Genomic DNA, 72,089 nt, shown 5'->3' on the forward strand with positions numbered 1-72,089 from the left:
CCACTGTTATTCAATCTGTATATTAATGATATTGGAAGGAGTTAACAAGCGACATACAGCTATTTGCTGATGATACAAAGATAAGTAAGGTAATCAGGATTGCTGCTGACATGCAGTCCTTCCCAATACTTTCAGAATGATTTGAATAGGACTGGAACTGTGGGCATGGGAAAATGGATGTCAATAACGAAAAGTCGTTCACTTCGGCATGATTAGATATCCAATGTCGTATTATATTGGTGGCATTAGGCTAGAAGAAACCGATGAGGCTAGGGAAAATCGAGTGTTAATAGACAGGAAGTTGAAGTTCAGGGGCCATGTGGCAAAGATTGCAAACACAACTCAAAAAAGATAATTGCAATGCTGAAACAAACATTGACATATAAAGATAAGGATGTCATTTTGTCTCTTTACAAGGTCTTGATAAGTCCTCACTTTGACTATTGTGCGCAGGTCTGGTCTCCTGGTTTCCGTTGTGATTCTGATATATTGGAGATAGTGCAAAGGGAATGTTAAAAATGATATCATGATTGAGGAATACTGATTATGAAGACAGATTGAGAATTTGTACACTGCAGACACTAGCAGACAGGAGAAAGAGGGGAGATATGATTCAGACTTACAAACTTCTGAAAGGGTCATACAGGATTTCAATTGATGGAATTTTTCAATTTATGGAGGGTGGGGAAAGGACGAGTTCATCCTTGGAAACTGAGAATGAAGACCGCCAAGAAGGGTGTGAGGGCTAGATTTTTCACTCATAGGATGGTGCGTGATTTGAATGGATTGCCATTGGATGTTGTGAGTGCAAGCAATGTGAACGAATTCAAGAATATGTATGATGTCTGGTGTGCGTAGTATGTGACCTCCCTCGATGAGTCCATGACTCCATGAAGACCTGTTAATAACAATAATAATAATAATAATAATGTAACAACTCCTTTTTCACTTCTTTCATTCTGCTGGCTCGTTCTTGATTTTCCGACAGATTTCCTCCTTGTCCTAGTCGGCGATTATTCCATGCCCTGTAGGATCCTTACCATGGCGGCAATAAAGCTCTTTGTTGTCGATTACCAACAGCAGACCTCTCGTGACGGCGGACAAATATAAGAGAAGGTGAAAATCCTAAAACAAAATCCTTTTTGACCATTTGACTTATATAGGTCCAGATGTTCGTTGAACGTATGCACGAAACTTCCTTATATGGTCATTTATTGACGCTTTTGAAATTACCATATATGGGCATGAAATAAGAGATTTACAAAATGACGTCATACGCTATGTTATTTTAGCAAGGCTCATGGTTAAGTTGCTTCGAATATCTTTTCTCTGAGTATCATTAAAAAAAAACATGTAAAAGCAAAAATGATAAATTATATAGTAACACATTATTATTATTATTATTATTTATAGGAGAGGGCGCTTTAGCAGCAAGCGGTCGCAAGCACGCTATTTCGATGCTCCCATATTTTAAGTTGCAAAGTAGATATTTTCTTGTGAATTAAAATTTAATGTACATCAGTGAATTCCGTTCTTCAAGACGAACATATTGATGTAAAAACTGTAAGTATCTGTTAAGTAATAAGTAAAATATAAGTATTCAAAATTCAAAGTATACGTTGGTCAACTACGCGAGATGAGAACAAAGGAAGTCGTCATATTAGAAATTAGAGCAAGATCGTCAAACAAGAAATATGAAGTGCTACAAATGCCAAGAAGACTTAACGGGGGAAGAAAACCACGTAACATGTAGGAACTGCCAGAGAAACATGCATTTTCTGTGTTCAGGATTGTATGAGGCTACTTGGCAGCGAAAATCAAACAAGAATCGTGACGAGTGGAAGTGTCCCCATTGCAGAGACAATAAAGGAATGCGCCTTCGACCGCAAGCGGAAAACAGCACATGCAGAAAACAACCGCAGGCAGTAAACAGCTATCAACAACAGAGGGAATTAAAAACAAAGAAAACAACAACGGAAACCCAGGTGAGCCAACTTTAAATGCATTACTTGAAAATAGATTACAAAACCTAAACGTCTGTTTAATCGATTTTGTTGGAGAACTATTTAAAAAACATACCGCACAAATTAGAGAAAAATTCAACCAATATGAGGAATTTATTAAATTTAATAATAACTCGGTAGAAGGTATATTACAGACCGTTAGAGAAATTAAAATCTGCCTTCAAGAGCTAACGGAAAGACAGCATAATTTAATTAAAGAGAAAACGGAACTACGGCAAGAACTAAACTCTTTAAAGCAACAGTACGAACTCTCAACCCAACAGCAGCCCAAAAATGATCTCCTCATAAATGGTCTCCCAGAAATAGCTACGGAACATCTAAGAGACACCATAATAAAACTAAGCCAAAAAATTGGCTCTCTCATTGAATCAAAAGACATCCAGTCAGTGCATCGGTTACCACTAAAAAGGAAAAGAGAAAATAATACCCGTCCTTCTCCCGTCGTAGTGTGACTCACCAACAGCCCAACAAATACTACACTTATAAAAGCTAGCAGGATTAAGAAACCAGTAGTCCTTAGAAAGACTCAAGACGCAAAACCAATCGAAATAAAATCCGTAGACGACCTCAACAGGTTGCCACATTGAAAGGAATATTGACAACTCGTAAAGAAGGAACAGCACACCAACCAACATGAATGCAGACCATCAAGCAGACGTAATCACCCCGGAACATGATAATTGCCACATTCTGAAATCAATAACAGAATGGAAACAAGTGACAATCGCTAAACAAGGACTATCTATTCTCCACATCAACATCAGAAGCATTCATAAATACTAGCTGACCCTGCAAGCTTATCTGAAGGAAGATATTGACGAAATAGACATTTTAATGCTGACTAAAGTATCTACGACAAACGAAGAGGCATCCACCTACCAAATGCATACTTCCAACAACACAAACACTGCAGGCAAACAAAACGAGGCGGTGGTATAATAATATTTAACAAACATAAACTAGAAGTAACAGAAATAAACTATAAATTAGAATACGCAGAAAACATATTCATCGAAATTAAAAACATCAAACAAGAAAACTCCCTGATATTAAACGCAATATACAGACCGCCAAACTTAAGCACCACAAAATTCCTAGAAGAACTAAACAGATGGCTTTCAGCAACGGAAGTAGGCACCTCAGAATACTTGATAATAATAGGAGACATTAATATAAACATTAAGAACATAAATAACAACACAAAACAATACCTAGACCTATTATCGGCATATAACATAACCCCATCCATACAGTCGTAGACACGAGAAGAGATAGTCGGAAACACAACGACCTCATCCTGCATTGGTCATATAAATATGAGGGCCCCTCCAAACAGCCACACAGCAGCCGTCATAACATGCAAACTGGCAGACCATTATTTCACAGCATTGCAGTTACACATTGAACCAGAACCCATAAAAATCACTGAGACTACAAAACAGTATTATAGCATTCTAAACGAAACAATAGCAAACGATGAAATCAGAAAAACAGACTGGATGCAGATAGCATCTTTAGACTCTGCTGAAGCTGTATATAATAATATTAAACTTGCATTTAACAAAATATATAATAAAGTATTAACAAAAATAAAAATAAGCCCCCAAACGAAACAAAATCCATGGATAACAGACAACATATTAACAGACATACAAAGAAAAGATACCCTATGGAAACAACTTAAGAAGTCGCCGAACAATATCGCTTTAATAGCTGAATACAAAAGAAAACGGAATCTCCTAACAACACAGATTAGAACGGCAAAAAGAAACTATTACAGCAACAAATTAACAACAGCTCAGAATGACATAAAGGAAACCTGGCACCTGATTAATGAAATGCTGAACAATATACACAGAACCACTGCCTCGGAAACAATAAAACACAGCTTTTCCTGCGACCCCAAATCCCTCAAACAGTTGGCAAACAACTTTAATCAGCACTTCGAGAACTCTGTCCAAAAGCTACAAGAAATAACCTTTCCTCACACAAACGAACATTTCCACTAGGTCCACGAGCAACCTAGTCGATGTGGCTCCCCACAGTAACAAAAGAAGAACTATCACTGGCAATTCAACAAATCCTTAACAAAGGAGCTGGGATAGACGGAATCAGACCAAAAGACATCAAGATACACTCAACCAACTTACTTCCAGTTATACAAAAACTGTTAAATAATATCTTCGAACTTGGACACATACCTGAAACACTGAAGACTGCATTAATCACACCCATACAGAAACAGGGAAAAAGAAACATAATAAGTAATTACAGACCCATCGCCACGCTGTCTGTAATCAACCAAATCATGGAGCGCATCGTGCATCAGAAACTCTCCACATACGTTGAAAAATTTCAAATCATACGCGAAACACAATATGGCTTTCAAAAAAAATAAAGGAACAGCAACACTCCTGGAAGATTTCACAGATCTAATAAACACTGCATTGGATAAAAACAGAATGACATTAGTGGTATTCATTGACCTGACAAAAGCATTTGACACACTAACACACAAAACCTTGTTAACAAAACTAACCCATATCGGAATTGGAGATCATCTACTTCAGTGGTTTAAAGCATACAGAAAAAACAGAAAGCACACCACACGTATAGGATCAGCATACAGCAAAGAGGCACATGTATCCTGTGGAGTACCGCAAGGAGCTGTCCTATCTCCCATTCTATTTAACATATACACATACGACATAAGCCAACTCCCCCTAAAAAGTAAAATCTTCCAGTACGCAGACGACATGGCCATAGTATTTATTCACAACAATGCAAATATCGCTTACACAAATATGCAACACGACATCAACCTAATCACTAACTGGTTAACCGAAAACGGCATATATATATATAGGTATATATATATATATATATATATATATATATATATATATATATATATATATATATATATATATATATATATATATATATATATATATATATATATATATATATATATATATATATATATATATATATACCTATATATATACACCGAGGAAAAACAAAGCTAATGGTATTCAGAAACCCACAAACCCTGCCCATAGAAACTAAATATCTCACTGTCCAACATTCATCCTCCTATAAACAAAGCGCAGAACCTAAAATCACAACCATCACACAGGTAAAAACAACACGCTATCTTGGACTTCACTTCGATGCTGATCAAAGTTGGAATAGTCATACAAATTGCCTACATACCAAGCTTAGGATAATAGCAAGCAAACTATACAGATTAAAAGACATTGCCCCAACCCACATAAAAATACTAATCTATAAAGCATTATGTGAAAACATTTTAAGATATGCAATCGCATCATACGCATTCTGCGCAGACTACAGACTTAACAGGTTACAATGGTTGCAAGATAAAATGGTAAAACTGATATTCTGGGAACAACCCACTCTTATGCAGGAAGCACGGACAAAACACAAAATATTTAAGGTGAAACACTTATGGCACTACACAGTCGTGTTAAAACATTACTGCAGCTTAACATATAGAGTATCCAAAACAACATATCAAATAACAAAGCCACCGAAAATTTCTAAGTACCTGCCATGAATAAACAAACTGCCGTTCGACAACAGAAAGCTAGGAACATACAGAGAGCTGAAACATGCGCTATATAAATATTATAGCGAGAATGAAAATTAGAGCAATTCCTGTTTCTCTACCCCCCCACACACAAACCTATGTCAAACCCCCTCTCAAAAACCATCACTACAAGAACACAAAGAAACAAACACACCATGTCTAAATCCAACCCTATTTGCACAAAAAAAAAAGTTGAACTGTAATATCAGTCGAAGTCTTCCAAGCACATACCAACAAACAGTAAAAGCAACACCTGGCTTGTGACCAGTATAGGAACATAACCATGAAACCACCACCATCTATCATCTATTATCTTCCTCAGATAAGCTCTGCTAAGCTTCGAGGGAAGATAATTTTAACTTGCAAGTATCTGTTATTTACAATTGTAATGTGTTATAAATATTATATATATATAATTAGTACAGCATCTATGTATGGAATTTATCTGAGACATAAAAAAAAATAAATAAAACAAATAAATAAATTATTATTATTATTATAGCTCATGATTTAATCTTATTTGTATTTGATATTATTATTATTATTATTATTATTATTATTATTATTATTATTATTATTATTATTATTATTATTATTATTATTATGTATATTCTATATTCAAAAATTCTGTATAATCTTTATTGTAAATATTAGAAGAACATGCGTTGTAAATACATAATATGGAGGCAAAAAGTATTTATAAAAATTTTAATTGAAATCCAATGAAGAAAATGTAGCACTTTGTGCTGAATTCTGTAAAATTATAAGTTGCAATGTCACTCAAGATGTTTATTGTATGTGTAAATATTTTTGCAAATCAATAAAAATATTATCATATCATAAAAAAATATTAAGAGAGACTTCCAGGGAGTCAGGAACTCACCCAGGGAGGCCACATACTACACGTACCAGCTATCATACTTATTCTTGAATCCATTCACATTGCTTGCACTCACAACATCCAATGGCAATCCATTCAAATCACGCATCACCTTCGGGGAGAATAATCTAGCCCCCCTTCCACCTTCTTAGCAGTATTCATTCTTAGCTGCCAAGAATGCCCTCTTGTTGTTTCCTCACCCTCCATAAATTAAAAAATTTCATCAGTTGAAATTCTCTATAAACCTTTCAGAAATTTGTAAGTCTCAATCATACCACCCATCTTTCTCCTGTTTGCTTGTGTCTGCAGTCAGTCTACAAATTCTCAACCTGTCTTCATAATCAGTATTCCAGAATCCTGATATCATTTTTAACACTCTCCTTTGTACTCTCTCCAATATATCAGAATCACAACAGAAACCAAAAAACCAGACCTGTGCACAATAGTCAAAGTGAGTACTTATCAAGGCTTTGTAAAGACGCATAATAACAACCTTATCATTATATGCGAACGTTCGTTTCAGTATTGCAATTATCTTTGGAGTTGTATTTGCAATCTTTGCCACATGGCCCTGAACTTCAACTTCCTATGTATTAACACTCCAGGATCTCTAGCCTCATCAGTTTCTTCTAGCCGAATCCCACCAATATAATACGACATTGCTCATTCACTTCGGGCGCTAATCATGCCGAAGTGAATGACTTTACATTTACTGACATTGAACTGACACCCATTTTCCCATGCCCACAATTCCAGCTTACTCAATGCATTCCCAGTACTGCATATCAGCACACTCCTGATTACCTTGCCTCTATTTGTATCATCAGCAAATAGCTGTATGTCACTTGTCAAATAATCCCCAATATCATTAACGTACAGATTGAATAACAGTGATCCTTGTGGTACACCACTTAAAGCTTGAGACTCACATCCCCTGTATATCACATTTTGATATCTCTCAGTCAACCATCCTCTTATCCATGCTAGTATTCTATAACAAAAACTCATAATCTCCAATTTGTGCAACAGTCTACCATGCTGTATTCTGCCAAAAGCCTTAGCAAAATCCAAAAGTGTCATGGTGTATTCATTCCCCTTGTCTAGCTTAATGGTAACATTGCTATAGAATGTGAGCAAGTTGCTAAAGCATGATCATCCCCTTAATAAACTAATGTTGCTCATTGCAAAGTAGAGCTTCACTGTCAACCCATTTCTGAACGCAAGCCCTGACCAATTTTTCCAAAATCTTCGATCGTTGGATACATCGGTCTTTGTGCCACCTTTGTGCAATGGAATTGCATACATTCTTTCCATTCCTGAGGATTTGTTCCTTTTCTGAGAGTCATATTAAAGCAGCCTGGTCAAAAGGAAAATGGCCAGTTCTTTTAGCACACGTGCTGATATCCCATCAGACCATATTGCTGAATTCTTATTCAGATTGTGCAACTCTCATACCTCGTCTTCATTCACCTGATTTCTTCATCAAGTGAAGAGGTGGCAGTGAGCGGAATGTTCCGTTGATAGCTTTTAACAAAAGCTACCAATCTATCAACCAGGTTAATAGCTTTTAACAAAATGTGCACTCATTAGTTGAACAACCTCTTCTTCATCTGCAACCCTAACGCAATCTGCATTTAGAACATTTATTTTTCCATATTCGTTCTTTCTTTTACTTGCAGCATATCCATATAATTTTTATGGGTTATCTTTAGCATTCAGAGCCAGTTTCTTTTCACACTCATACTTTACTTTCTGTACAAGAGTTGTTGTGACTGTTCTAGTCTGCAGCTTATAAGTTTCGTAACGGACATGATCCTTTTGCACACGGTATTTCTTCCACAGCATCCTTTTCTTACGAATCTCTTGCTTTATACGATTACACATGCATTTGACTCCTGCCCTATTTATTCTTCGAACTCTCGCTACACATTCTGATATCGCTACACATTCTGATATTGTTTAAATGCTTCCCGTGCACTGTCGATATTCTACCCATCCAGCAACGGATTCCATTTCACTGAGCTTAGTATACTCCTCAGCGGTTCATAATTTACTGCTTTGTAGTTCAGCATGTAGCCTTTTCTGAATGAACATTCATAATCAATTCCCACTTTAGTACCGCATGATTACTGTCATCAACCGGAGGCAGAATAGTTACGTCTTTAACTGGAACTCCCTCTGACACTATAATGAAATCTAACACTCTTTGACCTCGAGTTCCTTCTGTCACATGCTGCTTGAAGAAATTGTCCCGCAACAGCTCAACAAACGCTTTTTCATCCTTATCATGAGATTCTACTTCTACCCAATCAAAATTTGGATAATTAAAGTCTCCCATTATGATTACTCTTTTCGCGGCCATATTTTCTATTTGGCGATGAATTTCTTCATCACTAGCCATGAATCCACCAGGTCTGCAAAAACACCCCACTATGTAATGGATCATGTTTAATTCCACCTACACAAGATGGCTTCAAATTCACTGGCATATGAAATATTGTCAGTATTACTAGTACTAAAATCGTAGTTCTCAACTCTAACTGGATTAAATTAATCCGGTATCATAAACAACACGTCCCCTCCTCTCCTATCCTCTCTTTCCTTCCTAAAATGAATGTGCCCTTTACAACTGATAGCAGTTGGTAGGTCTGATTTCGATAGCCAGATCTCACTAATACCTGCAATCTGAGCAACATATTGACTAAATACAACAAACTCTGTCCCTTTGTTTCTGATACTCCTAGCATTCGTGTAGAGACATAGTAATCTACTTGCATGTGTTTTTCATACCCGTATTTGCATGACACAGTTGGACAACTTGCAGATCTCTATTCTTCTCTAGTGCCTTATACATGTAGACATCTTTACACACGTTCGTTGGGTCCAAACCGGACGAATACAAAGTTGAAATCTTTCTTTCCTCGTCAACATTTCTATGGGAAAGTCCATTCCCGTCATTAATACAGTTATATAACATTGCCGCTCTTTCATTCACATCCACACAATTCCTCCCTTTATAATTTAATTTGCCTGACTCTCTGTGTTAGGTCTCATACCAGTTATTAGTTTTTCTAGACTCCAGATACCAAACGCATTCAGGTGTAGGCCGTCCCTCTTATACAAATCCAATCTTCCCTCAAACTCGCTCCACACATCCAAAAACTCACATCCGTTCCTTGTACATAGCCTACGCATCGAATCGTTTGCTAGCATAGCTCTTCTTCTTAATTCATTTTCATCATAACGAGCTAAAATACTGACGATTTTAACTTTCTCACTCTTCGCTCTCTCCTCTTCCAACAACGCTTTCATTTCCTCTCTCACACTGAAAACGAATCGCTCGTTAGGTCGCGAGTACCTACTATAATTACGATCTTGTTTACTTTTCTTTTTTGTTTTTGAATTGCTTCATTTACAGTATAGTCTTAATTTTCGCTCCGGGAAAACTCGATGTTATAACTCGCTCATCTGTAGCATGTTTTATTATAGTCACCATACCAATAACTTCTTTCTTTTTACTGACAACATCACTTACTTGATTTCCGTTTCTTCTTGATTAACCTGTTTCCGTCCTTTGTGGTTTGTTTAATTTTTTTTTATTTAGTTGTTTAATTTTTCTGTTTAATTTTCCTTTTCTCCCTCTGTTTATTTAAATGCCTCTCGATGTTTTGAAATTTCCGCGTTAACTCTCTGATGATCTGCTTTAATTTTGCTATTTTGGAAGTTTATTATGCGGTTAATGAAAATGAAGTTAATTAATTTTCATTAACCGCACCCACAACTACAATGACTTCTCGCCTGTGGCGCTGTTTACATCAGTACATTTTTTGTTCTTGGCGCCATTTTAAACTTATAATAGAAACAGAAATTCTTATAATAGAAATATCTTAATAAAAATATGTTATAATATACCAAATATACTGAAAACACTAAAATCTTCACTAATATACTATAAAACGCTAATTTTCTCATTTAAAAACACAATAAAACAGACAAAATTCACCAATTTTACAGGAGCGCTTTCAACGCTACATAAAGCCATTTGAGTACTACAAGGATAAGATTTTAGTGATTTATTTAGGATGAAGAAATTACAATGTAGAGGTTTTTGCTTCTCTACCATAACTTAAAACAAAAAAAAAAAAACTGTGTCAACTGCAAATCACATTACTAAAACAATCTACATCTTTAAAACACACACACATACATAAAAGTGCTGAACAGACTTCAATTCAAGTGAGTCGCTTTCAAGTGCATTGTAAGAAAAGTCAAAAAAGAATTATTGTGAAACTAAAATCTAATGCTGTGATCAGCAATTGTTTGTTGGTAATTTCAGCGCATCATTCGTCATTTCTTTTCCTTTGTGCGAAAATGCCCTTTGATATTGACCACAGTGAAGAGAATGATTGCATTTAACTCTTGAATCGCATCATCAGGAGTTCTTCAATTCCTCTTCTTCCTGGATTGATACGATACCAGTTTTTCCACGATTACCAAGACCACATCGCAGAAAGACACAAACGACACGCCGATCCAGAGTCCCAGATATCCCCCAAGAGAACTGAGGATTTCGATGCTCTGAATAAATGAATAAAAAAGAACGGGTTAAGGGCATTTATTATTTCTTTTTACACAAACTGAAAGAAAAATTGTAAATATTAAGGAAAAAGGTACATTGGACAAATGCGCATATGCCACCAAGCAGACCTTCGAAATGTGTGCGATGCACTTTCCAACTACAGCAACATTTTTGCGCCCTCCACCCAAATAAAATGCCAGAATGGAAGGGTTGGTGCAGTGAATGGACAAAACGTTTGATGGTCCAAACCCGTGCGCTAAAAGTTAAACACTGACCTTCACGAAGCAGTTAAGAACGACAGGCGGCAACCCTCATTTACTTCTGAACGATGTTCATAAACATTCCCTGTAGGGAATTTCTCAACGAAGTCGACAAAATTTTAAACGCTATCTCAAGTTTCTTAAGTTTCTTTCCAAAATCTTTTTTCTGCAATGAGTAATCTTGATTAATGCCATTCTCTCATTCCAAATCACTAAATCACAGCAGTTTTCTTTTCTCTCTCTCTCTCTCTCTCTCTCTCTGTTTTTACTAGAGCAAAAGGATACGAGCAGTATCTTGCCAAGATTGGATAACAGAAAGTTTGCTACTATCGATTCGTATTTGTTGTAGATTTTTATAACAAATTTTACAGCCTTATTTCACTTTGATAAAGTGTTGGAGTTAGTAATAATATGTTTGGTTTACAGATCAAATGTTGATCAATTTTATTAACTGAACCAACTAGTTTCGCCAAACTTTAACTGTTGGCGTCTTTAGGGCACTTACATATAGGTTGAAGCAATCTCACAATTATGTGTAACTATAAAACTGACAAGAATAACTGTAAAAAACTGAGTAGAATATTTACAAATAAAATATATTATTACAAATAAATTATTTGTAATAATTACAAATAAAATAAGAGTAACATTTAAACCAATAGAATCTATTCGTAAACTACTAAGATCTCCAGAAGACAACCACCCTTTCTATAAATATGCTGGAGTTTATAATAGTCCATGCTCGTGTGGCTCTAGTTACATCGGACAGACTTCGAGAAGCCTTGACATCAGGCAAAAAGAGCACATTGGCTATGTCAAAAACAACAGACAGGACATTTGTGACCTATCGTTTCATTTCTCCACAACTAACCATGTCATCGTGTGGGACAAAAGTTGTTCCCCTTACTTAGAGGAAGATTACCATTCAAGAATTTTCAAAGAAGCAGCCACAGTCGCCCGTTCTTCTGTCAACCGTAACAGAAATCAAGGCCTAATACTCCCAGAGATATGGAAAACCATAATCAAATCTTTAAAAACAAAAGAAATGAACTTTAATACAAACTACAGAAAGCTCTTCAGCAACAGCTAGCTAATGTTGTACACGCGATACGTGTGTCATGCACGTTCGATACTATTTTATTTGTAATTATGCTAGTCAGTTTTTACAGTTATTCTTGTCAGTTTTATAGTTATACATAATTGTGAGATTGTTTCAACCTATATGTAAGTGCCCTGAAGACGCCAATAGTTAAAGTTTGGTGAATCTAGGTGGTCCGGTTAATAAAATTGATGAACACTTGATCTGTAAACCAAAAATATTATTACTAATTGTCAGGATCAAGAAAATAAACCTTCATTATAGCGTTGGACTCATTTAGGAGAATAACACGATCTGCATATAAAGAGACACTGAATTTCCACTTTTAACCTCCCTACCAGCCAGGACGTATATACACGTTCCACAACACTGGATACGATTCATGCTACCTGCTGAAAGGACATGATAAGAAGTGCAATTTGGTTCATGTCCATTAGAAGGTGTGATAATCCTTCACGCTGAGGACAACGCTTAACCAGATTATCTCGCGTTCGCAGCTACGTTCAGTTATGTATAGCAAGAAACGCAGATGTTGTTGGCTCGGTAACTCGAATCTTCTTTATATTAGACTAAATACTTACAAGTTATATTCCATTTTTGCTACATCTTTTATCGTATAATTATGGTTTTTAATGGCTGTGCGAAATAAGAGGTTCTTTCAATACTTTCTTCACTTAAAATTGTATCACTTTGGAAGATCAATGTCATTATCTTTTTTTTTTTGCTATTTATCTTAGTCGCCAATACATTTTATTCTCCCAGAACTTGATTCAAGATAAACCTTTTTGTGAAACGATCCGAATCTTAAAATGAATACAGCCTCCATCTGTTCCAAATTAAGTTTTCTTTATTTCTTTTATTAATTATCTTAGTTCGAAGATTAGTTCACAGACTGCGTGAAGGTTCGCACTTTTACGATTTTGGTTTATAAAGAACAATAGAAAAATCTTGAATCATATTATGCAATGCATAATCTTTATAACGTATTCTGCAGTTCTTTGCAATTTAGATTTCTTGGCTTCCCTGAATTGCTCATTAAGAATTGAAATAAACTGCTGTCATGAAGTAAACTGTTATGTCATATTTTTTGCTAGTTTAGTTTTGTTGCAATTTTGAAGCAGCGATACTTTCCCAACAGTTTATCCTCCGAAACATATAAAAGGTGCATGCGTCAAAAGTGAAATTTCATTTCAAATTTTTCATAATAGAATTAAATTCTATTTCGCCTTTAATGGCTATGTAAATTCTCAAATGAAAGTTCCTGGATCACGTTCATTTTTACAAGTGTTGTCCGTGAAGAAAAAGAAAAAGAATTGTTCGTAATATTCCTAATTCTTTGCATGTAATAAATCTGTTACATTTTTTTTTTCTTTCTAGAAACGCAGAGATAAAGAAATGAGTAAAACAATCCCCGTCCCATCAAGGACCAGGACCCTGAGATACTGGGATTGGGGGAGGAGCCCAGAGTCCTCACAAAAATCATTCAAGAGACTAGAGGAGCGGAAAATAATTATTCTTTCACCTTATAGTGGAGGAAGATACTTAATGGTTGTTAAAAACGCAGCTTCGAGAGATAAACGTTTTGAGGTTTCGCCGTCCAGGGGAAGCATATAACAGGAAACTGAACAGGTCTTTTTGATTTTTCTCCAAGACGTTTGTGCCAAAGTTTTCTGTCCGCTGTTTGGTAAGTTCACAGCTGAGACAATTAAAATTGAGCCCTTCCCCCTGGAATATCTTGAGGCCGAAACGACGTACTTATACAGACGTTCAGCAAATGGGGTAAAGTGAGTAACATCAAAATCCACTTAACCCGCAGCTTGTCCGAGACGCCGGCAAATTTCTGGAATTTTTCAAGAAAATCCGCGTACAGAAAACTTTGGCACAAACGTCTTGGGAAAAATCAAAAAGGCCCGTTCAGCAAAACATCAGCTGAAGTTACAGATTCCTCTCCAGCCATTTCTACCTTATCGTCGGCTACAGAAGAGGAACAAACAAGTGTAGTGTCAGAGGAAGACAACAAGGCCAGCATTCCATCAGCAGCAAATTCCTCAACAACAATAACATCAGAGAAGACTTCATCTGTCATGGTGACCCTTCCTGCAGTTGCTTGCGTCCCTGCACAAGAAATGCAAGTCGAGGAGCGCGAGAAAACAACTGCCACCCCCAAAGGAAGCGCTAAAAAATAAAAAAGAAAAAAAAAATAAGTGGCTCCCTCCAAGAAGAAAAGAAATAGAAGCCACTCCAAAAAATCATAAACGACATCGGAATCCGAAATGGAGGTGGAAACGCCCTCCTCAAATGCATAAACTCTAAGATCAAGAAATATACTGGCTCCCACTTGTCCTTTGACTACACAACGTCAAAGAACAAGATCACCAGCTTTAAAATAACAAAATAGTCTTCACGAGTTAGAGGTCCTCTAGAGCTCGTGTTCAAAGCTGGTTGGAAGCTTCCTCCCCGCAACGGATAGATTCCTTAATAAAATATGTGAAACAAATGGAAATCAAAGACTTAGACTGAGTATAGTATTCTAAAACATCAAAAGGCCGCCACCCCTTCTGTGTTGCCTCCCTCAACATCAGAAGGACTCCTTTTAAACATCCAAGCAAGAGGTGTGGAAGCTGATGCTAGCCTTATAACCCGGCTCTTGTTCTTGTTTCTGAAGGAAACACACTTCTTCCATTATAAGGGTATGCAACTGAGCTAAAAGTATCCGTTACATCGTTTTGGAGCTTTGGCAACAGAACCAGCGCCGGGGTTGTCTTACTTATGCTATCCCCACTCTTCCGACCTTCGATAACATGCAGAAGGAAGAATACTCGCCATCGACTGGAAGTTTCAGCACTGCACCACTAGGTTTATTTACATCAGTGTTTCTCAAAGTGTGGTATGCGTACTCCAGGAGGGTACACACGAAAGGTCTTCAGGGGGATACGTGGCAATTTTCGGCTATGCATCATTGACGCATGGAATCATTATTCAGAAAAAAAAGAATTATTTTAAACGTATATATTTCTCAAAAAATTATACATTATGTATGAATTCTCCTAATGAATTTGCTAGTTGCTATCTCCACGTCCTGGCGAGAGTAACTCGCTCCCTGATAAACAACACGCCCTCCTCAACAGCATCACTATACTGAAGATGCAAAAAACAAGTAGTTTTATTGTATCATTGAATAAGGTACAGAGACATTTGAAGTCTGTAATATATTTCCCAACAAATAGTGCAATTAGAGACAATTGGGAAAAAAACTGCACTAACTAATGAATCACATCTCCCCCTCCAACAGAAACTGGTGTATAGACTCAAGCAACACCATGTTGCGGTGCTACATACGGTTTTGCTTGACACCACCGCGTCATGAATGTGTTAAAACTAAGATATATATAGTGAACGTGTTTCATATATTATGGAATTCGATTGAAGCGAATTACTATTTCAACTCAACTGTCGGCTTGCCTTTGTCTTTGGTTCGCGCGATCTTTTGTTAATACAGCGCCAATCGCATGCACTTCTTTATAGCTGCTTTATCTCTACTGGCCTACAATTGCTGTCTGTTTCGCGGTATGCTTTTACTTCTCATTAGTCACTTGTGAAGGATTGTTCATTACGTATCTCAAGTCTTGTAAATTACTGGTAATTTTTGCTTGAAATAATGGATGGGAAAGAAGATGAAGCTATTTGGGCAGATGACTTTGACGGTGCACACAAGGAAACTGTTCTTGATGCCAAAAGTAGTGACAGCAAGTAGGAACTTCTTGGTAAGTCACACCATTTTCAGATTTTTTCTGAAAACTTTAGTTTCAGAAAATCCCCGCATATATCTCACAGCACGATTTTTTAGATTTAATTTTGGGGAAAAAATGAGAGTTATATTCGAGTATATCGATAATTTTTTTTAGCTTTCAAATTCTTAAGCATGGATCACTAGTTAAAGACTAGATTTATAAAACGCACAAAAGAGAGCAATATAGCAAATACAAGTAGCTGTAAGCAACAAGAAAACGTTGATATTGTATCTGGATGAAATGGAATTCATAAGGGTGTGTCGTCTGACATCTCTAGAGAACAAACTAGGAAGAAAATGAAAAATCTTCGTAAGTATGATATGAATTACTTGAAATGTGGATTTTCATGGACGGGAAATGAAGAGGAACCTGTTCCAAATTGTGTTCTATAAAATATAAATCATATTTTTTGTTTACGTGAACATATAAATTCAAATAAAATAGACATTTACAATGAGGTATACTTTATTTATTTAGTATTATTTTGATAAGGGTTACCCCCTTATCAAATACTTGGTAATAACGAAAATTTAAGAAGGGGTATGCGGATATCTGAAGTTTGAAAAACACTGATTTACATCTACCCCCTGGTAGACTCAAAAACAAGATCAAGATTCTTCCACTCGCTTGACAGTTACATCTATGTACACATCATGTCGTCGTGATGGAGGACCCGACCTGGGATAAAGTAGGGGGAAATCCTGACACTGGTATTGCTGGCTACAGGCACCCGGAAATTCACTTAAGGAATGCCCAGCTTAGAGACGTCTTGAGAGCTCACAACCCCTATTGTCGGGATTACACGGGGTCAGGTGAAGGAATCGGCACAAGGCTCGACCGCTTTTACCTATCACCATCCTTTGTCTCCAAAGTCGAGGCAATAAGACACGTCGACATCGTTGTCAACATCTTGGCCCACAGAATGGTTCTGATCACCTACTAGCACTGAGAAACATTAGAAATTGTTCTGGGCCTCTGGAAATTACACCAGACTTCACGTCCTTATTATCGGCCAAGCTTCACTAACTGTGCCCCACCTGGAGCAATGCTGACTGGGACTGGGACAGGTGGACACAAATAAAAGTTATCATCAAAGAAAACATGATTAAATGGGGACTGGAATGTGTCGTCCTTAGAAGATCTCGACTCCGTGAACTTTACAAGAAAAACAGCTGGCTCGTCGCCAGCAAATACCAAAAGGCTTTCCCATGTGAAAACATCATCCTTAACATTAATCTCGAGCGCCTCAGGGCCACTGTCATCAAAGTCATATTCTGCTCAGCCTAGCAGTATATCAGCAACATCAGCGAAAATAAAGAAATTCGGTTGGAATAGGACATCCCGAAATTTCTTTTGGGGAAGTCAATACCGGGAGGTTGATATCAAGATCTTTCAACTTTGGAAAAGCTGGAAGGCTTTAGCCTACCAATCTCCTACATCAGATTCCTTAGTAATACCACTTTCCATCTTAAGAGGAGACTGAAATCCTACCATCTCTGCAGCTGTCCTGTGCAGTATTTCTTGGGTTTCAACTCCCCTTGTTTGGGATCACAAACCATCAAGATCCCCAAAGCAGAAATTTTTCCGGAAGAATACAGCAGCTAATTGAGCAACTCCACTACTCAGGTACTAACACCACTGGCATCCCGAACAGCAACACCTGGTACCACCACTTCTTCAACATCTTTCATACCGAAGTTCTGGATTTAGGGATCAACAACACCATCCTGTTTGGTCGCCTCCCCGTGCATGCAGGTTGCTCGCCGAGGAAGGATCTGGCAAGGAGGATAGCCCATGGAAACCTTCGAGTTAATCTCAATATCTGTAGGTTCGACACTACCAGGAACCCCTTGTGTGACTTCTGCTCGAGCCTGGACACTGAACAGCCGCCTTCTACGAGTGTCTAACATCATATGGAGGAGGTTAAGCGAGATTCTCCGTATCCCCCTCCTATTGCAGGAACAAGTCATCCACTTACCGTTCGATAAGCCATTCACCAAACAAACAAAAGTTACCGGTATTTATTTTTAACGAGATTAAATACCACATGTGGAAGGTAAGGAAATCATTTTCCAATAATGCTAATCCTCCAAGCTTGTTGCCTCTCTCTCTCTCTCTCTCTCTCGTATCGTCCTTTACAGGTCCTATAACCCCTTAAGTACGTTTCTAACCTAGAGAGAGAGAGATTTACCAGGCAGTGGTGTACACTCCCATCCTTCGTACTAACAGAAATAACACCATCAAGTTCTGTCTGATGCTGATTTAACATCTTCATCAGCAGTAGCATCTCCACTCCTGGCCTGATTTCTGGTCTTTGCGTCTTCATTGAGGGTACTCTGGTGAAATTTGTTCCCTGGTCTCCTCGGAGGAAAAACCCAGGCAGGGTGGGCCTACTCGAGGCAGTCCACCCTGAACGGGAGAATCACCTGGGCACTGGTTAACTTCGTGATCCCTTCCATCTGAGCAAACCCTTGCAGACACGGCGAAAAGTTTAATCATCTGATCGCTTTGAGCAAGTAAGATGAGTGTCTTGAGTTGAGGCCTGTTTTTTGTTTCTTCTTCCTTCCTCCCCACCCGCCCTTCCTATCCGATTCCTCAACCTTTCTTTTCCACCACTCCACCTGAACCGCATTGTCATTTCATGGATTCTCTGTTTTTCTTTTCCGGGGCACACTGACCCCTTTTATTTTCAATAGTCCGATGATGGGCTTTCTGTACTCTTTCATTGTATCAGGAAGGCGTTTCATTGAACCCTACACGATTGTATAACCTTGATGTTTTTTTTGTGTGCTACAGAGCTTCATTTAGTGTTATTTTGTCCCTAAAAATACTAACCGTTGTTAATGTTTTTTTTTTCTATGTTGCCTTTGCTATGGTCGTTGTTTGTTCGTGGTCCTTCACTCTAATTCCCTTCCTCATGTTGGAGGCTTAATTGATTTTTTACAACACTCAGAAATGATTAAAAAAGAATTTAATACTTCCTATATTTCGTACTAGTCACTAGGACATCGACTGGGATTACAAAAAAAATGTAACATGTACACAAATATCATACAGTACTCAGCCCAACCACGTGGGTGACACTGAAGTCCTATCTAGGTGGAGCGCCCTCTAAGGGCGGTTGTAGGTGGCCTGGAATGTAAGGTGGGACCTCTGGTGATCAGTGTTTCCCAAATCTTCGGAAGCTTAATGCAACCGTATTTATTAAGGTTTGGTTGAATTTTGAGAGCTGCTGCTGCTTCTAAGAATAGTCTCTCTTTCTTGAATTTGCTGTGATGGAGCATGGTGGTTTTCTTCCATGATACCCTGTGGGTGGTGTCCAGGACATGGTCAGCCAAGCCTGAATGACCATAATTGTGTTTACAGATGTAAGACTTGTGTTCCTCTAGGCGGATGGATGCTGATCTGCCTGTCTGTCCAAAATACGCCAGCTTACAGGAACAGGGTACTTTGTAAACTCCAGGCAGAGAGAGAGAGAGGAGGGAGCTGATCTTTCGTGTATTAAATTCTTTTTTAATCCTTTCTGAGTGTTGTAAAAAATCTATTAAGCCTCCAACATGATGTCCTCACAGCACTTAAGCCTCTACACACTAATTCCCTTCCTATTTTTTCTTTCTAAACTTTGTCTATCAATTACTATGTAGGGCCCTTAGATTACCTACTCTCTAACTTGTGTGAGGCACCCCCTTTTTCTCAGACAAATTTATATACTGCACCAGCCTGAGCTTAGGTACAGACTATATCCTAACCTGGGGAGGGTCACAGAAATTAGATGCCACTCATGTGGTTACAACTAAATCAGAGGTTGTAGGTGTTCTAATCTTGCAGTCGTAGGCCTTCCTTCTTAACTTATTTTGGGTATTCCCGCGCGCATATACAGATAAGCAGGTTTGTAATTTTTATGAGTGGTAAGAGTCGGTCTGCACGGTCAGATCACACACATATGAAACAATGAAACATAATTTAATGAACTCATAAGTAATACAAGACACAGATATAATATAAGCAATACTAAGTTAACATCATCTAAGGTTTCACTCACTCTCTCATACCTTAAACATACAAATTTCTCATTACAGAGAATGTTTCCTTCAAACCGTTAAAATACTATATGCAGTTGATCGGGTGCTCGTCAGGCACAAACACATCTTGTTTCCTTTTCGTATGGGTCTTAACATTGGATCTTAACAAATTCACGATTCTCGGACAGTCAGTCTAATGAGATTCAAAATGTTCTATAATCTGCTTAATCTTCAAAGTTCATTTTTCATTCTGAAACACAAAATTTCTTCCGTTCACAATCATCCTAATGTTTAAGGGACAAAGAATATGTAAGGTACTTATCTACTCTGCACAGGTTTTCGGGGTTCCTTCCGTCCTTCGTTCGTAGTGAAAAAATTTGTTGTTCAAGGTCTGCTGCCAGGTGGGAATCACGTGTATTCTTCGAGTCTGGCGCTCGTTTCTTCAAGAATTACATCGGTGCACTTTCTTTGCCGCTGGCCAGAAATTTTATTTGCGGTACTCTGCTGCGATGTCTTGCCGGGACTTACGGTAGTCAACTCCGGGGACGTAGGAGTTACACATCATTGACCACCGAGAAGCACACGAAGAGAAAAACCGGAACAAACAAAATGGGAGGGGGGGGGGGTTCCAGACCTCTGTTGCTGCATATTCTCCCTTTCCAGCGCTCTCATTTCGAGTTAGATTTTGCATATTCGAGGCTCGATTCGTCCCCGGCTGGGTGACCTCATCGTACCGCCATATGGGGCTTTCCACTTTCGGAAACGCGTGCCTGTAGATATTTTCCACGAACTAGCACCCACGGGCGCTTACAATACTACGGTGGTATTTCAGCGACCTTTGCCCTCTCTTAGGCAGTGTACTGACACTCTTGCATGTGTAGTTATAAATCACTAGTAATTATCTTTACACATACTCTTTGATTATTTTACATTTACTATTCTAATTTAGATCCGTCAAAAGTTATACTAAATAGTTCTTTCATCTTATTGATCATGATATTAATTCTTCTATTACATGAACGTAATTGCTGAAAGGACAGGTATGCTCTCTTAATGGGGCATATTCTGTTAGAATCTGGATGGGTGACTTCATTGTAAGTGAGGTTGTACATTTCAGATCTAACACCATATTTCTTCTTCTTCTTCTTTTTTTTTTTTTTTTAAATACTAATACTGCTGGTATTGCGTCCTGCTCTATGGGATTCTGCAAAAGTCTCATGACTCAATTATTTTTATTCTTTTTTAAGAAATGCAGAGATAAAGTAATGAGCATGATAATCACTGTTCCGCCAAGGACGAGGACATCAGGAATTGAGATTCCGGGATTGGAGGAGCGCAGAGTCCTTAGAAAGATCCTCAAGGAGCCTAATAGGAACCGAAAACGGTTGAGGAAGATTTTTAGTTATAGATTAAAATGTCTTTTCAAGAGATAAACTTTTAGAGGGTTCCCCCCTTCCATTCCTTTCTGTTCAACATCCTGCAGAGAGTTAGAGTCCGCAGTGGACTTTTTTTGCATCATTCGAGGAGGCTACAACAACAGCTCTACCTGTCTCCTTAGAGGACCTCATTAACATCCAGAAATGCGTCAAACAGGGTTTTCCCTCTCTGTTCTCTGCTTTTTGCACTAGTTCTTGAGCTATTCTATAGGCAATCAACAATTTTCGTGCTGTCAGAGAGATTCCATTACCTCACACCCGGATGAGTCGAAAGTAATCGCTTACACTGATGGCGTGGTGGGCTCCTTCAGGGACAACGACTCCATCCGATTCAACATCTCAGAGAAGTTCAGAGTGTCGGGGCTCTCATTTCATCGCTCCCCCCACCTGCAGTTCCCTCGGCCATTCACCAATACGCATGAGCTTTGGTATTCGTCATTAACGAATTAAAGAACCATATACGGAACGTAAGGGAAATTTTTTCCAATAATGGTAATCTTCCCAGTCTGTTCCTACTCTCGTGAATCGTTCTTTACAAGTTTTATAGATCCCTAAGGAGGCTTTGACATCTAGAGGGAGAGGCTTTGGGTGACATCAGATGTGGCACCAGTTTCCTTCGTGGTCCTTTCCATCCAAGACAGATCTCTGACATTGGTGAAAAGAGATACCACCTGATAGCATTGAGCTAGTAAGATGAGTATTATGAGGTGAGGGCTATTCTTCTTCTTCTTGCCTCATCCCCTCCTTCCCAACTGCCCTCCCTAAAAACTACATTAAAATTCAATTTTAATTACCTGGGAATATCCTTTCTCAGATACATGTAAGCATTACTACTTAAGCACTAATATTTTAGTATTAAATATTTATATAATAATTACCTCGATCATGGGAGAGTGGTGGAATGTTGTCACTTCCAAGGAATCCAGATTGATTGTCAGATTTATAGACCGGCACCTGAACATGGAAGAAAAAACAAGCACAGCTAATTAATTGTGTGCTAAGTTGAGTCCTAACATATCAAAGGAGTGTGTTCAATGAACCGTATTATTAAAATAGTTATTATATTAAATATTTATTACATATGATGAAATACGCTGCCGAATCATTTCTAGGTCACACCGAAAGCAAAGTAATATGCAATGGTAACCTGCAAACGAATTTGGTGTCGTGTAAATCACGTTAAAAACTAATAGGAATGCAGATTAATTTCAAAGAAGAATTATGCACTCTTATTTCTGAAGAACCTGTAAGTCATCTTAAAGTTAGTGTTGAGCTCATGCAAAGCTCAAAATTAAAAAAAAAAGAAAAAAAAAAGAAAAAGAAAGAAGATCAAATATCAAAAATTAAACAATTAACAGAATCGGATTACAGTTTTAGTCTTACTTTGGACCGGTGTTGGAAATAAAAAGATATTTCAATACAATTGTTCATTCAGGTCACGCAAATATATTTAATTTAGGATCAGTTCTTATACCCGGATCATTTTTGTCAGTTCATATTCAAATATTGTGGACTTGACAGAATGCAAGAAGTCTGAATAATTTTGAAAATAAAAAACTATACAATAAATAAAATACATATTTTACTGTACCGACATATGAAGCGATGATGCACAAATTTGGACGCGAAAGCTCAAAGTAAAATTGACTCTGCCTTAATCATGATATTCAATATAGCCTCTCAAAGACAAACTGATTCCGCTTTCCCGTGGTAAAATGGGAGAATAAAATAAACCTCTCAGCTAACTAGACCTGTGGGTGGTAGATGAGTTTAATTCCTCAGTGAACGCGATTCCTGTGCTTATTTGAGGAGTGAAGGGATTATTGCCTGTTTCGTATCCAGAGTTTGGTCTCCGTTTTCTGTTCCCTTCACTCATGCACTGAATCTGGCTGACCTAGGTCACCAAAAATTAAATAAGTAGCGAACCATTATATTCCAGGGTACAGCAGTAAAGTGGTTTACCGAATTTCGCGTACCAGATTGTAAACGACACGGAATCTGTTATGGCTGCAGATGCTTCCCGATTAGCTGGAAATTAAATCCATTTGCAGCTGAGAAGAACAGTGCGCAGGGTTCCGGAAACGTCGTGACTATGCTTGGATTGGAATCGACCGTGTGAAAATGATGTACACAAGTCACCTGTGAATCATGAAAACGTTCCAAGTAACCGAATATATAGCAGAAGTGATGGCCTTGACTTAATAAATAATAGTAGCACCGGGTTCAAATATCTCTCACAAAAACCAACAGAAGTATTATTATTTGACATTAAAAATATCAGATAACAAGATAGTCAAAGCAATCTAGAATACAACATGAAAATTTATCCTACGTCCGATTTTTGATGCGTACAAAGATTTTTGATGCTGCGACTTTAAGCTCCTTAAATGAATTTAAAATCAATTAAAAACCAAATTGATCGACATTATTCCCATATTTGATAGTGCACCAAAACTTTCATCCTTGATTCAAGAAAGAACTTATTAAGGCATTGATTTTGGAATCTTGATAAACAACTAACATAAAGATATCTTTATGTTAGTTTGATAAACCAAGCTAACATAAAGATATGTATAACAGAAACAAAGAAAAAACAGAAAAGCTACAAAAGAATCAAACAGCTATATACAAATCTACAATGGTGTAAAAAAAAACGATTATGATACATAAATCTCTAAAGAACGATATTGTATATTATAACTAGTTGAACGAAAGACTAATGGAAATTAGATTCAAGACATTAAGAGGTTCATAACAATAATTGGTGCATATGCACCAGAAGAAGGAAAAGAAGAAGACAGTAATATATTTTTTAAAGAATTACAGAATGCCATAGATAAAACACACAAAACTGACTATTTACTGCTAGCAGCAGATTTAAATGCCAGAATAGGAAACAAACAAACAAACAAAACAAAAAAAAATACAAAACAAACATAGGCAAATTTGCCGAAGATTCATATAATCAAAATTGCCACAGAGTGCGAGATTTGATTTTGTCATTTATAATAATATGAGAATAATGAATTCGGTATTTAAACACAAGGAAATACATAAATATGCTTGGTCAGTCAAAGAATGCAAATCAGCAATTGACTACGTTATCACAAAGTTTAAATCAGCCAGTTAATTTTAGACGTAAAAGCATATCGAGGCTTTGAATTAAACTCTGATCATTAGATGGTGTCAGCAAAAATTTCGTTTAAACCAAAGTGGCTAAAAATACATAAAACTGAAAATTCTTAACAACTGAGTTACAAAATATCTTCATTACAGGATCCCCAGGTTAGACAACAATATCAGAAACGCACAAACTTAAAACCAGAACCCACACATGAATCAAGGGACTAAAAAGGGACAAAACACACACATTTCAAAAGCAGAACAGAAATCTTAGGAATAAAGTGCACAAGGATTAGAGAAAGAGGACTACGAGGCTGGAACAAAGAAATAGAAAATATAATAAAAACAAAAAAGGACAGTTACCAGAAATGGCGAAAGCCATTTCTGGTAACTGTCCTTTTTTGTTTTTTGTGGTAACATTTTTTGTTTTTTGTGGTAACATTTGAGCCACAACCAAAACCTATGAAGTAATGAAATGCATGAATAAAGAAATAAAACAAAAGATCAAAATAGAAACAATAGATTTAGAAAAATGGGTGGCCTATTTCCAAAATCTCTGGATAGATGAGAAATAAAATTTTATAAAACAAACGATGACCTACCAGAAAATATCACAATATTAGAACTAAAAAATTACAATAAAGAAGATGGAAAATAGGAAAACACCAGGAGAAGAAAATAAAAAAAAACTATAAAAAATGCAGGAGAAAAATTTAATGAAATACTTCGGGAAAAACTCCAAACTCTTTGAATAAAGCACTGGTTATCCCAATCTAAAAAATGGAAATAAGGACGATTGCAATAACTATAGGGAAATTAATCTGCTAAATAAAGGATATAAAATATATGCAGGAATATTAAAAGAGAAGGTAAGCAGTATTGTAAAGGACAAACTACTAGAAGAACAAAACAGTTACCGAAAAGGCCAATCCTGCCATAGATCCAATTTTTACTCTAAATGTATTAATAGAAAAAAGAAGAGAATTTCAAAAAGAAACACACGTGGGATTTATTGATTATGAAAAAGGCTTTGACAAAATTAGTAAACAAAAATTGTTTAAAATATTAACCGATTTAAACGTACCAAACCAACTTTTACAATCCATTCAAGAAATATATACAGGAAATAAAATAGTAGTTAAATTAGAACACATCTCAGAATGGAAAGATATATTAAGAGGAGTACGATAAGGATGAACCCTCTCACCTCTGCTTTTCAATATATATATATATATATATATATATATATATATATTTTTTTTTTTTTATATAACAATCTGGAAACAGTAAAACCCATTTGGTATACAAATGACCCCGCAAATGAAGATACATACCCTACTACAGGGTGTCCCAAAATTCACGCAAGATTTAAATTTAGCACCATTTGTGCTGTAAAGTGTTGCCAACGAGAAAAAAAAGACAGCGTGACAGCCGACAGTTCAGGGTTATTAAAAATGGAGCGCTACACGAAAGAACAACGCATTTTCATTGTTGAGCAATATTTTAAAAATAATGTAGGTTTGGCAGCTACAGTTCACAATTTTCGTACAAAATATGGTGGCAATAGTGATTTAACTTCATCAACTGTGAAAAGATTAATTAAAATATTCAAGGAAACTGGATCAATTAGTGATTTTATACACTCTGGCTGTGCTTCAACAAGTCGTTCAACAGAAAACATCGAAGCAGTTCGTGAGAGTGTTGCTGAGAGTCCAGGAACATCAATTCGGCACCGTGGTCTTGAATTGGGCATTTCGAGAAGCTCTCTACAGCGTATTCTCACGAAAGATTTGCATCTTTATGCTTACAAAGTTCAATTGACTCAAGAACTGAAGCCTACTGACCACACACAGCGAAGAGAGTTCGTTGAATGGATTATGGAACAACAACAAGTGGGTGCTTATTTTTCGAACAAAATCATCTTCAGCGATGAGGCTCATTTTCATCTTGATGGCTTCGTTAATCGCCAAAATTGTCGGATTTGGGGTTCAGAAAATCCACGAGTGATTGTTGAGAAACAAATGCATCGACAACGTGTCACTGTTTGGTGCGGATTTTGGGCTGGAGGCGTCATCGGTCCATTCTTCTTCGAAAATGCGGCTGGTAAGGCAATAACAGTTAATGGTGCTCGCTATCGCGACATGATAATCCAGTTTTTTGTGCCTAAATTGCAAGATATGGATGTGAAGGACATGTGGTTTCAACAAGACGGTGCCACATGCCATACAGCCCGAGAAACAATTCAATTACTGCATGAGTCATTTCCTGGTCGTGTAATTTCCCGTTTTGGTGATCAGAATTGGCCGCCCAGATCATGTGACTTAACGCCGTTGGACTTTTTTCTTTGGGTTTTTTTAAGTCTAAGTCTAAGCCAACAAGCCCACGAGCACCCACGCCTTGAAGGAGGAAATTGAGCGCTGTATCAACGAAATTCAGCCACATTTATGCAAAACGGTTATGGTAAATTTCGACAAAAGAGTGCGTATGTGCCAAAAGCCGTGGAGGCCATTTACCCGATATGCTATTCCATGCATAACCCTATACTGTATACTTTATGAATCAATAAGAAATTACAATTTTTAATTAAAAACCTGTGTTTTCTCTCAAAATTACTTCTTGCGTGAATTTTGGGACCCCCTGTATTTGCAGATGATCAAATAGTATTAGCTACATCAAAAGATGATTTACAAAGATCATTAAATGATATCTCAAAACAATAGAATATGACAATATATAAAGAAAAAACAAAAATATTGGCATTGAAAGTAGAAAACCCAATAAGAAGTAAAATAGTGATAGATAATGACTAAATATACACACGTAACCCCAGAAATAAGATATTTTAATAAGTAAATATTTCGTCCTAAGTATCGCAGGACATCTTCAGTACAGTTAATTCAAACAATACGAGGAATCACATACAGTTAGGGCACATTCTTACAATGGAATCCCTCTATGCGTGCAGTAGCGTGTTATAGAATTAAATTAAAATTTATCTGAAAAAAAAGGGGGGTACATTAAAATGAGATAACATATATAAAATTATTTTACACAATTTAGCATGACAATTTCCAAGACGTGAGAACGTTATTACGGTTCAAATTGGGTCTGTGACGTACACCTCAGCACTTTCTTTATATAAACGTTCATGGTTATATGAAGATCTATGTAGAAGTTTGGTCTTTTTCCAATGGATCCTGTAGTTTCGAGACCAGATTTCTGCGGTTTGATAAGACGGACCATTAGCAAACACATTTCGGAAAATAAAGATCATATCTGTCGAATCAAACCGCAGAAATCTGCCCTCGCACAACACGGAATTGAAAACCACATCATAGCATCCATTGGAAAGAGACCAAGCTTCTACATAGTTCTTTGTATAACCATGAACGTTTATATAAAGAAAGTGCTGAAGCCCTACGTCACAGACCCAATTTGAACCGTAATAACGTTCTCACTATCCCTAACGTTTGGGAAATTGTCATCCTAAATTGTGTAAAATAATTTTATATGTTATTTCATTTTAATGTAAATCCTCCCCCCCCTTTTTTTTCCCCAAATAATTTTAGTGTAATTCTATTACACGCTACTGCACGCATGGAGGGATTCCATTGTAAGAATGCGCCCTAACTGTATGTGATTTCTGATATTGTTTGAATTAACTATGATACTAAAGATGTCCTATGATACTTAGGACGAAATATTTACTTATTAAAAAATCTTATTTCTCTGGTTATGTGTATTCGTTTAGTCATGAATGCTCCACAGGTTTCATTATACAACAAAGTGATAGATAATAAAATATTAGAACAAGTAAATACTTTTAGATACTTGGGATGTGATTTATCATACGAAGAAGAAAAAGACAGACACCAAAATATCAAACATTGTCAAAGTAAATGGCATAATAAATAATGTATTTAAGCCATCCCTAGTACAAGAACACACTAGAATCAGACTATATAATATCCTGTCAAAACCAACTCTACTATAAGCAAGCGAAACACGGACCATAAAAAAGAAAAGATGAAAAACGAATTCAAACAGCAGAAATTAAACTTCTCAATAAAACAGCTGGATATACCCAGTGGGAACCATAAAACAAATGAAGAAATTTTGCAATCCTTGAAAATAAAACCAATATAAGACAGTATAAACAAAACTGAAAAACATTTAAATCGAATGGACAACAACAGACTACCAAAAATATTATACAAATACAAACTAAGCGGAAAAAGAAGACTCGGAAGACCAAGAAAGGGATGGACAAGACCGGAACAGGCCACTTGGCCTAAAATCCATGTTAGGAAGAAGAAGATTCTGGATAGTTTGGAGCATCACACGTAGGTTCCTCTCCCACTGATTACTTCCAGTTGATTTCTCATCGTCGCTCGTTTCTGCGTTATTGCTATTTAAAGCGTATTTGAATATTCCTCGGAACAGGCCACTCCCGATGCTTGCTCTAATCATGTGCGAACTAGGGGAAGCCGCTGGTCAACATTCACTCTGCTATTTTTTTGGAATAGCTTCCCCTATATCACCGTTTTGTCCAATGAATACATCACTGTCGTGTTATAAAATTAATCGCTGGTTAATATAGTAAGCTGACTGGAACTGACGAAGTGTGTTTATCCATTGGATGATCCATAACTAAGAAAGAATTTGTTTAAATTTTAAAACCATTAAATTTACTTACTCTATTAATCGGTATCCGCTGTCCATACAGAGTTTCTAAACGTAGAAAAAAAGAAGATATTACAAACAATATTTTATAGGAATACATCTGATATTTCTTTACGAATGCACACATTTCAATTAATTTGCCCTAAAATTTTGGAATTTCATTAAAACTTTGTTATTCTTCTTAAAAATAGACAAACGGTTACCTACTAAAGATAATACACTGGTGGTGTAATAGACCTCTCGAATAAGTAGATTAGTGAATTAAATACAGCGTGTAGGATTTCCTTTTATGGAGCAGCTGTACACACACACACACACACACACACACACACACACACACACACACACACACACACACACACACACACACACACACACACACACACACACACACGCGCGCGCGCGCGCCAGCACACATGCGTATCCTTTGTTCAGTATTTCATTGCCGTCTTTTTTTCCCCTAGACAATTTTTAAGTGCAGTTTTTCAGATCTCCCGATAAATAAGAACATAGACCAACCGGCTGATGATAAATCTGGTGGATCCATTCTAAAATCTACTGCAATATATATATTATGTATATGTGATATCCTAACATCGTTTTCAGTTACTTCCAACGCATTTTTTTGTTCATCCTCCCGTTTCCCCCTAGCAAAAACAGTTATGCGTAAGAAGTAACTATTTCATCAATACTTATCCATGTGATCACCTCTTTGTTCACTAATATTCTTCTTCTTATTCTTCTTATTATTATTGCATATTCTCATCTCATAGTTCTAACAACTCACCTTTCTAGGACTTTTCACATTCACACTTTCGCTAACAAATAGACTCATTAAATGCATGATATGATATTCAGTCCATTTAAATACAATCGATCCGTGTTTATATTTAAATCCTACCTTTGACAATGTTAATTATTATTATTCTCATCACACACATATATAATATTTATAAATATACTATCAACATTTTCTGTTGGTTTTTACATTTATTTTGGGCTGATTGTTTGTTGTAAACAAAAAAAAATATTTTTCTTATATATACAAATAAGGTAAAATATATCATCACATAGTGTTCATAGTCTATACAAATATTTAAAATAACTTCATGAATGTTTACAAGATTTCATTTATTTATTTTTTCTATGTGCACCCAAGGGCAGAAGCCATTCTGGTTACAAGAAAATTAAATTTCTTCGATACGATCTCTTCAAAATCCAGTGACTGTATCTTTGAGGGTTCACATAAGAGTGCGCTTCTCGTAATATATTATAATCATAATTGGACGTGATATATAAACTATAGTAATCTCTTATGATATACGTTTAAAATAAAGGTCAACATTATTTATTCCCGTGAGGTAGTGTCTCTCAATATTTTTACAAAAGCATATTTTGAGGTTATTGATTTGATTTCATTTGGGAGTTTATTGTAGCTGCTTGTTGCTGGGTGTTCAAAGGATTTATGAGAAAATTCTTTGGTCGTCTTGGGTACTACCGGAAAGTTCCGGCCGCAGCGTAAACCATAGTCTACATTATATACCGAAAAACGTGCAACGTTCTTCCTTACATATAATAGGCAACCATAGAGATATAGTTTCTGCAGTGGCAAAATATTATGAATGACAAACAGGTAGTTGGTTGAATGTGTGCTTAGTGGTTATAGCTCTGTTTTGTATTCGTATCAACGGAAGCGTATTGCTGTAATAATATCCATCCCCAACATGTGAACCATACTGCAGTGAAGAATTTACCCAAGAAAAGTATAAGCATCTTTAGAATGCTGAATTTACCAATTTTTTAACATAATATATTCTGTTAATTATGAACCTGAACTTATTTGCTAAGAAAGTGGTGTGGGAGTTCCATTTCAGATTGCTATCGATATGGAGGACCAAATACTTTATTTTTATTTTTTTTATTTTTTTTATTTAGCTACAGTTACAATTTAGGATGTCACTACATTTCCTTTCATGTCATTTTATGGTTATATCGTGGTCTAGCTTATCTGTTAATGTGAAGTACATATATCTCGTTTTATCGGTATTAATTTTAAGTCCCTTATTTCTAAATAAACCGTTTATTTAGTTTTAACATATCACGATTAATCCTATTTTATAGATCGTCGAGGGTCGTTTCGGTGTATAACTAATGCCGTGTCGTCAGCGATGGATATCATTTTGCCAAAAAAGTTTGTATTTACATAGATCATTAACATATATTAAAAGTAGTATGGGTCCCAGCACCGACCCTTGCAGGTCTCCGTATTTAAATATTTTTGTTGGGCTATTTAATGTGCCGTAGCTGGTGTATTGTTTTCTATTATTCAGATAGGATTTGAACGAGTCTTTAGTAAGTCCTCTGTCGTATCTAAACATTCTCAGTAGTGGTTGGTTATGATGAATACAGTTGAATGCTTTAGATATATCAAGAAAAACGACTACTGTGTGCATTCCAATAGCTTGTTACTGGAATGCTGTGCATTCCAGTAACTCCAATAGCACTTTTTCGGTATTGAATCCGGATTTAAACCCATATTGATTAGATGTGTAAAAGGATATGGTATTTAGCCAGTTCAATATTTTCCAATATTTCAAAATTCCGAAATACTCCAATATTTTCTCCAAAATATTAGAGAAATTGGTACAAAATGTATTAGGAACTTTTTTAGGAAAAAAACCGCTTCTTTTCTAAGCACCAGTATGGATTGAGACAGAAACTAAACACTGAGCACGCGCTGCTGAACTTCGCAAACTTGATTTGTTCATCACAGTGCCAACACAAACTAACAATAGTACTCTTTCTAGACCTGCAGAAAGCTCTTGACACAGTACCCCACGATATTTTATTTTTTCAAAAAAAAGGAAAATATAGGAATTAGAGGCTGTGCGCATGACTGGTTTTAAAGTTATTTAACGTGTAGATCACAAGCAGTAAAAATCAACAAATGTTATAGCAATTTAGTTCAGTACAAGTTTGTGCTGTTCCCCAAGGAACAGTTCTTGTGCCAGCACTATTTATAATTTACATCAACGATTTCTGTGACTTAAAATTATCAATTAAAGTAAACACCTTTGCAGATGATACCGCATTGATATTCACTGCAGATTCTGTAAATGATATGCAAATATGGTAATCACAGAATTGAAAATAGAGACAAATTGGTTTCAAGTGAACAAACTCTCTCTCAATGCTGGAAAAACAAAATTTATAATGATTATTTTTACGGCTATTTCACCTGGTTTCGTTTAGGAGTGTTTCTGTTATTGGCTTTCTACTTAAACATTCTTGGGGCATTACTGATGTATTATAGAGACAAATATATGCAGAATAATAGAGGAAGAAATTTCGGACATACCTTGTTTGGATGTTGTTGGCACCTTCTTTCCACGGTGTGCATACTCTAAGCAAGGTACGTCGAAAATTTCTTCCTCTATTATTCTGCATATATTTGTCTCTATAATACATCAGCAATGCTCTAAGAATTTTTGAGTAGAAAGCCAATGACACAAATAAAGGTGCACTCCTAAACGAAAGCAGGCGAAATAGCTAAAAATAATCGTTTTTAAGTGGAGTAACATAGGAATTTTCCCAGAAATAATACTTAAAATTTATAATATTTAAACTCAAAAATATACCTAATAGTAAAACCAGTTTCTCCATCCATACATTCCTATAACTGGAACTGTAAAAGTCACCAAAATTGTAAGAGTATGGAGATAGAAAATGTGAATACTTAACCTACCCAGGATTAAAAACAGACAGCAACTTAAGCTGGAAACCGCATATTACAGAAGTATTCAACAAAGTAAGATTTATGCTATCTCGAGTCTTCTTCTTAAATTCTTAAAGAGACTCTTAACTCCGACAATGTTAAGAATATTATATTTCGTCTGGATACAAACTGTTATACAGTACAGTATACTAAGCTAAGGAGGAATATGTCGCACCACACTGACACCATTAATCGCTTCACAAAATAAATTAATACGCATTTTAACCAACATTAAATATAGAGCCACTACACTGAACGCTGAATATACCGAATTAAGTATTTCCATTAAGACAACTCTATATTTACAAGATGCTACTTTTCCTAGAGACTGATAACCAGTACTTAAGTATTAGAAAAGATGAAAAGATGCTTATGCAGAAAAGCAGGCTTACCAGTACAGTAACGAGGATATGAAGCGCCTGTGGCAAGTGTCTAACTTGCGATCTCCTAACCCAAGAATAACAAAAATTTTGAAAGATTTAAATGTAACAAGTTAAATTTTACTAAATGCAAGATGTTAAATACTTACTATTAACCCCATCGAAATGAATTGCAGAATTTGTGTGTCTAAAGCGGCGTATTGCCGAAATTTAAAAATACAATATAAAATAGCGGACTTTTATATCTATTTATTTATTTTTATTTTTTACATGTTTTGCGTTTTGTGCCCCAAACCTAGTTGCGCCCGTGGGGCGTCTCTTTCGCCACGCCTTCGTTACGGCACTGAGGCTTACAATATTTTATCACTAAAGCACAAAAAGAAATAATATAATAATACCAATCTGTTTGGCTCTAAAAATCTTCAACGACTTACCGCTCTTAATACGAAAGGAAAACAACATGAACCCACGCGGAAATCTGAGTAGATACTACCTAAATGTTATAAGAATATTGAAAACTTATTTACAATAATTGTATAAAAAGAAATTAACCAAGATATTATTTCTGGGAAAATTCCCATTTTACTTCTCTAAGTACAGTAATCCTCGTATAACGCGGATGTTAGGTTCCATAGAAAAAACGCGTTATACAAATCGCGTTATGCGAGACTCAGATCACATAGAAAAAGTAGGGTTAGGCTCCGAAATATATATATTTTTTAATTATATAAACAACAATGACATATCCAACAAAAATATTTTTATTTAATTCAGGTATTCTTGTAAATTAAGAAAACAAATAAACTATGAAACAAATACATAGTATAAAAGTATAAAAAAATTATAAATTGTACGTAACCTTCATTGCCCATAATGCATAAATGTTTTAGGCAAAATAAAATAGAGTGCATATTTTAATTGTCATCACTCTCTTCAAAATTAACATATCGTAGATGTTCTTTCTTTACGAGTGGCCGGACGTCGTCATCACTTGAAATTTCTTGGACATCATTTGTATAATTCTCATTGCATACTTCGGCTGGTTTAGTTTTCAAGAAGTCAGTAATAAGACCTTACTTATCACTATGGTGCAATTTTTTATTAAATTCATAATATGGAGCTAAAGAGATATCCAATTGTCTCGTGAATTTTCCGGAGCGCTCCATTGAGGGATCATTATCCATGAAATAACTTCCTGACTTTCTCGCCAAGTCCAATCCTTCTGCTAATTTCTTTCAACTGGATTCTTGAACCGATTCATCACAATCAGAATCTTCGGCAGAACTTTTCCCGCTATTTGGTTCGCCGTCATCTATTAGTTGTACCAGTTTCTCTTCTTCTCATTTAAATTTATTTCCCCATCAATTAATTCACTAATTTCGTTTTCAAACATATCGCAAAAGCTCCCTAAGTAGCCATTACTATAAAAAGAAATTTTTTTACATAAAAAACATTACATATTGTATGTAACTCACCAGAAAATGAAGTGCTCAGCTTGAGATTAACAAACTTATGATTTTTAATGCGCTTTCCTGGCAGAAAATGAAGACAGCTTTCAACAATGAACACTTTATACGGTAAACAATTACTGTATGCGTGCTAAAGACTATTTCCCCTAAAATAAATTCCCTACTTATAATTACATGCGCAATACGGGCAGACGCAAATTTAACGAAGATAAAATTTGATTTTTAAGTCGAACGGTAAAAAATATATGAAAAGATAAAGAGTTACTACAATTTGTCGAGTGTGTTATATCGAAACCGCGTTGTATAAGTACCGCGTTGTACGAGTTACCTGTAAACTATTATTTTTATGCTATATAGCCTACTTTCATTTTGGAGTGTCCCTTTTTTTTCAATGTTATTGGCTTTTTGCTCAAATCTTAGGGCATTACTGATGTTTTATAAAAACCGATATATGAAGAATAATATAGGAGGAAAATTCGGACATCTTTTTGGATGTTGTTGGCTGTGTCCTTGTCCCGGCGATATGCATTCATCTGCTGTTAAAGGAAGGGGGTTTGGGAAAAGTGGGGGTAAAGCAATGTGAGGGGGGAATTATTTGAAAAAACCCGGGTTTTTTATATGTATAATATTATTATTAATTAAGGGTGGGCGGTTTTGGAAGGGGGGAGAAGGATCTGAAAAAATATAAACTATTTTTTGGGGGGGGAGAGAGGAAAGATTGATGGGGAAAGGTCATCGGTGAGAGTAATGGGGAATGATCCGTTTCGACCGTGCGTCGTCTTCGGAACTCATGGGGGAAGTGGACGCTACATCATGTCGGCTTGGTGTCCTAATTTTTATGTTGTGAGGCTTCCAACACTGGGAGAATAGGTAGGGTCGGTGGACGTTGATTGAATTTTCGTCACATTGTATGGCTATCGTTTCCGACATTCAAAGCATTGTTTCGTTGTCTTGTCTGTCTATTATTATGGCCTTATCAATTTGCTGGGTGCGTTTCTATTCAAGGGCATGGACTGTTATTTTTGATTTCCCTGTACTTTGTATTATGTTTATCTTTTTGTTGTTGCTTTTTTTATTGTTTAAATGTTCTGGAATAGAGATGTTACAGTCACAGAAGTGCTTTTGAAGTCGTGCCTATAAAGACCTGATAGTTGAACCTGTGTAGGTGACATCACAGTCTTTTTGGCAAGGAAATTTGTAAACAACGTTGTGGTGTTATAATAATTTTTTTGTGTGTGTGAGAGAGATTTTGTAGGTTTTAGAAGTGTTGCCAATTTTTGGTTTGTGGTGAACATCAACGTATAGTCGGTGTGTTTAAAATGTATTTGTAGGCTTTGTATGTTCTGGATGTGTGGAAGTTTGATAATGTTTGGTGTTGGAAAGTTTGTTTTGGTGGTTGGATTGTTTTTCCGGGTTTTTGCTGTTTTGTTGTCGTAATTTATTAGTCGTGCTGGGTAATTCCGATTTTGAAATCACATATTTATAACACATATGTTTTAATAACACATTAGTATTGCCCTAAGATTTGAGTAAAAGCCAATGACATTGTGAAAAAGGGGCACTTCTAAACGAAAGTAGGCTATATAGCCATAAAAATAATAAAAAGAAATTAACCAATTTAAACCAAAGAAATTAACCAATGCAAAATATTCAAGTAATTACTAAACGGCATTGTTCTTATTCCACGTGTACATATGAGTAGCACGCGCGCGCACACACACACACACACACACACACACACACACACACACGCACGCACGCATGCATATTATTCTCTAAATATATTGTCAATGTTTTGTGTGCTGGGCGGGTTATCAGAAAAGTTTTCTGATAACCCGCCCAGCTCATGTCAACCCTATTAGGTAATAATAGATGCAACAGTACAGAATGAGGATCTTTAATTTCTCTAAAACAGATTGCAGAGGATATCTCACAGGCCATTTTCTTTCTTATGAATACACTTACTGAGTTGTTCGCTTCTCTCTTATTGGCATCGATGTATGCAAGAAACCCAAGTGTAGATAATATATTTTCATATTCTTCAATGTTGCTATTATTCTTATATGAGTCCTAATTAATGTTCCCCACTAGTATGAGGCCTTTAGGACATTATTTAGCTCCGATAGAAAGATATCAGCTGGGTCATCATGGTATATAGCAAATATATTTATATTTGCTATTTGCTATACACCATAGGATATCGTGTACGTGCTACATACTAGTATCGTAAATCATCACAGTTTCAGCACTGTGCGTATTTGATTCCAATTTATGAAAATTAAAAGTATTTTTCCTACAGTACAGAATTAACTGCCTGAACGATTATAATCACGATGGTCATAATACGTGTCGAAATTAACGAGAGAATAACGATCAATTTCAAGTTGTTTGATCCATATTTCACTTAAATATTTCACCTTAACGATCTAATGTTTACATAATATAAGCTGGCGTTCTTGGATGAATTTTAAGTAGTATAAAAGAAAAAAAAACTTTTTTTACGGAAGTTAGAACATATAGTTTTTTATAGCTGACACTTGCACCAAGATCTAAATTATTCTGCGCCCTCTTAAATCCATTTAGATCTTCATTGTTCCAGTTATTCATAGGCATTATCATTTAGATTTGCTCCTTTCTTTGACTGTGTTTGTTGAGGTCGTCCGGTGTTTTTATCCTTATCACTTTTGTGTTGGTCGTTCTTTCTGACGAATAGTTGTCCATCTCTTACCCATACATGCTTGACTGCACCACTTGCTCTCTTTTGTTTTGCTTCATAAAGGAGTTGCTTATTGATTTGGTCAAGTGCTCGTTTCTGTAGAAGGGCACCGCTTTTAACTCTTCATCAAATTGTTGGGCTGTAATCTTGTTGAGTTTTCTTGCCTCCGTCATCCATTTATTTTTAATATTTTTGCTCACTAATTGGATAACAACTGACTTGATGTCTGTTTTTCTGCTGGTGGGTATTCCGTGGGCGTGTACTATGTCCTCCCTTCCAAGTAGATTCACCAAAATTTTAGTTAACGTATGCATATTTTCATTAGGAGCTTCTGGTAAACTTTATTTGGATATTGTTCCACCTTGAGCACTACAGAATTTCATTAACTTCGTATTTCAGTTCGTTGATTTGAGCTTTCAGTATTTTATTTTGATTTATTAGTTCTGCGATTTTAGTGCACAACTCCTTGATTAGTTTTTCATTGCATTAGGCTTTGTTCTTTAAATCATGAATACATGCAAAGTTGTATTCCAGCGAATACTTCAAATCGTTTATTTCAACTTTAAATAATTCTTCTAATTGCTTTCTTATCGCGGAGTTAACGTCTTTAATTTCTACTTTAACGGCGTTTAGTTCTAATATCTAACCCCTGAAGTTTCTTAGGAAAATCCTCCCGTTCGTTTCCCCGTCATCTTTATTTAATGCTTCAGTTGATCCGTCGCTGATAGTGTTTAGTCTGCTTGTAGCTTCGATGTCACTTTTGGGAGAAGTATTAATACAACCCTGGCATTTCCATTTTAATTTCTTGTCCTTCGACATTTCTTGAAATTAGACTTCGCAATACCTACACGTGCATGATGATAATATTCACGAACATTCCAAAGATGAGATGTCGTTTCAGCTGAGCACATTTTAAAAATAGTTATAATAAGGCGATTGCTTACATTTAAGCATGGGACAGGAGCAGAAATAGCACACTAGCGTTCACTATGCGCCCTCTATCCGGAAATGTATCAGATTTATCGCTATCGATATTCCTGTCATCTACATGCTGAACATTATTAATAATCCATTCCTTCTCAATTCTATTATTAAAATCAGATATTATATTCTTTTTTACATCATATTTAATGATGTGGTTTATTTATTATTATTATTATTATTACTATGTCACCCTTTGTGCAGGAAGTCTGGAATGGCCAAGATGGCAGAAGAATCAACACTGACTGATCAATGGCATGACAGCAAGATATGCGGCACATCGAGGGCACACTCCTGACATCTAAGGGACTTGTGGCCAGTCGTCGTGGAAGAGATCGGAGCCTCACCACGTATTTATCCATTGTCAACCATGAAACACACTATGTCACAATATGAAGTTAGACATGTGGTTGAGACTCCTGTAACCTTCAGCTCTTATAGCTACAGGGAAGAAGATCTTGAAACCGGGAATTGTAAGACAAGAATTACTAAGGCAGTGTATGAAGAGAATATCCCAAACTCTCCAGAGAGGATATTCTCAGATGTCCCTTGTCTGAAAACCAGGATCAATCTCTTGAAAATAGTAACATGGAACGTCAGAACACTCTACGAGGCAGGCAAATTAGATAACCAACTGCAGGAATTAGAAGTGATGAAGACTGATATTGCAGGTATCAGTGAAGTGAGGTGGACAGATACAGGCATAATAATAAGAAAAATCACACTATAATCTACTCTGGCAGTGACTTACACCTTAATAGAGTAGCGCTTGTCCTAAGTAATAGAATTGCAAAATCTCTACATGGATATTGGCCCATAAATGACAGAATCATAACAGCCAAAATAACTGCACAACCATTCAACCTGTATATTATTCAAGCATATGCGCCAACCCAAGATCACCCAGATAAAGAGTTGGAACAATTTTATGAAGATATCCAAACTACAATCTCCAGTGCTAGGTCAGATGATGTTATTATAATGATGGCCGACCTAAATTCAAAGGTGGGCTCAGAAAAAATGTCATTTTGCATGGAAAACCAAGGGCATGGAATCAGAAATGAAAGAGGTGAAAGATTAATTCAATTCTGTGAAACCAATGGCCTAATAATTGCCAACACACTGTTTAAACATCCTCCCAGAAGACTATATACCTGGAAAAGCGCTGGGGATATCTATAGAAACCAAATTGACTATATAATAATAAGCAAAATATTCTAAAATGCAATAACACAAACAAAAACATATCCGGGAACAGACATAGGATCGGACCACAACCCAGTGATTGCAAAATTCAAAATAAAACTTAAGATACCAAGCCACCATTCATAAGAGAAACTTATAATTCAGACTCACTTAACAACCGAGAAGTTAAAGACTGCTTTATAAAAGTATTCACAAAATCCCATAACAAGTCTGACACCACAACTCACAGAGAAAATAGAACACCAATTGATGAAATTAACATGAAGTCGCAAACATTCAAGAATAGCATCAATGAAGCAGCCCAAAAATACGCGCCCACAGTTAAAAAGGAAAAGAAATAAACCTTGGATGAATGAAAAAATACTGACGTTGATGGAACAAAGAAAAAAGTTAAAGAACAAACCTGAATATAAAAGCACGAATAAAGAAATAAAAAAAGAATGCAGGAAAGCCAAAGAGGAATGAATTAAATATAAATGTATAGATATAGAAAACCTTGATAGAAGAAACAGAAGCAGAGAAATGCATGAAAAGATCAGAGAAATGACAAGCAGGACAAATACAGCGAACCATGCAAGTGTCATTAGAGACTCAAGAGACCATATTCTAATGGATAAAAAAGAAATCATGGAAAAATGGATTGAATACACAAGGAAATTATATGAACAACAAAGAAATGATATTCGTGAACAGACTGATTTAGAAGGACCATCCATTTTACTTTGTGAAGTTGAAAATGCCGTCAGAAAACTAAAACCACATAAAGCTGCAGAAATAGATAATATCTTGGCAGAATGGTTGAGGGCTCTTGATGAAGGAGGACTGAAATTTCTAACAAAATTATGCAATAAAATATATGAGACTGGATTTCTGCCCGAAGATATTAATCACTCAATGTTCGTTCCAATTTCCAAAAAAACAAAAGCTACAAGATGTGAAGACAATCAGCCTCATCAGTCAAGTATCAAAAGTCCTCCTATACGTTATTCTTGAAAGAAATAAAATAAAAATAAACATAGAAATAAATGATACACAAAGTGGCTTCATAGATTACAAAAAGGCATTCGACAATGTGAACAATTCATTGAAATCCTTTAAAAAATAGGCACGGATGGAAAAGACATTAGGCTAATAACTAATCTTTACTGGGAACAGACTGTATCTTTGAGAAGAAATAGAGAGACCTCAGAAGAATTCCCAGTTCAGAAAGGTGTGAGACAAGGCTGTGATTTGTCTAAGATTCTCTTTAATCTGTACACAGAAGAAATATTTAATAAAATTAGTAACCTCAAAGGAATCACTGTAGGGGAAGAAATATTATTAACCTAAGATATGCAGGTGACACGGTTCTTATAGCTGAAAACAAATATGACCTCAAAACTCTTATAGATGAAACTCTCAAGTACAGCCAACAGTATGGCCCCAGTTTCAATTTAAAAAGACAAAAATCATGATAATTTCAAGAGAAAAGAAAATATCAAAAATATGCATCGATATAAAAGGAAATAAATTAGAACAGGTGCAAAAATACATATACCTCGGACACTTGCTTACAGAGAATGGCAGGACAGAAGATAAAATTGGAAAAAGGATTGAAATTGCAAGGTCAACTTTCAACAGTATGAAAAATCTACTAACATCTAGAGAATTAAATCTGGAACAAGACTAAGAATCTCCAAATGCTACACATGGTCTACATTATTATATGGAGTAGAGACATGGACAATCTCCATTCTGAGAGTGAAAAACCTGGAGGCCTTTGAAATGTGGATGCTGCGAAGAATTATGAGAATATCATGGAAAGACAAAAAGACAAATGAAGAGGTACTAGAGATGGCAGGCGTTACAGAAGCCTGATGAAAGAAATTAAAAAGAGAAAATTCAGCTATCTTGGACATATTCTGAGACATAACTACCTACAAAGGACACTTCTCGAAGGAACTGTTGAGGGAAAGAGGAAGAAAGGAAAACAAAGACTGGAATGGATGAAAAATATAGAAGACTGGACCTATCTCTCATATGAGGAATGCAGCAGAGAGGCGTAGAATAGGACATGGTGGAGACACATGGTAGTCGATCTCCTGGAGGGAGAAGACACCTGACAGGACAGGACGGGATTATTATCTGAGACCTCCAGGGAGTCAAGGATTCATCGAGGCTATAAATCACCCAAATAAGTTGCCATACCTTCCCTTAATTTCATTAACACTAGATGCACTCACTACTCCTAAGGGCAAATTATTCCATTCACTCACTGTTCTCTGGAAGAAACACATAGCTCTTACCCATTTCTTGACTGCAAATAAATTTAACTTCTATGGATGCCCCTGTGTTCTCTCTCCGCCTTCCATATAACGAAAAATTTCATCATTTGAAATGCTATAACACCCACTCAAAGGTTTATAGACTTCTTCATATCACCCACACTCTTTCTTCTGCTAACCGGAGTCTGTAATCCACATAATCGCAATCTATCCTCATAATCTAAATCCAATAATCCGGATATAATCTTTGTAACACTCCTTTGCACCCTTTCCTCAGCTTCTTTATCCCCTTGCAACCCGGATACCAAATATTAGGGCAATAATCCAGGTCTGGTCTTATCAAAGCCTTACAAAGAGGCAAAATTATTTCCTCATCCTTACATGCCACGATTCGCTTGAACATACCAATTATCCTGTGAGTTGTATTTGGAACGTTTGCTATGTGAACTTTGAAGTTTAATTCTTGTCCACCAATACACCAAGATCCCTTGCCTCTTCAGTCTCTTGTAGCATAATCCCTCTAATATAATATGCCGCTGAAACTCTAATCATCCCAAAGTGTATAACTTTACACTTACTAACATTAAACTGATAGCCATTTTCGTTTGCCCAGATTTCCAGTCTATTCAAATCATTTTGTAATTGCTGAATATCAGTAGCATCACTAATTGCCCTGCCTATCTTCGCATCATCAGCAAACAATTGCAAATCTGAAGATAGACCCTGCTTGAAATCAATAATGTACAGATTGAACAATAATGGCCCAAGGACTGAACCCTGAGGTACACCACTGGTTACATTAACACTTGGATCAGGGGATGGTTAACATCTGTTAACCATCCCCTGATCCAAGTCAATACATTATGTTCCAATCCCATATTCTCCAGTTTTCGCAACAGCCTATCGTGTGGTATCCAATCAAATGCCTTAGAAAAATGCAACATTTTCATAGTGTATACATTCCCTTTATCCAACTCGGCTGTAACATTGTTATAAAATATGAGCAAATTGCTAAAACATGCCCTTCCTTTAGTAAACCCACGTTGTTCCCTGCAGAGCATAGAATGCATGTCTACCCATTTTTGTATGCGAGTTCTTACCAACTTCTCTAAAATCTTCACTACCAGATTAGAGATACTAATAAGTCGGTAGTTAGACATATCAGTTTTTGCACCACCCTTGTGCAATGGAACTATCATACATTCCTTCCATTCCTATGGTATCATTACTTAGCTGAGACTCAAGTTATACAAATTTGTGAAAGGCTTAGCCAGTTCAGCTGAACATTCCTTTAACAAACGGGCAGATATTCTATCTGTCCCTATTGACAAATTCTTATCCAGGTTATGCAACGGCTCTTCAATCTCATTTTTATGAACCTCAAACTATACACCCAACGTAGCAGTAGCACTACGTACCAAGCTGCATACACCCGGTTGATATATCTTAGCAAAGTGAGCACTCATTAACTGAACAGACTCATTAGCTTCCAACACTCGTGTACCATTTGCATGCAATAAAGTTATTCTTCTGCATTCATTCTTTCTTTTGCTTGCGGCATAACGATAAAATTATTTTGCATTGCCTTTAGCTTGCATGGCCAATTTCTTTTCATACACCGATTTAGCTTTCAGCGCAATATTCGTTACATTTCTGGACTGAACTGTATACATTTCACACTCCTCTCACTCTTATTCTCATGATATTCTTTCCACATCTTATTCTTGAGGATCTCTTGCTTAATCAGGCTGCACATCCAATTTACTCCCAACCTATTCATTCTTCGAACACTAGGGATACATTGATATTGTATCTTTGGTCCCATGGTATCTGATACCATGGGACCAAAGATACAATAGTATTCTTCTAAGTTGATCACAATTTTCAGCTTTGTAGTTCTGCATGCAGCCTGTTTTAATCGGAGGTTCAATACAAGTAGATCTTTTCAAGAAAGGCAGCATGATCGCTGCCACCAATTAGTGGTAAAATAGCCATATTCCTGACAAAGAACCCTTCTGACGCTATGAGCAAATCCAACACTCTTTGACCTCGAGTTCCTTCTTTCACGTGCTGCTTGAGAAATTTGTCTCACAACAATTCAGTAAATTCCTGTTCTTTCTTATCTTGAGATTTCTCTTCTACCCAATCAATGTTTGGAAAATTAAAGTCACCCATAATGATCAATCGTTTGGTACCCATAAGACTAAATTGGCGATGCATTTCTTCGTCCCTACAACTGAGCTGCCAGGTGTGTAGCAACACCCCACCATATATTTCATTCTGTTAACTTCCACTTCACACCAGATAGACTCAAACACATTTTCTTCAATAATTTAAGTTACGTAGGGTTTTTCTGTGATTTTCTTCATATCGAACAGCAAAGGAAGCATGTAGAATTCTGTTTCTGGTAGATGAAAGGTGGTCATTTCTGCAACAGTCAGAGGAGAAAAATGATGTCAGAAGTTCAGCAGTGCAGTCTGGGTGAGAAGAGAGTAGAAGCAGAAATAAGTAGAAATTATTCTAGTCCATTTATACCAGCGACGACCGGTGAAAATTTTAAGTGGGGTGCTGCATATATAAAATAAGATAAATGTCCCTTTTTTCTTAATCAGTAACCAATTTATTAATAAGTAAATTTACATATTCGTCAATAGGTAAATATACATACTTCGAGAATTTTGAGACTCCAAGATATTCGTTTGCACTTGTCACTGCGTAACAAGTGCAACCGAATATCGACGAGTCTAGCTGTAACTGACCGAAAATGATAATTTCGACACTGCGTTAGATCGCAGTGCATTTGTTTCGTAATCTAAAGCGTTAATCGAACAATTCCAAATATTAACTATTCAGTCAATGTCGAAACATAAGCTGTAACCTTTAAAATGTTGTATTGCATTTATATAATGTTGTAAGCACTGTTATTATTTATGAACACAAACAAAAGTTAATTTTTTCGTTTTTTCCTTGGGGATGCTGCAGTGTCGCAATGCTTATGCACAAGCCGCCACTGATTTATACAGAAGGCAAATCTGTAATTATCCTATATAATGTCACTTTTTCATTTGCACCGCGCGTAAATTTCGGTTAAGAATGACATTGGTAAGCCACTTGAGGTATGCCAAGATCTTTTCTTGGACTGCCATGGTAGACCTGTTTTGAAATCATGGGTTGGTAATGGTCAAATGTTTTTCAGTAGAATGGCCAATATTATTGAGTGATGTTTTGAGAAACTTGCTCAGAGCTACGGTGGCAGCAGTGGTCTGATCATGGAAAGCAAAGTTGATATAACGGAGATCGGTCCATTTGGCGCTAATATTCTGCCAAAGACCTTAACGTTGCGCATTCCTTTTATAAATTAACCACGTAACACGCTCTGTGGATTGCAAATGAGAGTCAGTTGGACATGTAGAAATTACTTTCTTCCAAGAAAGATGACTACGCTGTTTGAGTTGTTGGACTGCTTGCAGCCGAGATTCAGAAATAGAAAGATTGGAATTTCGAAAGCATTGGAACATGTTTTTAACGGATATGGCAAGAAACCTTAATTTAGTGAATGTCATAAACAGAGAATGTCAGATTTGGTATATACTGGCATGTGACATCGTATCAAACCAAATGGTCGCCTTTGTGGCATAAGGAAGCAAAGTACAGTTTGGACAGTTAAGATGATCAATGGTTGTTCGGTTGATGTTTGCCATTTCTCAGAAATAGGCAATCAGGTGGGAATGTCGGAGATTGGCGATGTGCATCATTCTTCTTTGTGTTTAGGCTGCGAACTTTGAGGCGAAAATGTGAAAAAACATGTAAAAATGTTTTTTTTTTTAGGTGATTACAATTTTTAAAAAAAAAACAAAAACACAGCAAATTTTTTTTTGGTAATTCTTTTTGCCTTTTATTTTTGGATGTTTTAATACAATTTCAGTGATGCTATTACCGTTTGATATTTTGCGTGATTATTCTGTTCGTGTTTAATTTGGCGATTGCTTGAGGTAAGGGTATTCAGGGTGGAGAAATAGACCGCCAGTACATTTTTGCCTATGCATAGGGTACAAAATCTTGCTTTTTCTAGCGTCAACAATGTTACCCCCTGCACAAAATACCACTATATGGAGTCTCTTCCAAGCACGCTCTTGCAGAGTGAGTGGCGAAAGAGTTGTACATCAGCAGATCAGGAAGCCTTCTAACAACTTACCATCAAAGTGGCATTCTTTGTTCCACCAGCGACGTTACTCTGCTGCCCCTGAAATAGAGATAGTTCTAGGTCTCCATATCATGAAATTCACGAAAGGTAAGGAGAAGAACAGAATGGAAACCCGACACATTGAATTCTCCAGTTACGAAATGATGCTGTTTCCCTAGACGAAGATTGCGTGACACCTAGAAGGTGTAGTTCGCATTTCTAGAAAACTATTCTTGCCTCTTTATCAGCGGTAACACTCGCTGAGTTCTAGTTTGTGAACAAAACCACAATATGAGAAAACGACGGTAACATGCGAGAGGAAGAGGGTGTGTTTGGCGCGTCCCTTGTCTGCTGTTGATCACGGACTGATCTAATCAGTGAAATTAGTTTTTATTTATTTATTTTTGAGGTTTTTTTTTACATATTGAAAAATTCGATAAAATCTGAAAGGAATGTTTTTTTTTTTAATATAGAAGTTGTAAAGTAGAAGGTATTCCCATAATTGCTTAATAATATTTTTTTAATATCATAATATAATATTTATTTTAATATAATAATAATAGTAATAATAATAATAATAATAATAATAATAATAATAATAATAATAATAATAATAATAATAATAATAATAATTTTTTTAATAGTTTATTATCTCTCAAATAATTACATGAATATCCTAATATTTAGGTAACAATGCATCTTTTTCTTGCAAAATGGTTCAGTAAGAATTATAATTACTCTTAATATCATTATCATTTGCAGAATTTTTCATTGACGCAAGAGTAAAAAGTGTGTATTATTACCATTAATAATAATCATAGTAATCGTGTTTATTATTAATGACTCACAAGTTAAACAATATTACTTATGTTGCAGTTTACATAATGATAATTTTTTTAAAATTTAAATTGTAAATTAAATATATAATTTTAAACTTAAATACATAACTGAAGTATTACTATCACATTTTCTGTTTACTAGAATTCATTACAAAATGTTAAGTGAATAATGTTAGATAAATACTATTACTGGGATGTAACTCAACTGCACCCTCGAAGCTTTGTAATTAGCTTATCTGAGGGTGATACTGGTTATATATACATATATTTGTTATTGATTTGGTTGCTGTGTTGGAAGTAGGCAGATCTTTGGGAGGTCAAATGAATGATCTGAAAGGTCGGATCAAAGTGAAATTGCCGATATATCCTGTGTTATTGCATCTGTCTTGATGGTTCACGTTCTTTTTTTTATTGTGGGCTTCTTTTTGAACTATTTAGGAGGCTTTTTTCTTCACAGTGGCAGCCTTTCTATGTCTTCTGTGCTTTTAATTTGTATCGGCTTTGAAGTTTGTGACTTCCTTATGAATATCTTGGCATCTCTGGTTCACAAAAATTGGTAATTTTTTTCCATTTTTGCTTTTCTTGTTTGGTACAACAGATTCTGGTTGAATGGTGTTAAATATTCGGATAGGAAGATTGGTGTATTGTCTTGCTGTGCGTTCAAGTCCTTGGCAACTGGTTTTTTCTGCCTGCTGGCTTTTATGAGATTGTCTCTTGTGGACTTGCTCTTAAGACGAATTATGACTGGTGCAGGTCGTGGGAAGCCTTGGTTTTTGCTCTTCCTAGGAATCCGATTTACTGTCTGAATGTCGTTAAGCTGTAGGGGGATATCAATTACATGGCCTAATTTTAAAACCACGTCTCTGAGGTTTTCTGTAGGTGCAGTTTGAGGAAGACCGTTTATGACAAGATCTTTTTTATGTTGTTGCTGATTTAAACGTTCGTATTGTAGTTTCAGAGAATGAAGTTCTTGACGGAGTTCGGATGTCTCTTTCATCAAATTGTGTTGCCTGTCTTTTAGTGCGTTAATGCTCATTTTAATGTCTTTTACCGTTTGCAACACTTCTATAACTGCTAAATTATTATGTTTTACCAAATCTTCATATTCGCTAGATTTTTTTGTTATTTGTTCGTTCTGTTTCTTAAAGAGTTCTTGCACAAGATCTACTAAGCTGGCTTTTATAGTCACCAGACCGTTTTCTATTAGTATACTTAAAGAGTTTAAATTATAGCACTCACCTGCGTTTTTTGTCTGTTCAGTTCGTCATCTGATTTTGCCTCCGGTATAATCGACTGCATCGTAAGTGGCTGCCTTACGTGCGTTTCTTTGTTCCTCATACAGATTACACACTTCCATTCCTCACATGTTACGTCGGGTTCATATTTATGTTGCAAGGTTGTTTCTGAAAAGCCGGCACATTTTAAGTGTAGAATCCTACTGCATTTCGTACAAGTTATATTATTTCCGTTGGACGATAACTCCTCCAGGCATTTGATACACTTCATGACTCACCTTTCTTCCCTTAGGTAGTGAGGCGTGATTATAAAGATGGCGACGTCCTTTGTACTTCGCTGGTTGTTGACCACGGTCCTCTTTGTTCCCTTTTCAACACTTCAAAATTTGGTTTCTTCTTAGCTGATCTCGTTGAATTTTATATCACTGTCTTCAGCATGATAAGTAGGGTTACTTGGGAGCACTTTCAACTTAAAACAGGAGTTGGAACCACTTTAAAACTATAAAAAACTGGAGCAGCGATATCACCGTGTGACCGTTCGTATGCCTACACAGTGCCCTCTACTCTATTAATAATAATAATAATAATAATAATAATAAATAGAAATAACCCCTAACTTGCAGAAAATATTTTTAATTTTCCTAAATCACAAACAACGGTGAAAAAATATTTCTGAATTAGTTGAAGCGTTCTTCATTCAGTTACTTACCTCCGGTATCTTCTTGAAGATTCTGAATTCGCCATGGTAGGATACCTCTCTAGAATTAGAAAAGATTTGCAATAAAAACTATCGTTGTCATTTTAGTTGTTATTTAATTCAAATTATTACTGTGAAAATATCATATTAACGATTTGAGTGACTCTCTAAAACTGTGATTTGTGAACAGCACAAATGAAGAACCCCATTCCCGTTGGACATATTTAACTGAAGAATTAGTGAGAGTGGAACACTGGGATTATAATCAGAAAGATGGGTAGCTGTCTTTTCAGGTTGTAATGGGAACCCTTCCGAATAGCATCGCTTCGCATGGGCCGCTTCTGGTTAGGAAAACATGCTGCAGAACAAAGATTGCTGCTGGCCTGGAGTTATGTGAAGAGCGCGGTCGGTGGTAATGATGGCCCTCATTCCAACTAAAATTCCTTTTAATTATTGTAAGAAAAAAATCACTACTGTGAAATTAATGCCAGGAATGGGAAAAAAGTGATGAAAACTAATATCCATGTAATTAATCATTTTAGAAAATTGTCTAATATTGCCTATTGACATTGTTTGAGTTATCTGTAAACATTTCATTCACCTACTCAAAAACCCAAACTGTTGGAATTTGGTGATTTTACAGAGAGAAAACAGATAATTTAACCCAAAAACGTGACTTAAACTCTTATAAGTTTAGTATAGAAAAAGGGTTTATACTCTGCAGATAACATAAATACAAATTTTGGCTTTCCCCACATAAGTAAGATAAAAGCACATCAACATTATATCCATCAGCATGCGAAATCATGTCCGTGAGTCATCTGCACGAATTTTCATTTTTGAAGGAACAGTCAGGATAAGGTTGGGTAAGGTAAACAGTACTATAAGGAAAAACAATTGAGTCGAGTGACTTTGGACTCAAGGCAATCGTTCATCCATTGCAGCTGTTGTATTGAGTTGTAATGTTTTGTGTCCAGTAAAGTAAAAATAATTGGTGGGCCACAAAATTCTTCGAAAGTTTCTTTGTGTAAAGTCCTAACTGTTTGGAATTCTATAACAGAAAGTTAATATAAAACATTAGATCAGAGCTAATAATCACTGAAATAATAATAAACAACTATTTATTTGTGGGCCAATGAAGTAATGTAAGAAGAATAATGAAGGTAAAAGAATATGAAAAATCTACAGTGGATGAAAAATACGAATTTTCAGTTAGCATTGGTATAATTGATTGTCAATTTCTTTTGAATAAGAGTTCAAATTTATTTCCTAAAGAAATTTGTATTTCTGATGGAATTAGTGTAAGATATGCATTGACAAAATCACCTTGTAGTTGGAAAGAATTACCTGAAAGAGTTAAAAAACAGAATTCTTGGTTAATAAAATATAACCATCAGCTGAAGTGGGAAATTGGTTCACTACTGGACAAACTAAGAAATTGGATGATAGAATTAACATGAAAATATCAAATATTACTCGCCAAAGGAAGAGAAAAATCAAAAACATTAACAATTCTTGATTTAAATGAAATTGGACCACCATAAATTGAAAACATAACATGTACTTTTAAATGCTTTAGGAAACATAATGAAAGATTCTATGCTTTTAATAATGCTCAAAAATATACATTGGTTTAAAAAAATAAATATGCAACCCTTAATTTTACTACAGTAATAAATTCCCAACGATTACCAGATGAAAATTAACATTCAGATGAGAGTCACATTGTCGAAAACTATATGATGGCAATTCTGCAATCATGGGAAGAACCTTTGAAAAACAGCGAAAATTTAACAATAACAAGATTAAGGAACAAAAAATAGACTTTATTTTTCACTTTATTTATTTTCTGCATGTTAGATTCAGTAAATACAATATTTCACTCAAATAAAAGATGACATACTAATATTCATTTGAAATAATAAGAAATATTTGTGGTGGCAAAAGAATTTTCTAATAAGAAATCGCTAACGAGAGATCCAATCCAATCAGAGAATGTCATGCATAGGCACAACAAAAATGCGACGGGAAATGAGACACATCTTTAAGATAACACTAATGAAAAATCTACAGTGTGGGAAAAATAAATTCACACACATTTATTTATTTATTTATTTTGTTCAGTTATTCTGGTTAGACATGTAGTTAAACTGAATTTTGAAGGTAAACTAGAGAAAAATAACCAATCCATATGAAAAACAAATATAGAAACATCTCAGAAATCTCCTCATCGAGTTCACACGTATGCACAACAAATTGCTACTGGCAATGAATCAGGTAAGATAACACAAATGAAAATCAACAGCGTAGGGAAAAATAAATTCATACACAATTTATTTATTTATTTATTTTGCTCAGTTATTCTGGTTAGAATATGTAGATAACTGAATTTTAAAAGTAAAATAGAGAAAAATAACCAATCCATTTGAAAAAAAAAATTATAGATCAATATCGATAATCTCCATATAAAGAAATGGGAAGTTGCTGGTCATTGGCAGATATTAGTCATGCAAAAGGCACGGCGAGTTTACACGCTCAGTACCATGGGAAAAAAAAAAACATAGCATGATCCCAGTCCGAATTTCAGTCCGTTTTATCAGAAGGACTGAAATCTAAAGAAAGAAGTAGATTTGATTTTCAGGTTGTTTACAGAAATTTTTTCTTTCAACCCAAGTGTTTTTTGTGTGTTGTGCTGTGAATATAAGGTTTTAATTCAACTATTTTGGAATAACTATCGTCATTCAGAAGATCCTTTCTGCAGAGAATGTAATTTAATAAAAATTATCATTAGAATTTTTCTAGACTACATACAAAATTTCTTGTAATCCATTAAAACCTCCGTTTATTTTTTATTTATTTTTTTTAAAATGCCGTTTGGTTTTTCATTCAAAAAAGAACTCATTTTATTTCTAAAGGCTGCCACCATTCATGACTCAAAACTAAGAATACCCATACTCATCTATTGAGAAGAAAAATGTATGTGTGTGTGTGTGTGTGTGTGTTGGAGGGGGACACCTGTGATATTTGTAATTAATTATTCAGAAAATGTCTAAAGCCTACCGCCACCTCTTCATACTAAACTAAAATTCCCATACCTAAAAAAAAATCAGCTAACGCCTATTTGTTTCCGTATAGGGAGTAGGCAGGGCCATTGACCCTATCTAACTTTAATTTCCATACCTAATAACAGTAATGAATTACCCCAAACCTATATTGGAAAATTCGTAATGCCAACTATAAACAACTGAAAACACAACGTGACGTCAATGACGGATGTTTGTCACCCTGGGAAAATTACAAGATATCTTACCTAGAAACATCCCTCACAATTCCATAGGCAAACCAAAACAACACGTGATGCCACTGACACATATGTTCTCCAGAAATTTCCAAACTCATAACGTCACGATTGCTTATCTCTAACCTTCACCCACAAGGCCTGCGCGAATCCAACACACGACGTGATGTCTCTGACAGATGGGGGCCCCCAGCGAAATTCCAAACCTTCCATATTCTATCTTATCTCTACCATCACCCACAATCCCATACACAAACCATACATTTATCTACAGCTCATAACAACACACATCCATGACACTGATGTCACTTCCCCCAATCACCCTACCTCTATTTGGTTTAAAGTGTTCCACCAATCACGGCACGAATCCTTATCCACTAATATATGTTCTTTTTCCATTCAAAAGAATGATGTCACTTATTTACAACTAACAAATTATGTCACTTATCTATATCTCATAGCAACACACATACAGTACACTGACTTCGCTTCCGCATACACCCTACTCCTATTTGGTTTAAACTCCCACCAATCAAGTCACGATTCCTTATCTCTAACCATTACCCACAATTCCATAGGCAAGCCAAACGACACCATGTGATATCCCTGACACATATGTCAGGGAAATATGTCAGTTTGGAAAAATTCCAAACATTCCAAACTGATGACGTCATTGTGAGGGAGGCCACGCCTCCCTCACAATGACGTCAATGATCTCATCACACAAAGACATTACGAATCCTTATCTTATCTTGATCTTGATCTGGTTCAAAGTGCCCATCATGCTACTGGTGTCGTTGTGAACTTATCATCGGTAACCTTAACCAAAGAAGCCACGAGTGCTTTAAGTTGCGGTCACAATTTTGCCGTTACTCCTAAAGAAGTTGCAAAAGCCAAAATAATGGCTTCCGTTGAACGTGGAATATACGACCTGCCTCCAGAAATAGCCAATAATATTCCATTAGACGTGGCCAACATCCTAATCTATTCTAAGCCTCCTAAAAATAATATCCCACATAAGGAAATGATGACTCTAAAAGAGCTATGCAATAATAACCACATTACCATAACCAAATCAGACAAAGAAAACGCGACTGAAGTGATGGGTACAACAGAATATGAAAGCAAAATACACGCACTTCTCCAAGACCGGTCAACATATCAAATTAGAAATCGAGATTCCACCAACTCACAAAATAATAAGGTGTGCAAGTTATTGAACAAGGTCACTTCCTGCCCAAAAGAAACGGTCAACAAACTCAAACCTCTCCACGTTAAAGTACCCAGGATATATTAAGCTCCAAAAATTCGCAAACAAGGCATATCTTTATGCCCTATTGTAGATAGTATAAACAGTCCCACATATAAACTTGCTAAACATTTAGCCAAACTACTAACCACTTGCACAAACAATTCTCCCTCTTCTGTTAAAAATTCTAAGCACCTAAAAGTATTTTAGAAACCCGCACCTTAAAGAGTTCAGATTTAAAGGTGAGTTTTGATATCACCTCATTATTCACGAATGTACCATTGACTGAAACTCTTAATTCACTAAATTCATAATTTCCCCCAGATATATTTCAGCTGTTTAAATTCACAGTACAGGCAGGTTATTTTACATGGAAAGGGAAAATATACAAACAATTAGATGGGACAGCTATAGGATTCCCCTTCCCCCCCCCCCCCAGCCAACGTCTACATAGAATACCTGGAAAAGCTATAGTCCGACCACATAAGGGAGAACTCTCGTTGGCAGACTGCCAAGAAGAGTTAATTCATGTTAAAGGGGGGGGAGAAATAAGATGATGAACGATTTGGTCAACAACACGCGAAATCACTTGCTTTACAGGTAAAATTTATTTTCCAACTGTTATAGAAGTAAAATAGTTACGACTTTAAAAACTACAATGATCATAAAAGATAAGTTAATTTTCTGACGTGTAATAATAAAAAAACTCATCCCATACAGATTGATTACCCTATTATAGGAATGGATTCACCTTCTGCGAATCCATTCCTATAATGACATGCACAGAAGTGTCGAAGGGTCTCGTATCTGTGGGCGTACCATAGCTATCAACACAGTCACTCTCAAACCTAGTCTCTGGCTACGCTATGTTGATGATGTGTTTGCTATTTGGCCACATGGCCCAGACACATTGAATACATTTTTAGTGCATCTAAATAGCCAGCACCCTAAAATCCACTTTACAATGGAACTAGAAGCCAATGATTGTCTACCGTTCCTAGACATTCTTATCACACGTCTCCCAGAAGGTTCCTTATCATTTTCTGTTTATAGAAAACCTACACACAAACAATCACACACCATCACCCTTCTCAATAATATGGTATCTTAAAAACACTAACCCATAGAGCTAGAGCAATCTGTTCCAACGACACTGCTCTCACTGCTGAACTTTCTCTCTTGCGACACACATTCCTGACCAATGGCTATAATCCCCGTAAGATAGATAAAATACTAAATGCTCCCTAACCCCCCTCCCTACTATCTACCACAGAAGACTACACCAAAACTATCACCATCCCATACATTAAAGGCACATCTGGAAAGATCTCTAGGGTGCTTAACAAACACCAACTGCGCACCGTATATAAACCTTTTGTGAAATTGGCAACTCTCATCCGTTCACCTAAGGACAGATTCACTCCTTTATCACATTCAGGAGTCTATGAAGTGCCCTCTTCATGTCATTGAGCCTAATATGGACAGATAGGAAGAAATGTGGACATCCGCCTCGGTGGACACAAAAAATATATCCTGCACTTTCGCAATGGCATGTCGGGTCTGGCAAACCATGCTTTGGATACCCCTGCACACAGAGGATCAATTAGAAAAAAAGCAAACAAAAGTACTGCATAGAAGCATTTAGAAATCAAAGGGGTTGTTCCAGGCATCAACAGAAGCCCTGAAACATACTCCAAACCTCAACGAGTATGGCTGTATAAATCTACCAAAGATCTGGGAAACAGTCATCCTAAGACCAAATTAATATCTTTTTTTTTCTTAACTTAGATAGCGCCTAATTAGGACTTTAATCTTTATGTTGCACGCTACAATTACTCATACTGTTACATCGGATTACGGTTGTCTCGCTAATGTAACAAACTTTGTTTGTATGCTCTGAAGATGCTGGCTATAACAGCAACGAAATATTACCGTTTAAGTTAATAAATAGTTAATTTCTTATCGCTCTGTACCGTTAAAATCCAATCAACATGTGTGACGAACAAATAAGCCTTTCCACACGATATATTTAAACCAACACTTGACAGGAAACCTAAAACACCTACTGTTTATTGCCAAGATATGTAAAGAAGAAGTCCATTACAAATACCTCTGGGTGAAACGGGGCAAACTTTTTATACGAAGAGACGATACATCTAAAATATGGCAGATCAGATGCGAAGAAGACTTATCTAAACTACGAGAAAACAGCGAGAGTAATAACTAATTATAATAACTGTGATGTCCCATTTCATAAATGTGTAATTTGTCATGATTCAGTAGAATTAAGAAACCTTTTATCCTCAGCCACTGTAAGCGCCTTGAATATTTTGCAAATAAATATTAAGTATTCGAGATAAATTAGAACACATTGAATTACTATTAGGCAATTTAAATTATCTGCTAGATGTTATGATATTAACATAAAACTGGGCTAAAGACGAAGACATTGATTTGTAACAATTAAGCGGATTTAAAAATTATTATCAATGTAGAAATTATAACAAATCCAGAGGAGTAATTATCTTTATCCGAAATTCCATATCTGTTAATAACTATACTAACATAAAAATGAAAACAGCAAAAATGTCATTTTATATTTAGAGCATCACAATATATATGTAATGGCTGTATGTAGGTCGCATTGTCACACCGAATCCAACTTTATACAAGAACTCGAGGGTAGTCTAGATGAGATCAAAAGTGACAATGTTCTCATAATTGGGGATATGAATATTGATTGCTGAGGAATAGCGGATCCTCTCAAGATTATCTAGGTTTACTTACCATACATGGACTCGAACAATATATTAATGTCCCCACGAGAGAATTGAATGATGGAAGAACGTGTCTAGATCATGTATTCGGGAGAACTGTAAGTGGAAACAAAATTCAAGCAACAGTTCTGCGCCAACCTCTCGTAGATCACTTTCCAATCGGTATTAAACTGAATCTGCATGTACAGCACAGAGATAGTACAACCGAAAACATTCCCTATACAACAACTGACCCCAGAGTATTGAAGCGTAACTTGAGCACTGTCTCTTGGAAAGAGATAATGATGGAAACGAATATACCGTTAAAAATCAATCAACATATGTGACGAACACATAAGCTTTTCCACATGATATATTTAAACCAGCACTTGACAGGAAACCTAAAACACCTACTGTTTATTGCGAATAAATGTAAAGAAGAAGTCGATTACAAATATCTCTGGGTCAAACAGGTCAGAAGAGACGATACATCGAAAATATGGTGGATCAGATGCGAAGAAGATTTGTCTCAACTCCGAGAAAACATTTATGATACCTCGTGTCATACATTTATTGCAATATTAAACAATAAAATACAAGACTCACTTAAAGTTTAAAAAAATAGACAAAAAGAAAGAAACAAAGCCCTGGATTACACAGGAAATCAGACATTACAAAAAAAATTAGAGATAAAGTGTATAAAAAGTTTTAAAATTACTTACACAATCAATATTATGAGCACAGTTTCAACCTATAGAAATGTAATACATCATAAATTAAAAGAAAGTAAAAACGAATACTACAGAAATGAATTCCTAAAATGCCAAGGAAACCCCAGAAAATAATGGAAGTTTGTGAATAAATTAATTGGCAAAGATATACAACAAGAAACCCTCTCCTTACTAAAGTTATGTGTAAAATCTCTCTAAATTAGAAATTTAGCTTTTTCTAAATTTTTCGCAATTGATTTTCAAGTTTTTTCCTCAATATAGTAAACCCTCGATTTAACGGACTTCGGATTTAACGCACAAAATTTCCTGTCCGTATGTCACATGTGAAAATTAACATCCTGTTAATTTTAAAATGCTTTAAACCAAGATTTGCTTATAATTAAAATAACAGGTCATTTTAATTCAAACTCTATTCATAATAATAATATGATGATTAGTTTTTGCATAATGTTATGCAACTATCTCTCTACATATTAACACGTCTCCTGCGATTAAAATATGTTATTATATTATAATTATATATAATATGTATATCATATGAATGTACGTATGTGTAAGCAGTAAAAGATTAGAAGAGGAAATAGAATATAAAAGAATAAGAGCCATAGTTAAAGGAAAGACAGTAAAAGATATAGCGAATCATGGAACAAATTTATTTCTAATTTAGAACATGATTTAAATACAATAAGACCCAATGTATATAAGATTTTGAAACACTTAAATACAGATACTAAAGAAAACATAAAATTAAACACGAAATTGAAATTAGTAGAATTTCTAAATTTCTCTACAGAATTGTGGACAGATAAATATTTTTAAAAAGTTAACTGGCAAACATTTAATGAAAATGAAAAGGAAATAACTAAAGAAGAATTAGAAAGAAGTCTGAAAGAAACAAGAAACGGAAAATCACATGGAGAAGATAAACTAGGTTCAGATCTATATAAATATGCAGGAACAAGGTTCAAAGAAAGAATCCTATTATTTTTAAATAAAATCTATTCAACTGCAACCTCACAATAGAATGGGAGAAAGTTATTGTGATTCCTATCTTTAAAAAAGATAGTAGAGATGACCCTAAAAATTTATAGAGGTATAAGTATACTAAATTCCTGTTACAATAGCAAAATTGTAAATAACAAACCAATAAAATATCTTGAAAACTTTATTTTAGAAATACATAATGGATTTAGAAAGGGCCGGTCATGTATAGGCCTGGAATTTTGCCTAAAGATAATCATAGAGAAAAGAAGAGAATACAATTTAGAAACACATATTACATGTATTGACTTTGAAAAAGCATTTGACAAAGTTAAAGGAAGCATTTTATTTAACTTATTAAAAGAAAGACAAATACCAAATAATATCCTAAAAGCTATTATAAGTATATATGAAAATAATCAAATACAAATAAGATTAAATCATGAGCTATCATATACGAGGATAAACCAAGGAGTCCGACAGGGATGTCCCCTCTCAGCAATTCTTTTTAATATTTACCTAACTGAAATAATAATAAAATGGAATAAAAATTTCCATCAAGGTATTAACTTTGCCAATGACCAAATAATAATTACAAATTCTGAAGATAACTTACAGAAAACAATTTTAAACCTAAATGAGATGGCCAAAGATTATGGAATGATAATATCAACAGAAAAATCAAAAACTATGGCCTTTAAAGGACAAGATCCAGCAAGCACTAAAATAGTAATAGATAACAAGATCTTAGAACAGGTGAATTTATTTAACTACCTAGAATGTATGATTACATATGAAAATGAAAAAGATATAAATGTAAATATTGCAAAATATTTGAAAATAACAGGTGTAATTAATTCTATATTTAAACCAAACTTAGTTCAACAAAATACAAGACTAAACGTATACAATACATTAGCCCTATCAGGACTATTGTATGGAAGTGAAATCTGGACAATAAAACGAAAAGACAAAGATTAGTAACAGCTGAAATGAAGTTTATGAGAAAATATGCAAAGTATACTCTATTTGATCACAAAAAGAAATTATGAAGAATTAAACCAGGAATCAGTAATAGAAAAAATTAAAAAATATAAACATAAATGGATGGAACACGTTCACAGAATGAAAACAGAAAGAATTTCTGTTTTCATTCTGTGAACGTGTAATTTCTCTTAAACCTCTTAAGAGATTCAACAATGATTACTAGGGCCGGATCAGGCAACTCTGGGCCTAAATACTTGATAGGCATGATGATGATGATGATGATGATGATGACATATGTGTATATAATAATAATGCATTACATAATGTTTTGCAACTTTATGCATATCATAACCTGGACGAGCTGTTGCTCTTAGGTTACACATATGATTGTAAAAATTTTGTACTAGAACACGAAGCTTACAAAATAATATAATTATATCTCTCTAAAAAAACCCGACGTGTCTGGGATCACTTGCTTTTTTACCTTGATTTTATGCGGTATCGACAAGAAAACTGGATGTATCTGGCACTGACTGATAGCTTGCAAAGTGCTCTTTCTAACAGTGAGTAATTTACCCATAGTTTCATAGTTATAAAGGCGTATGAGAGAATTTTATTCTAACTTTATGGATCAAATACTGGTCAGATTGCATCTGTTGTGCAGTTTAAAGATAACATCCAGCTAATAATAAGATTAACTGCTATAGCAAGGGCTGGCACCCCCTCCCTGTTCCGTCATTGGGAGGTGCAGAGGACACTAGAAAAAACCATCTGAAGTCTAATTCCACGGAAGCGTCACTTCCAGAAACAAGCAGCAAAACTGTAAGTAAACTTTGTACCTTAGCAAACCTAGCACTTCAACAGGTGGTAATAATACTATAACTTTGATTAACATTAAGATGGGGACATGAGACGAATTAGAGTTCGAAAAAGCTCTCGATTTGCTGCGTAACTTTGCCAAAGTAAGCGGTAATCTAAGAAATGATTTAAAAAAGGACATACTAACTGCAGTTGGCGTAACTAAGGTATTTAATAAAATGAAAAATGCAACTAAATTATCAATAGAACAACAGACTACTACAAACAACGAGGGACAGGCTGACTTAGCTCAGGCTACTAGCTATACTCGCAAGTCGTTAAAAGCAATGCTAAAAACAAAGACGAATCCGAAAACAATCCTATAAATTAATAGTAAAACCGATAGCTCAACTAAACAGCGAAGAAACCAAGACTATTATAAAAAAAGAACCAAAAAAAATAAAAATCGGAAGCACAAAAATGAAAAGTATTAATAACGGAGGAATGTTAATTGAATCCAAAGAAAAGACCGACATAGACTTGCGACATAACGAAATATCTAAGGAATGCAAAAACACGTTAGTAGCAAATCCCAGTAAGAAACATCCTCCTAGTCTGATTATATATGATATTCCCAGTGAAATTGATATGAGCAACGCAATTGACTCAATCCGCATGCAGAGTGATGAGCTCTTCATCGGCGATACAAACATGACACACACATTTATCATGACAAATAAAAAAACGAACAAGAGAAACCTGATTATAGAAGTCGATCCAACGGTGAGGACTAATATGCTGAAAACCGGAGTTAAAATGCTGTGGAGAATTTACCATTATGCAGGCTGTAAGCGTTCTGAGGTGTTTTAACTGCAATAAATTTCACCATCATACACGCGACTGCAGGAGAAAAACCATCTGTCCTTTAAAGAGCATAAGTTCAGCGAATGCCCACGAAATTCCGAGATGAATTGAATAAATTGCCAAAATCACAACAAGCATGCCAAAACCAAAAACGACTGCAAATACATGGCAGTAAACAAAGACTGCCTGACATATAACCACTATAGACAGCTCAAAATTCAAAACACAGATTATGGAAAGCAATAATATCGCTAACAGAAACAGCATTACTTCCCTGGCTTTACTTCAAATAAATCTTCAACGCTCTATCAAGGTTGTAAATAACTTAACAGAACTCATAAATATAAAAAAATTTAGGACCAGAATTAACACAACAATCCTACACCATCCAAAGCAAAATATGTGGCTTTCCAACTAATTATAAAATATTTTCTAAAGGATCTGAAAAAGCTGCAATACTCGTGGTCAACCCTGAAGTCGAGGCAATATTAATTTCTCAGCACAGCAACGAGGACTCGGTACTTATTGAAATTACAGAGGAATTAAAACTTTTGCTGCAAGTAAAACAAGTAAAACTTTTGCTGCAACTATCACACTGACATAAAATACGACTTAGAAAAAATTAGGAACATCTTGGATTTTAACACCAACCACACCGCCTAATTCTTGGAATAGATAGCAACGCCCATTCGGTATTATGGGTTAACGAAAATACAAACAATGGAGGAAGAAATTTGGAAGAGTTCATAGCATCAAATTCCCTACACATACTAAACGACGATTAACACGCCATCCTTTGAGAATACCAGCGGAAGCAGCTTCATTGATCTGACAATAGCAAACAACGCTAGTTTACCCCGGGTTTCTAAATGGAAATGTGAAGAAGAGGAAAGCTGTTCTGATCATCGCATAAATTTCATTATTAGTAACAAAAATATAAACCCATGGTCAATCCTGTGTTTATATACAGACCAATCAAATACAGACCAATTACCAGCGATATAATCCTAAGAGTAAATAACACAACACAAACCATAACATTAACATTAAGTACTTCACCCATAAAACCAACCTAGAGATATGTATAAAAGCATTTAAAAGAGAATTTTCATGCCTAATTTCAGAACATCAGTTTAATGGGATCAGCTTAGACAAGAACCTAGCCATCTGGGCATCAGTACTAACCGATACAGTCCTCCTTGCTTCTGCGCTTTCATCAAGTCTGATAAAATCCAGCGACCAAACACTCAGAACAAACACGAAGCTACATATCGATGTAAGAAAATCAGTACCTTGGTGAAACGACGAATTAACATATCTAAGTAACGTGTTAACGCATTCAGACGAATATACCAAAGAACACACAATAACCAAGATTTAAGAGAGAGTAGAAGAGAACTACTATAAAACCAAATACAACTATCAGTCCAGAATTACAAACGCGAAACAGAATCATGGAAAAAATTCTGTACTGTTTCAACCCTATCGAATCCTTGGAATTGCATATATAAATTAGCGGCAAATAAAAATATGACAACACCTATACTAACAACTATCAAGAAAACTGACGGAACCTACACTACAAACTTAGCAGAAAGTGCAGCTATCATGATCAACAAGTTTATACCCGATGACGATGAATCAACAGATGAAGAAATCCACGAAACTTACAGACAAAAAATGAAAACAGACAGACCCTCCTGACGATGACTTATTTACATCTAATGAAATCGAGTCACTATTAAGAGCAATGGATCCAAAATCCAAAAAGACGGAATTACCAGCGATATAATGCTAAGAGTATTTCTCTAATTCCCCGAATTCATAACAACAGTTTACAACGAATGCCTACAAAGAGGTCGATTTTCTTCAATATGGAAACGCTCAAAAACTATACCCATAATCAAGCAAGGAAAAGAAACATCCGAAGAAATTTGCAAATACAGACCAATCAGTCTCATAAACGTTGCTGGTAAGGTACTAGAAAAACTCCTAATAAACCGAATAATGCGCTATGTCTACTCAAGAAACCTATTAAGCAGTAATTAATACGCATTTAGACCTCAATCCAGCACAGTAGATGCAATTATGGAGGTTAAAGAGCTCGCAGAAGAGAGTCTACAGCAAAAAAAAAAAAAAAAAGCCGTACTACGGATCTCACTCGAAGTACAAGGAGCTTTCGATGCTTGGTGGTGGGCAGCCATAATCAATCTATTAAGAGATTTAAAATGTCCAAAAAACTTAATCGATCTTACAAAAAATTGACAGAGAGAAGAGCAACCATAATGTTGCTCTTCTCTCTGTCAAATAATTCTCTGCCAGTAAGGCTCCTGCTGACCAGGTATCTGATACATCCAGTACGCCTCGCTTTTAAGACTTCCTTTCACTACTGAAACAAAAGTCATAGCCTTCGCCGATGATAATGATTCGAGGCGCGACGGCTTACAGTTAGAAGTAACGGGGGCGAAGAACTCTTTAAAATTGCACAGTGGGCACGCGAGAAAAAAGTTGCCTTCAATGGCACCAAGCCTAAAGTGCTCCACATCTCACGAAAAAATCAAAACAACCTGTAACAGTCTTCCTAAACGGAGAAGTTCTCGAGATAGCCAGTGAGCTAAAATACTTAGGAGTGATAATAGATGAAAAATTCACCTTCAATAAGCACATCTCATATGTTGCCGAAAAAAGCTTACAAACAGTAAACCTTCTGTCAAAGTCAGCAAATATTAAGTAGAGATTATGCCAACGAGTGCTGAAAACAATATACAGGACACTATTTACACAGATTCCATATCCTGGAAACACACTAAAATAAAAGATAAACCGACAAAAGCTAAATAGAGTTCAACACCTTATAGCCATACGTATAATTAAAGGATTCAGGACAATATCTTTCGATTCAGCTTACGTTATTGCAGCTCTAACACCGATCTGCCTGAAAATACAAGAATTATCTCTTCTATAAGAAGTCACTTCCGGAAGACATAAGGTAGATATAATGAAAATTCCAACATTGATCCAAAACGGTACGAACGTCCGCTTCACTACAGTAGGTGGCCTTACACAGCAAAGAAAACAATTATTAAGGAGAAGGAAAGTTCTGAACGTGACGAATTCCATATATATACAGTGATGGAAGCAAAATCGCAGGAAACCTCGGTTGATGTTCAATTGAATATAACTGGCAGTCCATTATACAAGAACTCTGCTCTAGACTGCATCCTCTCTGTTCCAACAACCAGGCAGAACAACTTGCTATTGTTCATTCACTAACATATCTCAACACCTCTCGTCAAAAGAAAACAACAGTGACAGTAGAAGCAATATACAGGACACTAGACCTGTATATTGATGTATAAACAAGAACGCTATATAGTTCACAGAACAGCTTTCTATTAACGCTATATGGTTGAAATCTGGTTTGGATTCTCACTCTATCTGGATGGGAAATCAAGTTCTATTGGGTGAAGGCGCATACTGGGGTAAAGCAGGAAACGAGATAGTAGATCAGCTGGCTAAAGAAGCGGCTGTAAACGAACGGTGAGAAAAATTAGTTAAAAATAAATACTGGAAATCTGCTATAAAAACACTTGCAGAAGAATAAGCCTAAACTTATGTGAAGAAGAAGAATGAAAAACATCAAAAACGGATCAATAACAAATGAATTCTTGCCAAGTATCAGAAGCAGACTCCGACTGAAAAACCATGTCTTCTGGTGTAACCCGCTACTAACGGGACATGGAAAACTAAGACATTACTTGTAGAAAGTTTTTTACCTTGGGTATATATTATGTTAAAGATTACAAGCAATTTTGTAAGCTACGTTTTAATCCTTTTTTCCAATTAAGCAAATAGATAAGTAAGTTAAGTTTGTGCCTGAACGTAGTTCAAGTCTGTGGCAACTCGTGGTAAAGGTGAAGTAAACTCCTATTACTTTCCTTATGCAAAGCACATCCCCTTGCGGAGATGTATGATGCTATGCATTAAAGGCAAGGGCCACTACCCAGACCGCTTTCGACCTTTATTCAGGTCTCGTCAGTGGAAACCAGACCCAAAAATGCCAAGGTTGAAGTAATGCAGAGCTTATAAATTTTACCTAAATAAGTTACCACAAGGTGTTTGACCTTATTAATAAAAAGCTCAGGATGAGAGTAAGATAAGTAAAGTAAGTAAAAAAAAAAAAGATTAAAAACCTAGTTTATAAAAATTGCTTGGTATCTTTAAGACATGAGACACTACTTACACAATTTCCATATCCTGGAATCACCACCATGCATTTGTAGTCCACACCTTCAACAGACTGCTGCCCACACACTTTACGACTGGCAGCTAATGGACCCTATCCGGGTGCCCCTAATATAACACTTTAAGATTTCTGGTGTTAGGTGACCAGTGTCAAAACAGAAAGTTATCCAAATGTATTACTCGGAATTAATTACTTTTGCGAACAATACCAACTTCCAGTCGTTGTAATGTGACACGAATTACTGATATTTTGTGAATTATATAGTGTAAACATATGTACTGTATATAGAATTATAAAATATTTATTTAAAAATATAAATATAAATATGGATGTAAGGGTTGGACATACAGATGGAAAAATTTAATTTTGAATATTGATACAAAATTATAAATATAAATGTTAATGAGTACTTGGAAACGACATGTAATATATCCAAGAAATAAATAATAGATAAAATAGATTTCAGGTGACACACACACACACACACACACACACACACACACACACACACACACACACACACACACACACACACACACACACACACACACACACACACACACACACACACACACACACACACACACACACACACACACACACACCTGCCTCTTTCGAGGCAGCTTGCGTTATTGCAGCTCTAACACCGATCTGCCTGAAAATACAAGAATTATCTCTTATATATGAAGTCACTCCCGGAAGATATATCGAAAGTCACAGCATGGATCCAAATAGCTACGAACGTCCGCTTCACTACAGTAAGTGGCTTCACCTAGCAAAGAAAACGAATATTAAGGAGAAGGAAAGCTCTGAAAGTGACGAATTCGAAATATACACTGACGGAAGCAAAACCGAAAGGAATATCGGTTGTTCGTTCACTGCATACAACAGACAGTCCATAATACAAGAACGCTGTTCTTCTGTTCCAATAACCAAGCAGAACAACTTGCTATAGTTCAGTCACACACATATCTCCAGGAATTAGAAGTCAACACCTCTCATCAAAAGAGAGCAACAATCTACAGCGACAGTAGAAGCAATATAGACGGCATAAAAAACCAGAACAACCATATTCCATTGATAGAACAGACACGAAATCTGGTTCGAAATCTCACTCTATCTGGAATAGCAGGAAATGAGAGAGCGGATCAGTTGGCTAAAGAAGCAGCTAGAAACGAACGGCTAGAAACAAGTTACCAGAAATTCTCGAAATTTGCAATAAAAACACTTGCAGAAGAGAAAAGCCTACACATGTGGGAAGAAGAATCGAAAACATCAAAAAAAGGATCAACAACAAAAGAATTCTTTCCTAGCATTAGAAACAGACTCCTGCTGAAAAAACACGCCATTTCTCCAGGTTTAACCACGCTACTAACGGGACACAGAAAACTAAGACACTACCTTCACAGATTCCATATCCTGGAATCACCATCGTGCATTTGCAATCCACACCTTCAACAGACTTTTGATCACTTACTTTATTCTGTCAGCTATTGGACTCCACCCGGATGCCATAATACAATACGTCATCACTTCCGGAGACAAGTGGCCAGTGTCAAGACAGAGACTTATCGAAACTATTACATAAAATTAACTAAATTTGCTAATAAAATCAATTTTCCAGACCCTGTGATTTAACATAAATGCTGTTATTATGTGAATTATACTGTATAATGTTAATATATGTATGTATAAAAATCTAAATGTAAATATGAAAATTGATACAAAAATATAAATAAAAATGTTAATCAGTAATTATAAGCTACATGTCATATAAGCATTGTAATGCAATGGAGCATGTAGGAATAAATTACCTCATGGTAGGGTTACTATTGGGAGGAAAACGCAAAACAACAACAAAAAAAAAACAAGCAGTAAACAGGTCACTTCTGACAAGATCAAGATCAAGTTAAGATAAAGAATCCTAATGTCATTGGTTGTTGAGATGATGACATCATTTTGTGTGTGAAGTCATGAGGTTGTAATATTAGGAATTTTTCTGGGGCGCATCTGTGTGTGTGACGTCACGTTGTTTGTTTTGTTCACGTATGGAATTATGGGTGATGATTAGAGATAAGGATTCGTGTCGTGATTGGTGGTGCACTTCTGACAAGATCAATATCAAGATAAGATAAGGAATCGTGACATGGGTGTGTGTTGTTATGAGTTGTAGATAAATGACGTCATTTTCTAGTTGTAAATAAGTGACGTTATTGTTTTGAATGGAAAAGGGAGATATATTAGTGGATAAGGAATCGTGTCGTGATTGGTGGGACACTTCTGAAAAGGTCTAGATCAAGATAAGATAAGGAATTGTGTGTTGTTTTCAGATGAAGATAAGTGATGGTATTTGTTAGTTGTAAATAAGTGATCTAATTGTTATTTGTAAATATGTGACGTTATTATTTTGAATGGAAAAGGAAGATATTATTTTCATGTCGTGATTGGTGGGATATTATGAACAAAATAAGGTTAGGGTGAAAGGGGGAAGCGACGTCAGTGTCTTGGATGTGTATTGTTATGAGTTGTAGATAAGTAAATGTTTTGCATATGGTATTATGGTGATAAGATAAAGTTTGGAAATGTTTGGAATTTCGATGGGCCCCCTTCTGTCAAGGGCATCACGTGGTTCGTGATGTCTTTGACAGAAGGTTCGTTTATTGCATTGTGTTGTTTTTGTTTGTTTATTTTTGGTTCGTTTATTGCATTGTGGGTGATATTTAGAGATAAGAATCGTGACGTTATGTGTTTGGAAATTTCTGGGGAACATTTGTCTCTCTTTGATATCACATGGTGTTTTGGTTTGGCTACGGAATTGTGGGCGATGTTTTTGATATAAGATATCTTGGAATTTTCCCAGGGTGACACACATTCGTCATTATCATCATGTTTTTTCTTTGGTTATCTATGTATGGCTGTACTAATTTTCCAATACATTCTGGTGTATTTCTTTCCTCTTAAAGGGTGGGAATTCTTAGAGTAAATTCGTGATGGCAGCAGTGTGTAGGCTTTTCTGAATAATTTAAATATATGCTGGTGTCCCTCAAACATACACTTTTTTTGCTCCGATGTTATCACTATCAGTTGGAGGTGACATCACTAAAAGATTATTGGCAAATGACAACCTCTTTTCGAATTAACGTTAAATTGTTTACTAATGTTTGGGTAATGGTGCTTTGTTTTTAGTTTACATGAAGAGAAAAAACCAAGTTGTATTTTAAAAAATAAATTAAAAATAAACAGAGACTTAAAAGCTTACAATAACTTTTTTTGTATGTAGTCTAGAAATTCTAAGAATAATTTCAATTTACTTACAGTCTTTCTAGAATGATTCTTCTTAATGCAAATAGATATTCCCAAATAGTTGAATTTGTATCCACACCACAACACACAAAAACACAATCTCCAAAGAACGAAATTTCTGTAATATCCAAAAAAACTATTTGCCTTTTGTTCCTTATATTTTCTGTCTGTTTGGTACACTGTTAATTCCTTAGCATTGGGTCATACTATGTTTTTATTCCAAAGGTGGTGAGCGTAACCTCAAACTGTCTTCTCCTTACTCATATACATATATGCCAGTGATCGGAAAACGCTTACTCAGAACAACGTTTCTGTAAATAACCAGAAAATATAGTTGACTACTTGTTTAGATTTCCACCTGTTTGGTTCCATTCTTTTTCTTGGAGATGACTCATTATTTTCTGGTTTTAGTTTTTGACCTCTATCACACTATGGAACTGTTTGTATTAATCACATCCAGTAATATATGAGTTGCGGTATTCGTCAAAAGGTATAATTTTCCCAAGGTTGGATGTTTCTCAAATACTTATATATGACTAAGTGATTAGCATTCACATGATTGTGATGACACATATCCTAAAATTATTCATTCCTGGGATTAAGGATTTTATACACTTATTGCTTTCAAGTAGATAGCTTTTTGTTTGTTTACATTTGGTTTAGCTAGGAAACTGAAATTTATTTCAAATGAATATTAGGTCTGTAATATATATACTTTGTTAATTTGTATGTTACCTTATATTTGACTGCAATATTATTAACAAATTATATTTACTGACTCTAACATACAGAAATTAAATAAAGTGAAAAAGTCAGTATTTTTTTTCTTATTCTTCTGATTTAACATTTGCACTGATGTTCATAGTGTATGATTTGCCACTGGTGCTTACGTGTAATTCATGTGATTGTTCTCCATGTGACATTTCAAAACAAGTTGAACTATGGTTTTTACATAGTTCAACTATGTAAAACTCATTTCCTTTAGTCTCAATTGACTGTTGTCCTCTCAACCCGACATTTATTTCACAGTAGGGATATTTTTATATATATGTTAACACAATTATTATATTAGATATTCTTTCCAATACAAATAAATAATTATTTGTTCTTATTTCAAATGAAAATTAGCTCAGAAAGAAATAAAGCAAAATTGTAAAGAAAAAAATATGTTTACCCTCAAATAAATATTTATGATCAATCACAGCAAACAAGGAATTCATAAGCTTTTTCAAAGTTTTGAAGTTCATGCAAATATTGTTTTCATCACTTGGTATCATTTAATTGAAGAATGGGTCTGGCTATTAAGTTCGTTAATGGTTTTTAAATGTTCTCTTCTAATAGCGAGTATTTTTTGATATATGCATGTTGATTCACTTGTTATATGCATGCTATGATATCTTTTTATTTTTTGTCACTTTTCATGTGAAATATTCTCCACTAAAATTCTGCATATTAATTTAATACTCATTTCCTTTTGCTTCCAAGAGTTGACACAGTTTCACTAAGTGCGTTTTCAAAAAAAAGTCTCTGGTTAGTTTGTGGCATGAAATTTCAGAAGGAAAAAAAATGTTATGGTCTTACTTAAATTTGTATAACACATCAACAACACTCAATTTGTTCATTTAAATTTACACACTTTATTTGAATGAAATATTGTTTACATTGTATTTACTGAATCTAACATACAGAAAATAAATAAAGTGAAAAATACAATCTTATTTTTTGGTCCTTAATCTGCTTATTGTTAATTTTGCACTGTTGTTCAAAGGTTCTTCTCATGGTTGAGTATTGCCATCATGTGGTTTGCGACAATGTGAGTATCATCTGAAAATTTCTTCATTTGAGATTGTTGGGAATTTATTACTATTGTAAAATTAAGGGTCACATTTTTATTTTTTTGAATCCAATACATATATTTTTGAGCATTTTTAAAAGCACAAAAACGTTGGATATGTTTCCAAAAGCATTTAAACATTCTGTTTTCACGTTTAGGGCATCCAATTTCATTTATATCAAGAACAGGTCTCTCAATTAACTTTGTTAATGTTTTTGATTTTTCTCTTCCTTTTTTCGACCAAATATTTGATATTTACATGTTGATTCTATCATCCAATTTCTTAGTTTGTCCAGAGATAATGAACCAATTTCTCACTTCAGCTGATGGTTATATTTTATTAACCAAGAATTCTCTTTTTTTAACTCTTTCAGGTAATTCTTTCCAACTACAAGATGATTTTGTCAAGGCATATCTTACAATAAATCCATCAGATATACAATTTTTTTTAGGAAATAAATTAACTTTAATTCAAAAGAAATTGGCAATCAAGTATCCCAGTGATCACTGAAAATTCATATTTTTCACCCACTGTCGATTTTTCATAATTGTTTTCCTTCATTCTTCTTCTTCTTAGATTACTTCATATGGCACCACAAATAAATAATTATTTATTATTAGTAGTAGTATTATTTTTTCACTGATTATTAGCTGTGATCTTATAATTTATGTTAATTTTCTGTTAAAAATTCTAAATAATTAGAACTTTCACAAATAAACTTTTAAAGAATTTTGTGGCTCACCCATTATTTTAACATTATCAAACAAAAAACACCACAACACAAAACAGCAGCTGTAGTGGATGAATGATTACCTTATATCCAAAGTCACTCCACTCTATGGTTTTTTTATAGTGCTGTTTATCCTTGCTATGCCATATCCTGACCACACCTTCAAAAATGAACCTTTTGTGCAGATGACTTAACGATATGTTTTTGCATACTGTTGGATATACTGTTGGTGTGTTTTTATCTTACTTTGTGTGGGAAAGGAAACATTTTTATATCTGTTATCTGAAGAGTACAAACATTTTTTCTATACCAAACTTTAAGAGTTTAAGTCATGTTTTTGGGTTAATTATCTGCTTTCTCTCTGTAAAACAACCAAATTCTAACAGGATGGATTTTCGATTATGTGAACGAATTGTTTTGAGATAACTCAAACAAAGTTAATAGGTAGCATTAGACAATTTCTAAAATAATCAATTACATGGATATCAGTTTTCAACACTTTTGTTCCCCACATTTCTGGCATTAATTTCACAGTACTGATTTTTTATAAAATAATTAAACAGAATTGCATTAAGGTATAAATTTATGGATTTAAATATCAAGTTCTAATCAGAATAACTTAGTAAAAAATTCACTGTCGAAAAACACAACAACAGAAGCACACATCTTTGTTCATTTAGTTTACAAATGCATATTTTAGTTTGCTGAAATACTATTTACAAGTATTTCAGGTTTCGAGTCTATAGAGCCTGTGTAGCTCAGAGGATGTGGCGTTTACACACCACGGCGCTTGACCGCCCGAAGGAAGACTTGGTTTTGAGTCTAGTCGGTGACTAGAGGAAATTTTTCTAAGCCTTTTTTCGACCGGTTCCCGAGTTAGTCGATCTCTGGCACGGGCAAGCGGGTTGTTCCTCCCGGAAACTCGAGTTTTTCGTCCCTTAAACTCAAGAAAATCGACCGTAGAACCCACATTATTTTCAGACATTAAATATATTGTGTTAGAGTTAGGGACCACAAGATGGCGGCACATTTGAGCCGTCTCTCTTCACTGCGTAC

General features: G+C 35.5%; 1 protein-coding gene across 1 annotated transcript; it reads right to left on the minus strand.

Annotated features, from left to right (window-relative positions):
• Positions 1–10,960: 10,960 nt before the first annotated feature.
• On the minus strand, positions 10,961–29,553 carry LOC150095166 (degenerin-like protein unc-105). Its single transcript, XM_090411214.1, has 3 exons — positions 29,524–29,553; positions 22,583–22,658; positions 10,961–11,095 (listed from the first exon to the last, which is right to left on the minus strand). Exons 1-3 carry the CDS (start codon positions 29,547–29,549, stop codon positions 10,961–10,963), a joined length of 237 nt encoding a protein of 78 aa, XP_090267340.1. The 5' UTR covers positions 29,550–29,553.
• Positions 29,554–72,089: the final 42,536 nt, after the last annotated feature.

The sequence above is a fragment of the Typopeltis vanoorti genome, chromosome 21 (genome assembly GCF_054136105.1).
Source record: "Typopeltis vanoorti isolate ZY-2024b chromosome 21, IOZ_Tvanoo_1.0, whole genome shotgun sequence".
Taxonomy (NCBI): Eukaryota; Metazoa; Arthropoda; class Arachnida; order Uropygi; family Thelyphonidae; genus Typopeltis; species Typopeltis vanoorti.

Bases quoted from the DNA above. Each gene is read 5' to 3' on its own strand.
- LOC150095166 (XM_090411214.1), bottom strand. From the start codon at position 29,549: ATGGACAGCGGATACCGATTAATAGA. The intron at 22,659-29,523 runs GTAAGTAAATTT...TTCCATGTTCAG, and splicing joins AGCGGATACCGATTAATAGA to GTGCCGGTCTATAAATCTGA. The intron at 11,096-22,582 runs GTAATTATTATA...TCATTTATTCAG, and splicing joins ACCACTCTCCCATGATCGAG to AGCATCGAAATCCTCAGTTC.